This window comes from Megalobrama amblycephala, linkage group LG4 (assembly GCF_018812025.1).
Source record: "Megalobrama amblycephala isolate DHTTF-2021 linkage group LG4, ASM1881202v1, whole genome shotgun sequence".
Taxonomy (NCBI): Eukaryota; Metazoa; Chordata; class Actinopteri; order Cypriniformes; family Xenocyprididae; genus Megalobrama; species Megalobrama amblycephala.
In genome coordinates, this window is record NC_063047.1 from 4,736,007 (window position 1) to 4,792,483 (window position 56,477).

General features: G+C 37.3%; 5 protein-coding genes across 5 annotated transcripts; 4 read left to right on the plus strand and 1 right to left on the minus strand.

The window, feature by feature from the left end:
* Positions 1-4,683: 4,683 nt before the first annotated feature.
* On the plus strand, positions 4,684-18,183 carry scn4bb (sodium channel, voltage-gated, type IV, beta b). The gene is made up of 6 exons (XM_048186899.1): positions 4,684-4,940; positions 5,689-6,101; positions 12,644-12,807; positions 14,136-14,358; positions 14,507-14,636; positions 14,916-18,183. The coding sequence occupies exons 2-6, from the start codon at positions 6,011-6,013 to the stop codon at positions 14,998-15,000; spliced, it is 693 nt and encodes a 230-aa protein (XP_048042856.1). The 5' UTR covers positions 4,684-4,940; positions 5,689-6,010; the 3' UTR covers positions 15,001-18,183.
* Positions 18,184-18,760: 577 nt separating this feature from the next.
* tmprss4b (transmembrane serine protease 4b) lies at positions 18,761-22,933 on the minus strand. The gene is made up of 11 exons (XM_048186898.1): positions 22,527-22,933; positions 22,226-22,378; positions 21,930-22,056; positions 21,387-21,503; positions 21,252-21,295; positions 20,603-20,765; positions 20,174-20,340; positions 19,721-19,810; positions 19,420-19,562; positions 19,129-19,278; positions 18,761-19,053 (listed from the first exon to the last, which is right to left on the minus strand). The coding sequence occupies exons 1-11, from the start codon at positions 22,663-22,665 to the stop codon at positions 19,042-19,044; spliced, it is 1,305 nt and encodes a 434-aa protein (XP_048042855.1). The 5' UTR covers positions 22,666-22,933; the 3' UTR covers positions 18,761-19,041.
* Positions 22,934-24,334: 1,401 nt separating this feature from the next.
* tmprss13b (transmembrane serine protease 13b) lies at positions 24,335-31,206 on the plus strand. Its single transcript, XM_048186901.1, has 13 exons — positions 24,335-24,490; positions 25,928-26,093; positions 26,190-26,303; positions 26,486-26,611; positions 26,741-26,867; positions 27,034-27,129; positions 27,919-27,962; positions 28,062-28,224; positions 28,404-28,573; positions 28,796-28,894; positions 28,988-29,130; positions 30,458-30,610; positions 30,787-31,206. The coding sequence occupies exons 1-13, from the start codon at positions 24,476-24,478 to the stop codon at positions 30,799-30,801; spliced, it is 1,431 nt and encodes a 476-aa protein (XP_048042858.1). The 5' UTR covers positions 24,335-24,475; the 3' UTR covers positions 30,802-31,206.
* Positions 31,207-32,121: 915 nt separating this feature from the next.
* Positions 32,122-34,071, plus strand: fxyd2 (FXYD domain containing ion transport regulator 2). The gene is made up of 5 exons (XM_048186902.1): positions 32,122-32,315; positions 32,656-32,691; positions 32,938-33,012; positions 33,127-33,163; positions 33,914-34,071. The coding sequence occupies exons 1-5, from the start codon at positions 32,306-32,308 to the stop codon at positions 33,915-33,917; spliced, it is 162 nt and encodes a 53-aa protein (XP_048042859.1). The 5' UTR covers positions 32,122-32,305; the 3' UTR covers positions 33,918-34,071.
* A 314-nt stretch (positions 34,072-34,385) lies between these two features.
* On the plus strand, positions 34,386-51,064 carry arhgap35b (Rho GTPase activating protein 35b). The gene is made up of 7 exons (XM_048186900.1): positions 34,386-35,086; positions 41,099-45,076; positions 45,274-45,415; positions 45,860-45,937; positions 46,203-46,334; positions 46,524-46,629; positions 48,087-51,064. Exons 2-7 carry the CDS (start codon positions 41,351-41,353, stop codon positions 48,451-48,453), a joined length of 4,551 nt encoding a protein of 1,516 aa, XP_048042857.1. The 5' UTR covers positions 34,386-35,086; positions 41,099-41,350; the 3' UTR covers positions 48,454-51,064.
* Positions 51,065-56,477: the final 5,413 nt, after the last annotated feature.

Below are 56,477 nucleotides of genomic sequence, written 5' to 3' on the forward strand. Positions count from 1 at the left end.
AATCCATTGTCATTAAGGATATAGCACTATGTGAGCTGCACTGGGGTAAAACAGATCAGATCACAACCTCAGAAAGTAGCTATTATGTCTGCTTTTGAAGCAATTAATGGTAACATTTTGGAAGAAACAGTACAGCACCTTAAAACATCAACCTGCGCCCTTGATACACTTCCCACATCTGTTTTCAAAAGCGTGTTTAACTGTTTAGAAGCAGATCTCCTAGAAGTGGTAAATGCCTCACTTCTCTCTTTTCCAAAAGACTTTTCCAAAATCCCTGAAAACTGAAGTTGTTAAGCCCCTCCTGAAAAAGAGCAATCTGGATGACACCATACTGAGCAATTACAGACCAATCTCAAATCTTCCTTTCATAGGCAAGATAATTGAAAAAGTTGTTTTCAATCAGCTGAACAAATTCTTAAGCTTGAATGGATACTTTGACAACTTTCAATCTGGTTTCCGACCGCATCACAGCACAGAGACAGCGCTCATAAAGATAATAAATGATATTCGCCTAAACACGGATTCAGGTAAATTATCAGTGCTGGTTCTTCTCGATCTCAGTGCTGCGTTTGACACTGTTGATCACAACATACTTCTTGACAGGCTGGAAAAATGGGTTGGGCTTTCCGGGATGGTCCTTAAATGGTTCAGGTCATACTTAGAAGGGAGAGGTTATTATGTGAGTATCGGTGACCATAAGTCTGAGTGGACATCCATGACATGCGGAGTCCCTCAAGGTTCAATACTTACACCCCTCCTGTTCAACCTATATATGCTGCCACTGAGCCAAATAATGAGAAAAACCAAATTGCATATCACAGCTATGCAGATGACACCCACATTTACCTAGTCCTATCACCTAACGACTACAGCCCCATTGACTCCCTGTGCCAATGCATTGATGAAATTAAAAATTGGATGTGCCTAAACTTTGTTCATTCACAAAGTTGTCCATAAGCCATTCTTGCATTGTCTTAGCTCTGTGCTTGGGGTCATTGTCCTGTTGGAAGGTGAACTTTCTGCCCAGTCCGAGGTTCTGAGTGCTCCTGACTAGGTTTTCATTAAGGCTAACTCTATGTTTTGCTGCATTGAGCTTTCTTTCTACCCTGACATGTCCCCCAGTCCCTGCCGCTGAAAAACACCCCCACAGCGTGATGCTGCTACCACCACACTTTACCGTTGGGATAGTATTGTGCTGGTGATGAGCAATGCCTGGCTTCCTCCATACATGATGCTTGGAACTGAGGTTCATCAGACCAGAGAATCTTGTTTCTCACAGTCTGAGTTCTTTAGGTTCTTGGTCACCACTCCAACCAAGGCCCTTCTCCATCGATAGGTCGGTTTGGCCAGAAGGCCAGCTCTAGGAAGAGTCTTGGTTGTTCCAAAATTCTTCCATTTAAGGATTATGGAGGTTACATGTTTCTGTGAACCCTCAATGCTTCAGGCATTTTGTTGTTGTTGTTGTGTGTGTAGACTTCCACAGTTCTGAGTCTTGACACAATCCTGTCTCTGAGCTCTACAGACCTTTCTTTTGACCTCATGGCTTTGCTTTTTGCTCTATATGTGACGTGTGTGCCTTTCCAAATCATACCGATTCAATTGAATTTGCCACTTAAAGTGTAGTAACATCTACAAGCGAAATTGGAATGCTCTATGAATACTTTCACAAGGCACTGTACATACAAAGTTCTGTCATGAAATTCTAGATGGTGCAGGCTGATAGGTCCTTAACTCAATCTGCTTGCAATTACGTCATTCTCTATATGGCACAGCTGATTGGTTCCTGCTATATCAGTAGACAATGAGCTCACTGCTAAACCTTCAAATACTTAGTCAGCATTTGCTATAGCAGAGCAGTGCTCTTTCAGAAACCTTCCACCTTCCCCAGCTCCACCTGTATAGATCTGCTACTGTAATTCATGCTATTTTGTATAGCAGTACAGGATGCTGGCTTACTTGCTCACAGCAGCATGTCATGTGTGTATTGGCAGTAGCAAGTCCCCTACTTGCTCTGCAGCAGCATAGCAGATCTATTCCGCCAAGACCAAACATATCAACGTTGTCATATCCATTACCATGTCAAACACTCTGAGAATTGTCGTGACAGAATTACTTTTATGTTACATGACGTGAGTGTGAGTAAATTATGACTGAATGTTTTTATTTTTTTCCATTTAAACTATCCTTTCAAGAAAGATTTAGTGATGACATCTAAATGTTTTTAAAACATTTGTACCAGCCATTGCCAAATTTTTCTTGGCACGACAGAAACATCCTTGCAGAGCTAGAGGATGGAGTTCACGATGTAGTGCTGCAGCATCATTATGTCTGCATGAAGCGGTAAGCACAACCAGGTAGTTTGCAGTCCTCAATGGGAGGGGCTCAATCAAGAGTATGTTTTGAGAAATTATGATGACTGCAACTGAAATTGCATACTTCCCTACTATATATTAGTAAAAAAAAAAAAAAAAAAACATTTGGTCAAAAGGTAAGTATGTCTGAATCCACAATATTCATAAAACAGTAGGTACCTGGGTGACCTACTACTTTCGGCGAGATTCTGAAGTGTGCATCTAATGGACACTTTACTATCCCATGAGGCCATGGGAGAGGAGTTGTGAATGGCATAGAGTACCTCAGAGATGACGTTTTTGTAGGCCAACCCGGAAGTTAGCGGCGCACGGGTTCCCTCGATCGAAAGCCTATGCATTTTTCCCATAGACTTTTGGAAAATCGCAAAAAATAAGCTCTGTGTTTAACAAAGGGTTATGACACTTACACGTTTTGTCTATCAAGATAATCTTTATAAGTTAACACAACATTTATACATTTTGAAGCCTAAATAAAGTCGTCAGATATAAAAAACTAACAGTAGGCTATAAACGGACTACAGCACACCATGGTCGCGGATCAACGTCACCACCACCAAGCTTCCTCAAACTTTATTTAAAAAACAACTTTATTTAAAAACATGCTGATTATGATCTGCGCTGTGTATGAATACTTATCCACTTTTTCATGAGAAATGCTGTACAAATGTCCTCTTTGTCAAATGTTGATGTCTAAAGTCCCCGCAAAAGGAAGTTGTCCCTTTTAGCAACTTGTTAGCAACCGCCGTTTTTTAAGACACAATAAAGGTTTAAAAAAAATCACAAGCGGGTTATAACTGGTGTGTTTTATGTCATAGATCAAAACGTGAAAATATTTAGAGGCTTTGTTTACCACAGACCTTATTTCAGGCGATTTAGCAAAAACCCATTGAAAAAACCCATAGACTTTAGGGCGATGGAACCGGAAGTCCTAAAATGCTAACTCGCTTCCGGGTTTTGCATACAAAAACATGTCATTTCTGAGGTACTCTATTGAAGCAACGCAATTGGTGCTGTAAGTCACATGACAGTGACAACATGGTTAATGTAGTACGTCCGGATTACGTACTAAATAAATGTACTGTTTTTTTTTTGTTTTGTTTTTTTTGTTTTTTTGCAGTCACAAAGTGATTACTTATTCAAAAGATGTACCTACTCAGAGAGTGTGCGATTTTGGATGTAATAGATGACTTTCAAGCAGAGCAGTATCTGCAGTGAGCTCAGAGCTAGATATGATAAGGTAAAGAGAAAAGGAGTCACAAGACAAAACTCAAGCAGTTTCTACTGCATCGTACTTTTTCCCTCCGGACCAGGCAGATTCTCCCCACTCCCTCTCACTTTTCTTTTCTTATTCACCCTTTTCTTGTACCAGAATTAATTTCTGGCCACTTCTCCCAGTCTTTGACCCAGATACGCTCCACATAGTTAGTTACGTACCTTTGTCTATTGTGTTGTTTTTCATTTTTTTGTTTCATTTGTTAATGGAATATGCTGACAGCATGATGTTTCTCAGTATTTAAATAACTGCTTAAATAAATCCTTTTAGAATAACCAAAAATGACTTCCACATTAGAGGGCAGATTCATCAGTAAATACAAATGCATCTTTCTCTTCACACCCATTCTGCATATACAGTACACAGGTTCCATAGATTACTAGGAGCCACACACATGCCCAAGTACAGACATTCTCTGGGTTTCAGATAACAATTGCCCTGATCCAGGAAAACCTGACACTGCTGGTGCAGCCTATTATCAATACCAGAGGGGGTGGGGTTGAGAAATGCAGAGTCATAGGAAACTCAATTCTGCTAATCTATCATGGATTTGAAGAGAGAGTGAGACATTGACACATATTCAAAGTCACAGTCACTTTGCAGGCACACACACACGCACACTCATGCATGTGCAGCCTACTCATATTCATTCATTTTTCTTCCACATGGTGAGAAAGTGACGCATGTCACTCTAGTTAATAGGGGTCAAACCAACTCTCGTCACTCTTTCAGTGTTAATTGATGTGTATCACAGCAGTTGTGGTGCTGGAGGACCCCTCATGTTTCTTTCTGGAGCTGTCCTCCCTGTTGCCTCTCTAAAAAACTGCAATGCAGAAGAGACTCCGGACCCCAAATATCACTGCCTAACAACCTGAACCCACATTTACAGCTCAGAGAGAGAGAGAGAGAGGAGGGGGGAAAGGAAGGATGGGAGGGACAGGCAGTCAGCCAAGGAGGGGAAAAGTTGAGTGTGAGCCAGATTTTAGCTGATTTTTCATACAGGGTGGGGGAAGGTGGGGGGGGGGCTGTTTCTGTTGAACAGACTAGCTGCAGTTCTCCTCAGACCTCCAGTGCTTCAATGCTCTTCAGTTCAGTTTTACCGGCTGGACTGCATGTGTGTCTCTCACAAGGTGCGACAGTGAGAGTGTGTGTATCTGTGAGTGTCAGAGGGTGTTTGTGTGCGTGTCTGAGCAGTATTGGGACCAAAGCACTGCGGATTTGTGTGCAGCATATTCTGTGGACTGATGCCCTCTGCTTCTCCGAACAGGACACACAGATTTACCTGCTCAACAGAGGTACGGCGCAGACACACACACACACACATGCTGACTCAACTAAACACAAACACAGCTCTTGAGTCATTTGCACACATTTTGGTTGGTTTTTCAGCTGAAAATGTTTGTGTGTGTATATATATATATATATATATATATATATATATATATATATATATATATATATATATATATATATATATATATATATATATATATATATAAAATGTGTGTGTGTATGTGTAGAATTATTTTTATTAATATTAACAAATCTACATGTCTATTATTATAATTACTATATTATATATTGGGATGATTATATATATTATTATTATATCGTCAGTTTGGATCAAATTGGACCAAATTTAGAAATATATTTAATAAATTATATTATTAAAAGAAAAACGGTAATAGATACATTTCATTAGTATTTTTATATATTAATAAATAAAAATATTAATTGTACAATAAATATTTTGTTTTTATTGATATTATTATTTTGTTCCTGTTTTATGTTTTATTAATATATTTAATGATGTATATATTTATTAATTTGAATATGCTGTAGACACTTTTATTCAAACCAACTTAAATTGCTTTAATAGCTTAACTGGATTCTGTCAGCTGATCTCTCTTGATTATAACAGATAGGTTTATAGTTAAAGTGGAATAATTTTTTTTTTTTTTATATATACAGGAATTTGTGGAGCATTTGTATGTATGTAATGAGTCTTTTTGCTCTCCTGTTCAAAACGTCCCTTTTTCACAGGTCAGAGGGCAACCGAACAACCAAAAAACTGAGCCAGATGGAGTTCTAGAAACTTCATCTTCCCAGCTGGGTAGAATCTTGAGCTTCCAGATCTCTGAGACCTGGACAGGCCTTTGACTGGGGGAAACTTACATTTGATGTTAGGAACTGTGAGTGCAGATTGATCAAGTGCGCAACTGCTGAGAAGCGGACGGGAGTCTTTGCCACCCAGACAGCATCTTGAGGATCCAAGACTTCTGGGAAACTGAGGAAACTTGACGTGAACTGCTGAGGAAGGCTGGTAGACGTGACAAAAAGAAGGGAGAAGAAAGTGAAGTGTAGGATGGAAACACAGAGCAGAGGGCATCTGAGAGGGGGAGGAAGCACACCCCCTGAAAGAATCACTTCCTGTCTTCTGCTCACGCTTATCACTGGTAAGACTCTCCTCCCCTTCCTTATATTGAAAACATGCTGTTGGCAACTATTATGTTTAGTTATGGTTTTTGATTTAGGAAAATAAACTTTAAATATAGCTGCGAGCAGCGATGGCGGGCCCAAGCCCGGTGGCACCGCCACCCCGGTGGCTTCAGGGCAACTGTGCACAGCGGGCAATAGGCACTTAAAACGGTTAAACATCAAAGGACTATGTCAAATTCACTCCACATTTACTGCACTACAAGGTGCCACTATAGAGCCCCTCCTCCCTGCCCATTTTCAAAGGATTACATGTGCCAAGTTTTAACATTATTCTGATGAATTTTGAAGCAAATCAGGTAAAAATAAGAGGGTGATCTCAATGTATGCTGAAAGTGACACATTTTCTGCTTCCAGTTGGTGGCGCTATTACTTTGAATCACAATAGTCACATCCATGTGATCAGCCTTGTACAACGAAGACTAAGCCGAAGTTTCATCAAAATCAATTAATGTATGCAGAAGTTATAACACTTTGTTTCCCTTTTCTTGCCATAAATTCGTTGCCTCGCCACGGCCAAACCGTTTGAGATATCCAAAATCCGTTTGCAATTAAACAACTTCAATGTGTTAGCAACAAGTTAAAAAAAGTTTGGTGTAAATTGGATAAACCCTGTAGGAGCAGTAGTATAAAATTCATAGCCTGTTTTTTCAAAAAATTAACATTCAAACCAAAATAGCTGACTTCCTGTTGGTCGGAGCTAATGAATGTAAATTAGAAAATTGTCCGGCTTGATGAGAACAATATGTGTACCGAGTTTGGTGATTGTAGGAAAAACTAACCCCCCCACTTTTGTCAAAAGGTGGCGCTACTGAGCCCCTCCACCACGCCCATTTCTATGGCTTTGTCCATGTCTACTGGTTGACAATATTGATGTGTGTGTCGAGTTTCATGCAATTTGAAGCATGTTAAGAGCCTCAAAAACACTCAAGAATATTATTACAGTTTGACCTGTTGCCATGGCAACAATATTTCAAATATCAAAAATCCTGTCATAGGTCTACATCTGCTGTGTATTGACATTACACTGATGAAGTTTGAAGCAAATCAGGTAAAAATAAGAGGGTGATCTCAAAACATTTCAAAAAGTGATACACTTCCTGCTGCCAGTTGGTGGCGCTATAACTTTGACTCACAATAGTCACATCCATGTGATCAGACTCCTATAACGAACACACTCGTGAAGTTTCATAAAGATCAATATATGTATGCAGACGTTATAACACATTTCCTGTTTCCTTTTTCTCGCCATAAATTCGTTGCCTCGCCACGGCCAAACCGTTCGAGATATCAAAAATCCCCTGGCAATTTTTAATCATCAGTGTCTTGACTTCATGCTGACCGAGTTTGGTGGCGATCGGATTAATCGTCTAGGAGGAGTATATCAAATTCCAGAGCATGCGTTTTTCAAACAACCCTTAATAGCTGACTTCCTGTTGGCGTGGTGTTTAACTTAGAGCACGAAAGTTGTTCGGCCCGATGAGGTCTATATGTGTACTGAGTTTCATACTAATACGTGCAAGCGTGTTTAATATATGGACCAAATTTTCAGACTTTTTTCAAGGGGGCGCTGTCGAGCCCCCCTGCCACGCCCGGGTACCAGCCTCTCCGGCGTCCTAATGGCCGCGGATTCCAATGTGTGTGCCAATTTTCAAGAGTTTTTGAGCATGTTAAGGCCCCCAAAAAGCCCCGGAAGACGGAAAAAAAATAAAAAAAAAAAAAAAAAAAAAATAATAATAATCCTTAGAAGAACAAGAGGGCCCTGCGCGAATTTTCGCTTGGGCCCTAAAAATTCAACAGACTACATGGGATAATCTACGGCTATGTGTGCATTACACAATTTTAATGCACAACGAGGACATTTATACAGCACTGAGGATAAAACCGCATACTCTCACTGACAAGAACAGTAATTCATACTGAAAACAGTAAGCTAGCAAACTCTATGCAGCTCTTTAATGTCCTAAACAGACAGACACAGATCCAGCCCCATATTTTGCATTGCAGTGTGTGTAAAGCCAGCATTAGATTAGCAGCTCAAATTTCTGAGACAAATTTACTCAGAACGGAACTACTCACAGGAAATTGTGGTCAGACTCGCCCTCATGTCCTTTTATATCTGATTAAATACTTTCTTTCTCAGCATGTTAGAATGTTAACACCACTTTATTTCATTAAGCAAATGAATATGTACTTTATCATTAAATTTGGCCTTGGTAAGACTTGTGTATCACAAATTAAGCTGCATTTGAATTTAAATATAATACGAAATGACTCTCAAGGATATTTCTTGATTTTAGGTTGTCAGGTTGCAAATTTAGTTTGTCGTATATTGTTTGTGAATGAGTGACTTATGTGTATGAATTATGCTTTCAAGAGCTGTGTACGGGAAGTCCTGTGCTGCTCTAGAGAACATACTTTGGACCACAACAGACTAATGCTTGACTTACAGTAGCTTCAGGGGAGTATCACAGATCTTAACTGCTGCTGAGTTAATCACAGAGTTTAAAGGAGCTGTGATGAAATACAAGGGACGGAAGACCCCCTTAAATAGGGTCTAGAATCACCTATGTCTGGAAATCATGACTGTTTGAGACAAACGTCTCTTTGCTTAAATCTCTTTCAAATATTTTTCATCATATAGTTTCTGGGCTATGTTATCCATATTCAATTTGTAGCTCTATATTTTACTGTAAATTACTTATTTATTTCTCTTGTATCGTGGAAAATACATTACTGATAAAAATTAAGTCTCATGAGACTTTGCTCATCAACTTTTGTGCAATAAACATTTTCTTGTAAAGCAGCAGGCTACGCTTCTGTAATGGAAGCAGGGCTTGGCATGAACTTTTTTGCTCACCAGCCACTTTTTATTTTTCATTTTTCAATTGTAGGCTTTTAAATTGTAGTCTTTACGTTTTTCAATTGTAGTCTTTCAAAAGGGCATCATAAATAATAAACTGTTGTCAAAAATATTGATTTTTCAATACTGATAACTGAAATATCTGAAACGCTTCCAATATTAATTTTCCACAGAATAGATACACAATACCAGCTGCGGTTTCCGCGCTCTCATTTCTCTGACAGTGAGTTGACACACAAACCCGCCTCCCCTCACTCACTCGTTTCATTTGCTCCAGAAATATATTGTTGGTGTTACAGGGCTTAAATCTCAGCGTGGGATTGCGTGTATTGTTCATATTTTACTCATTCCCACAGATTTTTTGCTTACACCCAAATGTGCGTACATAAAGCTGCCTCACAGTACTAAATTGAGTTATTTTTCAAATAGTCAAATACACACAAAATAATGTCAGAATGCCGGTTTTGGCGAGTATTCACGTAAACACAGTCAGTTTTGTTTTAACTTTAGGTGAACGTAAACAGTGGAGAAAGAAAACTTATGTGTAACAGTATATTGGATCAGTGCAGCAGTTCTTAAAGTGACAGCAACCTAATATAGCATCCTGCTGCCAAATTATGAGATAATATTAAAAATATCTACAGTACTGTGCAAAAGCAAAGGTTGGTTTCTTCAAGCATCTTGGAGGCACGGCAACAGTTCTTCTGGATTTACTGTATCTCAGTTTCATCCGTTTCTTCATGTAATCACAGACCGATTTGATGATGGTGAGATCAGATCTCAGTGTGGAGCACCGGCTTTTGTCAAACTCCTTGTGTGTTCAAAAATCTCACTGGATTATTACAATTAATGGCAAAATTAATGTTTGGATATGTAAACTGATATTTACTTCACCTACTGACACACTACAGCAAAAGATATAAATAACTGGCTTAAAACCATTTGTCATGACCTAATTTTTCAACCCACCAAAGTGGCTAGTAGGAGTGACTGCCTTACACGCCACTGCGGGTGTTAATGTCAAGCCCTGAACGGAAGCACAATGTCTCTTACAGAGAACATGATGACAAACATGTTGATAAATCAACACTGAGTACACAGTGTTTCCGAGATCACTCGTGTCCTGGTTTAAAATATCTCTCATGAAAGGGTACAGTTGATTTGGTAGGACCTCTTCACTGGTCATGTAACCTCTCCTGAAGAGTTACACAGCTGTGTAAACTCAGCACTCTCACACCGGCTCGTGTTCACTTTTTCACATTGCGTGCCAAGCAAACTTCTGGACACTTGACGTCAGAGAAGCCCAGGTGTGTATGTAAGGTTACCACAGCCTGCTTACTGCTCTTCTGAAACAGAACATACAGTATGTAAAATATATTTATAATTACAGTTATATGCATTATATTTTATGTAAATAGATTTTCAATATACAGACACACAGTTTCACTGTTAGCTTGCAAAATTACATTCAAACGTATACAGTGTATGTACCATGCATATCAACAAACTGATTAATAAATGATCCTCACAATGAAACAAGAAAACACGCATTAATTAATGTTTCAATTAAAGAGTTATAGTAAACACCAAGAAGAAAAAAGTTAAAAATAGATAAGAAACTGCTATGCACATGAAACAGTGTCTCTGTAGAACCACATCTGAAATGTGACAGCTGTTATATGAACCTTGCTAAACCATGCGCTGACATATTCAAAGTCCATTATCAGCTGTGTTCTGAATAGTAGAAAACACCTTACAGAACTGTCCAACTGTGCTTGTTATGTGAAGGACATCTCTTTATCTGCAGCCTAGTACTGTAGATGTTTGTGCACATAAAATATTATAATTTATTTTCTTTATTAATATTGTTTATTAATTAGTATTCATTAGTTTATTATTAGTATTCATTTTACTATTATTACTATTGATGTTTTTAGTTGTATTTTTATCACATATATTTAATTGTGTACAGATTATTCATGCTTTTGGTAGACACTTTCTAAACTCTAAACCACAATCAAAAATAGATCAGTTCATAGAGCATCCTCATTGAGAGGTTTAATCATATTCAATCACTGACACTATATAGACACAGGATGTTTTATGCATGATTTGTTTATTTTATTATGCCTAGGTGCTGAGATAATGACTGAGCAAACCACAAAAAAGTCAATACATACAGTTGTGGTCAGAATTATTATAACCTAATTAACAATTATTGGCGGCCCATTATTAGATTTCTAGCAGAAGCGGTCAGGTTTTGATTTTTTTATCTGTTGGTATTTGATAGAATCCATGATACCATGTATCTGAACAAGATGTCCAGGACCTCCAGCAGAAAAATAGACCCACAACATTAAAGATCCAGCAGTATATTTAACCGTGGACATGGGGTACTTTTTATCCACGTGTGCACCAAACCCATCTGGTGGCTTTGCTGCCAAAAAGCTCTTTTTTTTAGTTTCATATGACCATAGAAGTAGCTCCCATTTGAAGTTCCAGTCATGTCTGACACCTGAATATGCTGGAGATTGTTTCTGGATGAGAGCAGAGGATTTTTCTTGAAACCCTCCCAAACAACTTGTGGGGTGCTGTTTGATAATTTTCTTTTTTTTTTAGGCTTTCTGAGACTCAAGACTCGACTAATCTCTGCAATTCTCCAGCTGTGATCCTTGGAGAGTCTTTGTCCACTCAAACTTTCCTCCTCACTGCGCATTAGGATGATTTAGACACACGTCCTCTTCCAGGCAGATTTGTAACATCTTTAGTTAATTGGAACTTCTTAATTATTACCCGGATTTTGAACGCTTTTTTCTTACAGCCACTTTCTATTTTGTGAAGCTCAACAATCTTTTGCTGCACATCAGAACTATATTCTTTGGTTTTACTCATTGTGATGAATGATTATGGGAATTTGGCCTTCGTGTTTCCTCATGTTTATACTCCTGTGGAACAGGAAGTCATGGTTGGACAATTTCATGTTCATGATCACCCTGGTGTGCTAAAAAAAATGTAAATATGAATGGGAATATACTTCAGAGATATTTTATTCAAAAAATTCTAGGGGTGCCAATAATTGTGGCCAACGTGTTTTGGAGAAAAACATTTATTTCACAATGTGATTTTTACCCCCACTTTCAATTCTTTTCCTTCAGTGAAAGGTTAGATTTTTGCTAATTTTATGAATTAAAGATCAAAAGGATAAACAATGCAGATTTATTTTTATAGTCATCTTTGATCATATTCACCAAGGGTGCCAATAATTCTGACCACAACTGTATATACTTCAAAGGCTGGCAGCACATCATGCAGTATCCAGCAGGAAAAATAGTGCAGTGTGGCATAAACATTGCGGGCTGGTAACTTGAAGGTCGTCGGGTCAAACCTCCTGTGAGATGATCTTATGATCCATGAGGGAAAAAAACATCAGTTCTATGAAAGAATTACTTTTGTGTGAGAAAGAATGGTTGCATGCGTTTACATACTGTATTTGCATCACTGCACGTCAGTTTGTCATTAACTGACCTTTACTAAATAGAGTTGCTTCTCTTTCTTATGGTTTTAGTGACACTGTGACAACACAACTAGGAACATTTCATTTAAATTTCCGTCTTTGTCTGCTTTCTCTTCCTGTTTGAGGAGTGTGTTGCGTTCATGCTCTAGAGATGTCTACTGGTAAGATCCCGTTTTTGGAAGCAGTGAATGGCAGCACAGTCCTTCTGCCCTGCACCTATGCCAGCTGTATTGGGATCACTAACCTCTACTTCAAATGGGAGTTCAATGATAATGGCACCATGCAGAAGGTAACATATATTTAGTTAAGTAATCATGGGATAGATAGGCTACTGTAATACTCTTCAACTGTTAATGTATAGCATAAAATCAGGCACTTGCAAATAATTGGCATAGAATAGAACAAAATAGATATAATAGAAAACATATTGCCACACAAACATGATTACAATATTAGGCTTAGGCTACTAACAACAAACTTTATCGGGAGTTTAGAGACCCATTGAAAATGTAATCTAATTTTAAACCTAAAAAAAGATTTACAAAAAAAGTAGGCTACCTGCAGTATTTTTGCTCACTTGTCAAATTAACAAATTTGTGACACTGATCACGTGAACTCCTTTGCACAGGTCGTATGTTCGCGCCATCCAGCGGTCTGACATCTTATCACACCGCGGCCTCGCGTCGCGTTCATACAAACGCAGCTGGCGCCATCTTGCGTCTCAGTAATCGATTGAACTGAAAAAGATCTCAAAGGACTTCAGTAGGCTATTAATATTACTGTTGATGATATTGTTACCGTGTTCGTCTTGCTGCAACCGATTGTTTAATATATCGTAATGGATTTTTTTTTAAGATAATCAAATGTAGGTAGAATTATAAAATAATTTAAACTCAGATCCAATATTTCATATCAAGGTTCATTTATTTGGTAAGCAGTCGTAGGCTATAAGATGGATACAATAAACCCTTTCACGCATCCGAATCACCTTCTCAGGGTTTATTTTCGCGATAATGACCAGCTCAATGTGCATTATTTACATATCTAACCGTACTATTCTCTTATAAATCATCATAGCACTTTTCACGCTGTATCCAACTTCTGTTTACTTCTAACAACCATCCAAAATATTATTTTAAAATGAGTTACTGTTGCTGATGTAGGCTAAGCCTAACATTGATTGGATGGAAATATAAATAGAATATGCCTCACTTCATCTTGAGCTGGTTTTGAATGCCTTCAAGGACACTTGAGGTGGAATTGGAGCAGTTCTTAGAAATCATTCAGTTGACTTGATGTTTCTCAGTGGCAAATTCTGTGTGGCACATTGCAAGTGTATAAGATGGCAACAAAGATTATAGCCTGTGTATGGATAAAGGCCTCTGAGTCTTCAAAGCATCTGTGCATTCTCTAGCTGTAAAATGATGGAGTTCTACCAAAGTTAAGGATATTGTAAAACAGAGTTACAATTTAAGATATAAATTGGCACTGCAGTAGAACTGACAGTGTCAAAGGCAAAATACAGCGTTTGAGCCAGTCTAAGTTTAAATGTGTAAGTGTAACTTCACATATGCTCATTTCAACGTTTATAACTAAAGAGTTCTGTTTTCCAATCAGGTGGCTGATTCTGTGATTCCAACGGATCACGTGGAGCCAAATAAGGTGAACATCTACCGCGAAAGGGTGGAGTATGTTGGCTCCAGTAAAGAAAACAACATCTCTATCCTGCTTTGGAACATAACATTCGAGGACGCAGGTGTCTACAACTGCTTTGGCAAAAATCCCAAAGAGAAGGGCAAGAATCACACTGCCTTTTTCACCCTAACCGTAGTAGAGGAATGTAAGTGTAGTGGGGTGGGGAGAGAGGGAGTTACAGAGAGAGAATCAATGATATATGAACGTTACATTTCAAGGACATTATTAAAATAGCTTTGCTTCTTTTCTTGTGTTCTCTTTTTTGTCTTATTCTCTGGCTACCCCTCTCTCAGTAAAGGTGATTGATAACACGCTCACCATTATCATTGCCTCCTGTGTTGGTGGATTCATCGCTTTTTTAATGGCCTTCATGCTGATAAAGAACTTCACTCTGTTTGTTCTCGCAAAGATTGATGAAAAAAAGTGAGTTCATGTTACATTCCTATGCCCTTTTAAGTATGACATTTACCAGATTTTGACCATGTTATTGAAAATGTTTGTGCCAAATAAGCAAAAAGTGAGAATGCAAAAAATATAAAAACTCTATTTTAAATAAAAAAGGTAAATTACTGGTAATCATGAATTACAAAAAAAAATGGATATAATATATTATAATATTGCTAATTAGTATTCTGTATAAAATATATTATCTATGCATGATCTCCCTCTCATTCTGCTTGTTTCTTTCTTTGTCTTTTTCAGTAAGGAGTGCCTTGTCACCTCCTCAGGGATTGATAACACGGAGAACGGTCTGTCGGGCTCCAAATCTACACCAAAGAAAGCATGACAGCGTGCATCCAAACACAGTCACACATGCACTTGAAAACATGGATCAGCCATCATGCTGTGCCCTCTCTGTTCATTCACATATGTGTTTACAAGTGCTATGCTTCTGTTTTAATCACAGAGAGCAATGATAGTATTAAACTAATTTGAAAGATTTTCATTCATAATATATCCATGGATGATATTCACATGGCTCATTTTAAACATTTGGTTGACTCGTAAACACAGATATGAATGAAAAGAGGGGCATTATGTATTTCTGCATATATTTACATTTATATATGCATTTAAATATGCACCACATGCAGCCTCATGCACTTTAGTTTATTGACCCACACCGAATCTGTGGGCTATATTTATTCTTATGATAGAAAAAATAAATATTTTCTTCAGACAATGCTTAAGACAGGGATAATGTGCTAATCATTTAGATCATTGGACTGGACTGTAAAACTGTGAAGGGCCCTTAGCCTCACGTGTAGGTGCCTGACTAAAATAGTTGAGAAATGAGTACAGGTGAGAACACTTCTGAACTTTAGTTCAGAGCTTGTAGTAGAATACTGTTTGGGGATTAAGTTTTGTTTAGCACAAGTTTCGGGCAAAGGTCTATGGATTTTTATTGTGAGTCCTTGTGTAAATACAAATGTAGTATTGTTTGTCAAATGGCCATCAGCCTAAATATATCTGTTGTAGAAAGATCAATTATGCAACAATTTTAGGGCAAGTTGTTAAGAGGACACTAGTGATTTGTGCTGTTTCACTGACAGAGACAGACTCTCAGAGTGGATTAAAAAAACTGCACGTTTTAATGCAGTACTTCTGAATAGAGTAAAAACAAATAATAATAAATCAGCAGAACTCTGATTATAATAAGCATGAAGGGAGAAAATAGGCCTTATTGTAACAGTCTTGAGTCCAGTTCAACATAAAACTCATTACCGTTTTTGCTTGAAAATAAAACACAGGTGCCTGTTAATGCTTCTCTCGCCACCTTTTGGCGAGGACAACTAAATCAATGCAGAACATTATGATGCAAAAAAAAAGAAAAAAGAAAAAAAAAAGAAAAAAGAAATAGAAAACGCTGCAAAATTACAAAAGCCAAACAGTTAGTAAATACAAGCTAATGAATGATACTTGACAATCTGTAGAAATCAATATCCCCTTAGAGAAAACCCTGAATGAAACACTGAAAATGCTGCTTCAGATAATTTTCAATGCATTATAGCATGTTAAATGGCCAGAAGTTTTAGGGATATATGGCTGACTATAACAGTAGAAACATTATATGTAATGCTTTTTTATTGAAATATTGAAACAAATTGTCACATACTGAACAGAATTAGCATCAGCTTTGAAACTGAATATAGCTTGGTGAATTTCCATGCTAAACAAAATATGAATACCAAAAAGGAAAAATATAAATATAACCTTCCAATGCAAACAGACATACTGTGACCTGTAAATCATGCAACTCACCCTACGACATCATGAAAATGCAATATTTAAAGGCAATAAACTCATTGTCATACAGTCATGTAGAACAATAACTAAATGATAGTATACATGATGTAAATATAGATTTACCAAGACATGACTGGATATAGGTATCACAGGTTTTCAGAAGTTTAGCTAATAAGCATTTCAAACTTTCACTTGAAGGATTCAGGGAATTCAGTGGAGACCAGAAAAGGGACTGACGTCAAGCAAGTCTGGTGAGGTGAGGTCTGTTCATTTGATTAGAAGTGAAATGATTGAGAATTAATAAATAAAAAAATGTCACCTCTAAAAGACAGAGAGCAAATTATCCTGTCATACAAAAAAGATGTTACCTCTTTTAGTTACATTTTATATTTAGTGAAATGAAAATTAAGCAAGTTGGTAATAAAAAGTAACGGATAATGAAACAAATCTACTGATCTACCTACGAGAGCTCTGCCTATAGGTACAACCATTATTACTGAATACTTGAAAGAATTTTACAGGTCTTTGGATTTTGCAATTATTGAGGAATTTTACTGTGAATCCTGGGTGATGCCAAAAGGAGTTAACTCCAGATAAACAGTCAGAGGTTGTAACCGTTTATATATTTCTTGTAGATTTATTAGAACTATAGAGCGCAAAATCAGGCTGAGAAATCTGGTAAATTTATACTGAATTTGGACCTGACAAAAACATAGCAATGTAGGTTGTATATCCAGAGCTCTCCTCTCATACCCCTCTGTAATATCACTAAATGTTTAAATTGTCTATGAAAATAGAAATCATTTTCTTTATAGTATTTTTTTTTTTAAATGTATTTATTTGAAATTGTAGTGGTGTAATTTAAATTATTGGAATTCTGTTGGTTAAAGATTCACTTGAATGTAACCATAACTTCTGTGGTTAAGTTAGGACTCAACTTTCAACAACACTTGAGTCAGTTGTGCTTTGAGTGGATAACTTCTGGCATACACTGTCTTTTATTTAAATCTTGATCCTCAGTTTTTTTTGTTTGTTTGTTTGTTTTTTTAATCTTGGCACACAAGTTAGTAAAGCAATACACATTCAGAGGGCTCTTTAGCTTCATTTAATAGGAGACATATTGAGAAGGTACATTCATAAATTTTCAAAGCACTTGTACTACCTCTTATTAAGAAATATTTTTTACCATATTATTGTGCTAAACTTGAATTTAATATTTATGCATTTAATAATTTTAAGATTTTGGAACAGTCAGTGTTTTCTCTGGTTGTTCAGTGAAAGAGTTATTCTGCTTGATATTGGGCTTTAAGATCTTAGGGCTTTTAATTAATTAATGCACAGCATATCAGTTTTGTTTGGATTAGCTATTATTTGTCAGGTCATGATGTCCGCCAAGCCTAATTGTGATCAGGCTATTACATCAATCAGAAGTTTCGACCATAATTTTGTGATTTTGTTTTTGAAATGATTTTGTTGAAGTGAAACTGTATTGTGTGTCATGTTTTTGTATTGGAGTTTGAATCAAATTTCACAAGCACCCATTTCATGTAGCCAAAACCAACATCCATATATTTGTGTTCAGTGTGTCTGTTCACACAAACTGTGATTCTAAAACAGCTTCTGTAAAGCTTTCTGCAGCTCACCATGTGGAAAATCATAAGAAAATGCCAGAGACAAAGCGATATAGAGGATGTGGGAGAAACATTAAAAGTTTGATTGCTTATTTTTAGTTAATCATTTAAATAATTTAAAATGACTGGTGAAATGTATTAAATGGGTAAACCCAAACCAGTTGCTTCTGAACAAAATTCTACTTCGATTTACAAATTCTGTATTGTGAACATACTACAACTGTAAACTGTTACAGTAATTTGTGTGCAAACCGTACAAATGTTAAAGCATCGGATTGCCACTGCAGCTATGTTTTTGCAAAGCTGGATCAGAAACATTCAGATGCTTTATAAACGCTAAGCTAAACCAGGCTGCTAACACTAATGTAAGACCAAGGGGAATAGAGGCCTCAGGAGTGAGCAATTTGCGAATTTGCAATCCCTATTCTCAATTTCAGTTCGACACAGACAGACATTGTTTGACATCAGTCCCTGCCAAAACTGAATGTAAAACATATGCTGTATCATAGATGCTCCATTCACCTCATAACACAGAATTCTTGGTCCCATTGTTTCATCAAGCCAGCGTGCAGGCCTGTTATTCCCCACGGGACTGGACAGTCATGCATATTATATTTCTTTATTATAAGAAGCTACTAAAATAAAATGTTTTGGATAAAATAAATGTGATGGATTGGTAAATGCATCAAGCTTTATTATTTATTTTTTGCTTTCTACATGCTTTTGGTTAGAAAAAAAATTAAAACATACAGTACTTTAATAGCTTTATACAGTGTGAATAAAAAAAAAGCATGATGTTTCGACATAGTACTTATGTCAAATTGAACATCAAATTATAAAATTGAATACTTATATTCACAAACACCGATTTCTGTATCGACACGCTGAGATGATGCGTTTTCTCCTTTGTGTCACGAAAGCATGAAGTTATTCATTCATGGTTCACCTCCTCATGGATGTCTCTAAAACGTGACAGTTGATCTTGAATTAGATTTATACTTTATAAATATTCATTTGCACAATCCTGTGACACATACCTCCATTATAGTGTAGATCCAGTCAAGAAGTTGTCTAACATCAGTGTAAACTCCAGGTTTTCCCTCCCGTGCACAGCCCACACCCCAGCTCACTACGCCCAATAAGTGCCAGCGAGATGAAAGGTACACAAGCGGACCCCCACTGTCCCCCTGAAAAAGAGTGAATACTTGTCTTGAACATGAATTCCATTTTGAAATTGCTTACATTGTCTGGATACATAGACAATATGACATAGATACATCTTTTAAAAAGGTAGCCCACTGTATATTTGATTTTTCATTTGTTGTTACCTGACACGCATCTATATTTCCTTCTAAAAATCCAGCACAAAGCATTCTGGGAGTAATGGCGGAACCATAAACAGAGGGTTTGGAACACTCTGACCTGTCAATCAGTGGCAGTGAAGCTTTCTGCAGCACTGAGGGCAGCTCGCCTGTGGAAAATGAGAATGAGGAAATGCCAGAGACAAAACAATATAGAGGGTGTGGGAGAAACAGAACAAGAGGTGATTTGAAATAGGTAGAAGGTCACAGTCCTGCCTTAGAGGTACCATTTATCCATTAAGTGGCAACAAACCCCTTTCCCTCTTACCTTTCTCTTTTAGCAATCCCCACCCAGTCACCACAAGCATGTCCTTCACAGACAGCTGGTGTGGGGGTAAACAAACGGGCAAGACCGATTCTAAGGGTAGATAGAGAACACGCTATATGACATTTGTGCCATTTTTCCTATGATGGACATCACAAACTACTCTGACTTTACCAACCACTGACAATGTAAAAGTATAAAGTATAGGAAAGTATAGTAAGCTAGAGAAATGAGTAAGGCTTCTCAAAGGAATCAAGTTAAAAATAAACTACTATAAGTGTTCCTTTCATTTTTTTTGCATCAAACTTGTGTCAAATGTTATGGTTCACATGTATTTTTTTTCCTACTTACAGATGCTTAAATGGAGCTTGAGCAATTTGGAATGTCCCTTTAGAGAGTAATATAAGAGTGTATAACATAAGAGAGTAGGTCACCAGAATGGATGAAGTACAGTACCCCCGATTGTGACAGGCCAGGTGAGTTTTAGCATGGCGATGTCAAAGTCATTGCTCAAGCGGCTGTAGTCCCTGTGGACAACAACCATCTCTACACTGACACCCCTGGATGCTGTATTTTGGGTCTGACCCAACACCACAGTCCATCGACTTAGATCTCGTGTCCGGCTGAGAGTTTGTGTGAGAGAGACAGCAAGACAAAAAAAAAAATAACATCCAAGTGGACCAACTGACCCATAGTCGTAAATTTAAAAGGGTAAAAATGTGTTCTATTATTGTAAAGAGAAGATTTTATCCAAAAGCAACTGTTTTAGGTTTACCCATTTAAGACATTGCCAGTCAACAGAGTGGTTTAAATGAAAAAAAACAGTTAACTGAAAGTCAAAATGCTGACTGAAATTCTGTCCTAGGACACATTAAAATGACTCACCTTGTGAAACAGTGAGCAGCTGAAATAATCCAGTGCGTGGACAGTAACGCTCCTCCACACACGTGCTGGTGGTTCCATTGAAGACTAACCTGCCATGGCCAGTGTTCGATCGCTGTGTCCTCCCCACCGACAATACGGTCCTCTCCCACCACCTCCCCACAGTCTGCATAAGAACAGCAGAGACATAAAATAAGACACATGCACAAATGATATTAGTAGCCTATGCTTACTAATGCCTGAGTTTTAAATTGAAAAAGAAAGCTTGAGCTAAAATTGACATTCAATTTTGAAGTACAATTAAACATTATTTGAAATAAAACATTTGTCAAAGGAAAGTCTGTCAAAAACTTTGAATGTTGGGCGTCTTGTTTCAAAGTTTGAAAAAAAGTTACATTTTATAAGCTTTATATACAGATTTATGATAGATTTATGGACCAGGGTTGAACATGCATTTCCCAGAATGTAGTTTTTTTGTTGCAATTTGCTTTTGTAATTCAGTAAATTCCAATTCCTGTCATTCCTGTTTAACTTCCTGTGTGCTGTGGCCATATTCCAGCTCATTTTTAATATTCTGAATTTTGCCCAACCCTATAGTACACAAAACCTGATCCATACACACGCTCTCTCTCTAACTCTCTGTCAGTCATACCTGAGCAGGACACAGACACCACTGAGCCGAAGGAACAATTATCACTGTGAGAGAGAGCATAATTATTTCTATATGTAAATGACATGTGATATGCACATAGAATTATCACAAATTACTTTACCCAGTGTATCTCACCTGACTGAAAGGAAACTCTGGATGTCAGAGTTTGTTGAGTCATTGCTGACAGTAGCAAATGCATTGTGAGGGTTAAAGAGCAGACTCTTCACCGGGACTCGTGTACTTCGTGGACTCCTGTAACGTAGTGAAATATTTCTTGAATAATATTACGAAAGCACGGCTTTATACTGCACTTAATGGGAAGGTGATGAGATTTCTTAGTTCTATCATGACAACTCTGAGAGTTTGGCATGGTATGAATATGACAATGTTGATGTATTTGGTCTTGGCAGAATAAATCTGTTATGCTGCTGCAGTTATTGCTGCTGCTGTTGATTATAGTTGCAGAACAAGTACGGAACTTGCCATGCCAATACACACAACATGCTTCTGCTGTACAAGCATACACAAATCACCTCGTAACATCTATACAGGTGGAGCTGGGGAAGGTGAAAGGTTTCTGAAAGTGTGCTGCAAACGATAGGCAAGTATTTTTGAGCAGCTTAATTTAATACTGATCATTGGTTATCAACGACTGTGCCATGTCTGTGCTCTGCTTACGCTGTATAGCCCAGTTGTTGACAGGTTAAGCGTGTGTGCTTTGTCCTCCAGTTATCAGCACACACTGTTCTCCATCCACCCTCATTAATGAACACCTGCAGGACCAGTCTGTCCCCCATCAGCCTCACTACATAGGTAAAAATAGATGAATCACATGTTCTTCTACAAATGCACCTCTAGTATACTAAACTGAACAGTAAAAATCTCACAAAAGTGGTGTGAAAATAAAAGTTCTTTATCTATGGCTCCATGAAGACAATTTTCTCACTAAGAAAAATGTATGTGTGCATAATCACCTGGATATGTTTCATTGGTCCGCAGTTTGGATATACATGCAACCTCATCTTCGTTTCCTGCACAGTCAGCCTTGCCATCACATGCCTTCTCTATTGAAATGAACCTCAGTGAACCAGAGCAGAAGAAAAACTTGGTGTTCACCATCCTAATGACTGGAAGGTGTAGAGATAAACAACAAACAGAGGGAATTTTTGTTATTTGCATGGCAGTTTTAGATTTAGCAGTCAAAGTGATAAGCATTACAACAGGGGAAAAAGGAAAGATAACAGAAAGTAGAATGGCATGGCAATAGATTCTTACTAAAGTACAACCCCACTATCAAAGCTGCCAGTATGACTAGCACACAGCACACAGTTATGATGGTCAATCTCCAACGTGCTCGGCTCTCCGCTGTCCTCAGCGTGCTTAATTCTCGCCTTCGTTTCAGCTTCAGGGCCATGAGAAACTGGGAGAAGAAAGACTGATAGAAGGAAATCTAGCCAAATCAGTGGAGTTCACTGGTCCTGTAAATAAATATGGTTTTGTTGTCCTCTCTTTAGCTGTGTATGATGCTAATGCTAACTCTTTCCTATGGCTAAATACATACAGATTAGTATATGTGCTTAAACTGGTGTTTGTTTCCTACAGTTCTAATTAGTGAATCTCACAGGTTTCCTAATATATGACTGACTGCCAGCTCACTAGACACAACAGTGTTTAGGGTATTCCTAGTTATCACCTTCACTCAGCTGATCAGCATTAAGTATAATCAGTTGGAGACAGGTTTGATGTGACGGGACTGTGGTTGAATTCAGAACAGCATACTAACACGCTCTTACTATTTCTTGTATGCTAGCATACTGCCATATATAGCAGAAACAGTAAGAGTAGTATGCTATTCAAAAATTAAGCCTTTAATTTCAAACTAGGTTTAAATGTACTTCGCAAACTCCTAAAATCCTTTGAGTTCAGATGAATAAACATGAAGAGAATTTCTCAGTCTGATTTAAATTCCTTAAATAATTACAGGGGTTTTTTTTTTTCTTAAATGGAAGGACTTGTTTTTTATTGCTCATTTTTTGGCATCTAAAAAACACACCTTGCTAAATAAAAGCTGTGACGTACAAGATAGGTATTTAAATATGTAAAACACAAACGTATGCTTTTTTTTGCCATTTTTTCTGCTGGAGCCAGTATGTGCAGCAAAAATAGGTTTAATGTTGAATCTCTACTGTGTACTCAATATACTGTGCTGCTTATGCAGATGTATATAATACCATAACCTGTTAATATGGGAGCTGAAATAAAAATTCTCTGCTACTCTTTGTAGTATACCAGAAATCATTATGAAAAACAGTACAACATATTCAAGACAAACAATGCTTATAAGTGTAAAAATATGCAATTATATGCAATTAAAGTATGCTAGTATGCTATTCAAAAATTAAGCCTTTAATTCCAAACTAGGTTTAAATGTACCCCTCAAACACCTAAAATCCTTTGAGTTCAGATTAATAAACATGAAGAGAATTTCTCAGTGTGATTTAAATTCCTTAAATAATTACAGCAGTTTTTTTTTTTTTTTTCTTAAATGGAAGGACTTGTTTTTTATTGCTCATTTTTTGGCATCTAAAAAACACACCTTGCTAAACAAAAGCTGTGACGCACAAGATAGGCGTTTAAATATGTCAAACACACACGTATGCATATGTTTGCCATTTTTGTATTAGAAATGGATTTATGAATGTGATTCTTTTATTTGTGACTGTGTGCATGTGAATGTGTGTAGGTGTGTCCATTATTCACTTGTTCCAATTTTATCTGTGATTATTCATATCTTTGCACTGTCAGACTTAATATATTCAACACTCACATTACCTTGCCTTTATTCTGTAGTTGTGTGGGTTATTGAGTGAAATTTGATATACGTGTAAACATACTTGTGTCAATCTGATCGCATCAATTAAGCACCTAGTTTCCCAATTTCTGTTGTGCTTTCATGAAAGCAGTTGACGGAAAATACTCTGGTGTATCTGCACTACAATGTTTCTATGGAAATGTTAAGAAACGTTGAAGGGCTTCCTGTAAAACCAGTTCAACAGGAGAAAGCGAGAGAGGGATAGACATGAGTTACTCCATATAGGGAGAGTCTGTACTGCTTTGATGATGTAATAGTTGTACTGTGCCACCATAGGAGGTGTATGACAGGGAATAAATACATAGCTGAAGTACAGGTAGAGTCTACCTGATCTATTTAAACGGATACTCACATGGAGAACAGACAGGTATGAATACTTTAATACGTTACAAAATATTTCCAAAACAAACAGATACACCTATTTCGTAATTAGTGATTAGTTCTTTTTGTAGTCGGTTTTGATATGACTGTGGTTTTGTTATTTTGTTAATATATTATTGTAAATGTTTAGTGACTAGCACTAAAATTGTATTAGTATCATGTTCTTATTGCTGTAGTGTTTTTCTCTTAGTGATAAGCTTGTGTATTGCGCTACAGTTGTCTTGGTAGTGTGTCGGTTGAATTAGTTGACTTGTATCCTTAGTGATTATTAACACAGTATATACATTCTAACTTGATTTTTTTTAGAAGTTTTAATAGAATTAGTGACATAATTGAAAGCTATATTCTATAGGAATTATACAAATTAGGCATAATATATGCGACCAAGTGAATGATTCACTGTGTGTATTATAAAGAACATGTTCAAACTGGGTGCTGTTAGAGAGAATAAGATCTGCAACAAGGGCAGATTCTGAACCTCTCAGATCTATCCTGGTAACAACACTGTGTTTGAAATCAACATTTAAAGTGTCATTTATTGGACAATTATAGAGAACACACAATAAACTTTCAATCATCTGGATTTTGTTAGACTTACTATAAGTATTTTCATAAAAGTTTATATCACAACAAGACTGTGCGAATAAATAGACAATGCTTTTTCAAACCATTTTCTGCTGGAGTCAGTGTACTATATGTGCGGCAAAAATAGGTTTAATGTTGAATCTCTACTGTGTACTCAATATACTGTGCTGCTTATGCAGGTGTATATAATACCATAACCTGTTAATATGGCAGCTGAAATTAAAAAAAATTCTTTGTAGTATACCAGAAATCACTTTATTTTGTTGTATAGTGCTGCAGCTGCTGAAAGCACAATGTGTGTGTGAAACAGGCCTAAGATAAGTCTGGTTTCATTATGAAAAACAGTACAACAAATTTAAGACAAACAATGCTTATAAGTGTAAAAATATGCACTTATATGCAATTAAATAGCTAAGAGACCAGACTGAGGTGTCTAAATTGCTCTGTCTCAACTCCATGCAACATCTTTATAATGTCATATAATGTCATATAATGTTTTGAATGTTCTTTGTTTTGGCAATAAGAGAATAGTTCAAATTACCAATAATCAAATTACCTTAAAATTATAACTAGACAATATAATGTGGTAATATATGCACTAAACATGACAAATAATTACTGTTTTAAGGTCAAATCTGTCCTTGTTAAACAGAAAAGCAGTCCCACTGCATAAATATGAGAATATGAGTCTTATCATAAATGTATAAACAATTAATTTGAAATCTGATTGGTAGTAGTTGTTTAGACTGAATTTAATTGAATGACAGATGAGAACAGTGTAAGATATTAACTACCTTAAATGCTACTTAAATATCTTGCATTTATTTTATGAATACAGGCTGAGGCTCCACCGTCATATGACTCTGTGGTGAATGAGAACACCCCTCCACCTTCATATCCGAGTCTTCAGATATTGTCGACTACCCAAATCCAGCCGTACAGCATACCTCAACCAATACCTCAAACACCTGCGCCTTGTGTAGTAGAGACAAGTCGTACTACAAGTAATACTAATAAATTGCACACCTTATACACACATTGGTCATAGAGCAATAAATAATTTTAGGGTGTCAATAGCCATTTTTGTTTCCTTTTTGCAGTCCCGACACAGAGAAGGCAAGCTCTCTCATACAAGAGCAAAAGGTGTTGCTATGGAGGGTCTAGTGGTACTGTTGTTGTTGTAGTGTTGGTTGTAATCGCCATCTGGCTGGGAGGTAAGCACATATTTTAATGCCATATTCACAGTTGTGTTGTTCTGCCCAAAACATCATATACTGTAGCTATTTTGGGTTGTGTGTACTGTATTTTGTCACCTAAAAGCTTCAACTCTTGCATAACTTTACTAAATTTGAATTTTGTCCATGAAGAGTAACTTCATTTTTCAACTGCTGCACAGTGCGTTATGGGCCGTCACTGTGGGCTCTCTCCGAGAGAGAAACAGGGACAGACACATGCCCTCCTTCCTCAGTTGACTGTGATGGGAAGAGAGACTGTTCTCAAGGCAGTGATGAATCTCACTGTGGTTAGTGTCAAACACATACAAATATATGTAAACAATGAAGTGATTTTTTAAAATCTCTTTTCATTTGGAAATCATATACGGTTGATATTCTGAAAGCTCTACACTAATTTGCCTTTAATCTTTCTATAGTGCGGTTTGGTACAGCAAATGAATTGCAGGTCATGACCTCTAAGTCCAGGCTCTTCTTTCCAGTCTGCGCACAGGGCTGGAATAAAAACATAGCTGATCAAACCTGCCAACAGCTTGGCTTCAGACAGTAAGTATACTGTATTTTCGTTTGTTACATTTAACCTGGTTTTCACCATGAAAAAAGCCATGGAAGCTGGCATGGCGTTGAATCACGAGCAAACAAACATTAGATAATATTACAGATCTATGTATGAATTTGTATTCATGTGTGTTTCGGTTTATGTGCTCCACAGGAGTCATATATATGGTGTCTTGCAAACCAACTCACCCTCCTTTCAAAGTGTGAACAGTCAGCTTACAAACACCATCCAGGGGAGCGTTAATTTGAGGTAAAAGTTTTTTAAACAAAACAGAAACTGGTATAATTTACTGCTGAAAAACAATGGAAGCATAAAACTCAAGCAGAAAAAATAGTATAACCCACATAGAACAAAAACACTCCAGAAGTTATAGCTAAATCTATTCTAATGCTCAAGTTTATGCTAAATACCTGATTTTATGGCCTTACAAAACTTTAAATAAAACACTGATTTGGATTTGCCACAGGATAAATGTACAGTCAATAGGAAGCATTTGCTGTCATCTTTTTAAAATGCTGTCTAATAAACTGTGTAGTCTATTGACATTAATTATTAGGCAAAAAGGCTGTTTTTCAATGTCCCTGAAATAGCAACAGATTTATTACAGCAATTTCATATGAATTCACAAAATGTGATTTGTATGAAAATGTATGTTTGTTTTGGGGGGGAATCATGAAAGTCCACCACTTAACCTAATTCAGTGGGTCATAAGCAGATCATATGAAAACATACGAATGAGATATACGAACCAGTTCGGCCAAATGTAAAATAGTTATGAATTGCCATAAATTTTTTTTTTTTTTTGGAATATACCTAGAACACAGTCTTGTCAGTGTAAATAGTATGAAATAAAATGAATTTCCCCATCTGCATTTAAGAAAGACCATAAATAGGTTTACAAAGCATTGTGAATATGGCAGTGCATGATAAAATGTATAATTAAGTGTATTTACATGCAGAAAGGTGTAAAGAAATCCAACAAAACAGAAAATACTCTTGGTCTCAATTGTGTGTGTAACAATGTTGTTTTAATTGTAGTACATCCTGTCCTGGACAGCAGACCGTGTCCCTGAGCTGCAGCAGTGAGTACCCTGCACTGTTGCTACATCTTATTGCCACATGATAACGCTATCTAAGTCTAAACAGTCTCTTCCTTTCCCTCCTGTTCTTTCTCTGTTCAGAATGTGGAAAGCCACCGGTCTCCACGAGGATCATAGGGGGAAATGCGGCTGCTGACGGTCAGTGGCCGTGGCAGGCCAGTCTGCATTTCAAAGGGTCTCACACGTGTGGAGGAACTCTGCTGACTCAAGACTTCATCATTACCGCTGCTCACTGCTTCCCCAAGTCAGTATACAATACATTCGATTGATGGATAGAAGATTTGATGACTAGTCTACATGTTGGAAACAACATTGTATTATGTAATTATAATTAAGATTAATGAATACCTTAGTAAACAATATCCAAAAAGCATGGATGGATGAACAAATGAATGAATTTAGCTTTTCCCCCTCTTTTCTTAGAGAAAATCCCAGCTATCAGTTGCCTAGTAACTGGAAAGTGTATATTGGTTTGGTGTCCCAGCTCCAGCTTCCCATCCCATATTTTGTAAAGCAAATCATTTTACATGAGAAATATGACCCTGTGACAAAAAACAATGACATTGCCTTGCTAAAACTCAATAAACAGGCCAGTGAGTTTATACACACACACAAAAACACAAAGTTACAAATACTTTATTACTCAAGTACATTATATGATGTAAAATACATAAATATTTGTGCAAGTCATAGCATAACTGATTTAATTCTGTAGCTATTAACCATACACAACTGTTTAAATTACCATAAATATAAGTCAAGAGGCATTTATGACCACTGACGGGTTTTCTTTTCTGTTTTACATTCTGCTAAAGGTAATATACAGCCTATCTGTCTGCCTGTGTTTGGCCAGACATTTTCTCCTGCCCAGCAGTGCTATACTACTGGTTTTGGAGTTACCCGGCAAGGGGCAGGTATGTATGTGTAAAATGTGTATGTCTTTTGTTGTCTGAATTTGCATGTAGACTATTAATAACGCTGGCCTCTCTCAACATGTTTGTTTGCAGACAGTAGTTCCACTTCTTTGATGGAGGTCAAAGTAGACCTGATAGACTCATCTGTGTGTAACTCACTTACTGTTTATAACGGACAAATCACTGAGAATATGCAGTGTGCAGGAGATCTTATGGGAGGGAAAGACTCCTGCCAGGTTAGATACATTCTCATATCCAGAAGCTTGCTGTCTTCGCATGCAAATAGTGCCACCTTTTGGAACAAGATGATATTGCAGTTTAAACTTTGTAATGCTAATGTTGTTAGAATTTAGTAGGGACGATATATGCCCTACCAATATACAGCGACTACTGAATTGTCCCTAGCAATAATTTTGATCAAACAATTAAATATTTAATTGCAACCACTGTAATTTTGGCCGCATCTGAAATGGGTCGTACCAATCACATTACCTGAGAAGACAAATACGTTAGAAAACTGCATGCGCTCTTTCAAGGACGTGCATTAGCTAATGTATGAACGGATAACATGTTAAACATAGACTCTTTGAACAGTTCAGTTGAATAATAAAGTTTACCCACTTAACTTTAACTTAAAGGGTTATTTCACCCAAAAATGAAAATTATGTCATTTATTACTCACCCTCATGTCAAATTCGATGGCTCAGTGAGGCCTCTATTGAGAGCAAAGCCATTCAAACTCTGAAGGTCCATAAAGGTACTAAAAACATATTTGAAACAGTTCATGCGAGTTCAGTGGTTCTATCTTAATATTATAAAGTGACAAGAATACTTTTTGTGCGCCAAAAAACAAAATAACGACTTTTCAACAATATCTATGTTGGCCGATTTCAAAACACTGCTTCATGAAGCTTCTGAGCTTTATGAATCTTTTGTTTCAAATCAGTGATTCGGATCTCCTATCAAATGGCTAAACTGCTGAAATCACGTGACCGATTCACTGATTCGATTCGTAAAGCTCTGAAGCAGCTTTGAAATCGGCCCATAACTATATTGTTGAAAAGTCTATTAGGCTATTATGGACCTTGAGAGTTTGAATGGCTTTGCTCTCAATAGAGGCCTCACTGAGCCATTGGATTTCATCAACAATATCTTAATTTGTGTTCAGAAGATGAACAAAGGTCTTACGGCTGTAGAACGACATGAGGGTGAGTAATAAATGACATTATTTTCATTTTTGGGTGAACTAACCCTTTAAAGGGATAGTTCACACAAAAATGAAAATTCTGTCATAATTTACTCACCCTCAAGTAGTTCCCAACCTGTACGATTTTCTTTCTGCTGCTGAACACAAAAGAAGATATTTTGAAGAATGTCAGTAACCAAACAGATCTCGCCCCCCATTGACTAGTATTTATTTTTCCTACTATTGTAAATGGGGGACGAGATCTGTTGGCTGCATAATCAAGATTATGTTACAAGTTATAAGCAAGTTCCCATATCTATATCTATAGAAAAATGTCTTTCTTCTTCTTCCTCACTTTTAATTCTCTATCTCTCTAGGGCGACAGTGGGGGTCCATTGGTGTGTAAAGCTGGTGATCAATGGTTTCTCACAGGCGTAACAAGCTGGGGAGATGGCTGTGGAAAGAAGAACCGTCCAGGGGTCTACAGTAACGTAGGGCAACTTTTAATGTGGATATATGGCAAGATGCAGGTAAAACCACATTACTGTTGCACACACACACATATACATTAAAATACACTGATATTAAATGTAAATGAAGATCCTGACACAAAACGTTGTGAATTCATCATAACTTTTGCATACCTTTATTTCTTCTTTCTCTTTCTTATCCCTCTGTTTTATCATCTCTGTTTCCTTCATTACAGCAAGAGCGACCATGACCTTCTGTGACCTTGAAGAACAAATATTCACTCTACTCTGCTGCGTACACATCACAGATTTGACATTTTGCACAGAATTAATCTGATTTACTGAAATATGTTTTCTTTTCTTTTTTTATGTGAAACAGTACAGATGACATGTACTTCTGTAGTATAGATTTCTGTTACATTTTAAATTAATTATTTAAATGATGAAGATCCAAAGAGTCTTTATTCCTTTTGTAAATAAGAAGTCTTTTATTCTGGAGATATGAATGTTTATGAATAAAACATTACTGTTTTAGGAACAAATCATTTAAGCAGTACAGTTCTCTCTGTGCATTGTATATTATGTATTATGTACTGAGCAGGTCATCATCTACTTTCTCCTAACAATACATGTGACATAAAAAAGAGTTTCAAAAACATTTAGTGCCTTTTTAATTGTACAGTGGAGCAGCATCAAAGTGTCCTTCATTCTGAGAGTAAAACAGCAGGCTGTGATGGTTTTATTTTAGTTTTTTAGCCAAAATTTGCTGAAAATTAAAACAGCGCTACTGAAGACAAATTCTTTCCTCTCTGAAAAGGTGAAAGTTGGCAGGATCTTTTAACATAGACATAATCATTAACTTTACAAAGAATACCCCACTTAGTCCCTTTTTATACTCTGATAGATTTATCTTCAAGCTTATTAAAGTGGAAGAGAGTAAACTCACACTTGCTGTATGTGGACAGAAGAGAGGGTCGACCGAAGACACTATTTTCCACTTGCACTATTTGAAAACAAGATAACTCCAATCTGTTTTATGAATACTCCTACTCGAAACTAAAGTGATTAGTTATGTATTTGTTCTACACTTTTTTTATTTGTTCTTTAGAAAATGACAGATTAATATTTAACTACCCACTGAAATAGAACTAACTCTTTGGAGTCCTTCTGAAATCTCAATGTAATTTATCAACATAATTTTCATAGTGTATATTACAAAATGTGTGAAAATCACAGTGTAAATAATATTTTGGAGTTTACATCATGAGTTTATCTTATTTATGTTTTTATTTATCTTAGATTAGTTGGCCTTAAGATACTGAATCTGTCTCTCATGGTCTGCTTGTTTCTCAATGAGCTTCAGCGCCCTTGTCAGCTTATTGCAAGGGCACATTCACCACAGCTCAATGGTTAGATATTAAGAAATGACCCAAAGGCTTGTGTTTATGTGTGTGTTTTGAAGTTTACTGGATAAGACGGGTCAGAATAAAAGGGTTTGAAGGTCGTTAATTGTGAAGCACACACACACACACACACACACACACACACACACACACACACACACACACTCTCTCTCCTCCCTGTAACTCGTACTGATTTGTCATTCGCTCCACCAGTTACAATTCCACCTTCGGAGAGTTTAAGGAGCTGCCTGCAAACAACCAAACTCCTCTCTCACTTTTACTCTCGCACACATATATCACATCTGTGGAATTACCATCTCTGAAACTTTGAGGTCCAGCACCACTGTTAACGATGGGAGTGGGTAAGTTTGATTTAGCTTCATGAACTATTTTGATAATCAGTACTTATCAAAACTAACTTATTTCTTTTTAAAAGATTTTATTTATCACTCAACTTAAATGGATAGTTGCCGCAAAAATGGATATTCTGTAATCATTTACTCACAGTCGTGCCGGTCCAAACCTGTATGACTTTCTTTCTTCTGCGTAACACAAACCACACAGTTTTGGTTGAGGACAGAATTTTCATTTTTGGGTTAACTATCCCATTAAAAATATTTAGACATCTATTAGAGAATGTAAGAATAATAATTACCTTAGGTTTAAAGTTAACATTATACCTTTTGTGTGTTCTCCCTTAAGAACAAACTGAGTATTCAGATGCTGATTTCACCTATGGTAAGAACGTCTGATGGTTACTTATACTCCTTTAAATTAAACTGACTGTGGAATAATCATAACACATTTTAAAGTTGACTTATGTTGCAAAATATATCTCAAGGGAACAGCCTTGCTCACATGAGCCAGTCAACAAAAGAATGTTAGCTGAAATTTTTAGTTGTACAACTGTTCATGAAAAACTTTGTTTAGGAACACCTTTGAGGATATCATGTTTGTAACTATCTATGTGTGTGCTTGTGCCAGATTATGAGTTAATCAGAAGAGGTGGGCTGATCTTTGCAGCTGTTTTGTTCTGTTTGGGCATGGCTATCATATTCAGTGAGTATGCCTAGATTTATGCAATCTACAGCATGTCCTCTCTGCATACATTCTAATAAAGATTACCATCAAACATACCATCCTTTTATAGTCAAATGTTATCTTTTCTGGCAGGCAAAAAGCTCAAATGTGGAAACAAGTCATCTGCTAAGTAAGGCACACACGATACTCATACTGTAAAAAGATGCAATAAAAGATAACACACACATTGGGTTTTTATGTTTTATTGGAACATTCCATAGACATAATGATTTTATACTATACAAACTGTATATTCTATTCCCTAAACCTACCCATCACAAACTGTCTGCATTTTTACATTTTCAAAAACATCACTTGTATGATTTATAAGCTGTTTTCCTCATGGGGACCAAAAAAAAATTTTCCCACTATAATTTCAGATATTGCCGTCTTAGTAGGAATATATTGTCCCAATGACATAGGGTATATCTGAACCACACACACACACACACACACACACACACACACACACACACACACACACACACACACACACATTCTCTCTCTGTTACCTTTTGGTGTGTCTTTTCTTTATATACTTGAGGACAATGGTGATCTTTGACCTCTCCTTCATTAACTTTTACTGTGAGCATACACATGCATTAACATATTGTTATACTTTATCAAGCATATTTATAGCAAAAATTACGTAATGTATTATAAGTAAATGCCCTGATTTTATGTCAAGAAAGCATTTTTAAATGACTTTTAAAAGGTCATTGTCTTTTAGGCTATTACTTCCTCACATATTTATCTCAGAAACTCTGAATGAAAATACAGATTCACAACATTGTGTAAAAGTATATTAAAGTACTTGATGTGCAAAGAATGATGGACAAGATTCCCATTTATTCAATAATCTTTTTTTTTTTTTTTGCAGGTAATGGGACACCTCAATATATTCACCAAGGACAACCCTTTCGTGATCACTTTCATGATCTCAACTTGCATGTTTTTTTTGTTTTGTTTTGTTTGATGAATGTTGTACTTTCCATTGACATGATCTATGTACACAATCACAATAAAATGAAAAAATGACTTACAAATGGTCCTGTGGAAATCACCTTATAATTTTACACATGAAGTGACAGTAGCCTATAATTAAATACAATAAACTGGTAAATAGTGAGTAGCCTACTGCCGATGTCAAAAATCTTGATAGGCTGAGTGTGAAATTTGACAAATGAATGAGTATTTATTTGTTTGAGATACTGCTTCACATCGTTATTTTTAGAATTTTAGATACGATCACAATCATCTGCAACAGCATCAATCACTCTGTCTTTGAAAGGATGCTGCTTCGCCTTTAGGTCGGGCCTGCGTCCGCGTGCGCGCGCTCGAGCTCGGCTCTTGTAATTGGCTCAGCGCTGTGCTGTTGTCCATGCGCCACTGGGCGAGTCTCGGCTGTCTCAGTAACCCTCTTTTATCCTCAAAAAAGGAGAGCGAAAGAGGGCAGACTCAGAGTTGGGTTCGGGCGGATGGACCGCCATTATTGGGAGCCTTGGACAACCACTTTCACCCACACGCACATATATATCCTAACATTTAAAGACATGCGTGGCCCAGATTGCTCGTGATTTGGCTACGAAAAACTGGATGTTGTGTCTCAGTGTAAAGGCATCGCTGCATGCTGTCTGCACACGATGAATTTAGCATTTTATAGCCACAACAAAGGGCATTATAATTGACCAAAACCAACGTGCTTAGGCCGGAGGAAGACATTAAAACAAGCCTTTTTTCCCGCACGGAAACGACTGGCCTCCAAGAAAGGACATTTCTTTGTTTGGATATGTTTAGCCGTCGGTGGATTTTCACAGCCGTTTCTATACTAACGCGAGATCAGTAAGTTGCGTCTGACAAAAATATCGCCTGGAAACTGCAAGTCTGTCAAGCCACAATCAAATATCCCCCAAGGAATTTAATGTCCTCGGCTTTTTACGTAGTCTTTTGTTTTCCTTTCTTTGTGGTTTCTAACAACATTGGCCGAGCCGGTTGTAAGCCCTCTCGCGCTGGCCTGGAAGAGAAGGGAAAGGGAGGACGGAGAAAGGCACTGGTATGTATGTATTCTCCCCGGTGTTTCATTAAAATCGATATTAGCGAGCAAAGTAGTCTGTGTCACCTGCTACGTGACAGTTTTCAGCCTTTAAGAAGCCTATAAATAGAGTATCTTTAAATAAGGAGTAGAGTAGCACTGACGGGGAATTGTATGTTTAAATAAAAGTGATTGCTGTCTGTTGTGCAGCAGCGACTTGGTTGCATTGTAAACGGATTTATCTCGCACTCTTATAATCTCAGAATGTTATAAGTTGGCAGACTATTTTCTCACGTGATGTGCACCTTGTTAGTTGCCAAGTAACACTGGACGGAATTGCAGAGTATTTAATTGTAAAATACACCAACGGTAGTACCGTAGATGAGTCGCGCTAATTTTATTATAGCTCGCTGCATACCCTGTTTCATATTTACGTGGGGGACATGTCACAGACAGTAGTGTAATTTCTGTTGCAGTACCGCTCACAGAAAGGCAGTTCTGAACCATGACATCCGCATTACGTAGCTGGTATTTCTTGCTTAGGATATGCTAGGCCTTGGTTTTTAGGATGAAATCCTTTATCAGTTGCTTTCTTTAGGGTTCAGAATTTCAGATATGTATTTTGCGTGAAGAGTGTGCTGTGATGTCTTTATTTTTTTTTTCTCCATACACATACAGCCAAGAGAGTGTTTGATGTATGATCAAGCCATATATTTCTCAATGTCTAACATCACAGTGGGCTACAGCCAGGGCCAGGCTGGGAAATCTCACATTCATCCAGGCCTTCCCATATACCCACAACAAATTTTGGAACTACGGACAACCCTATTTGTTGTATGGGCATCACATAAACAGTTTAAATCCTTAGGCTGGGGCCATGAAAAATAATTAAAAGTTCTCCCTTGTACTGTGCCTTCACTTCCATTTTTGTTTTCCTTCTCTTCATTTTACCTGATAACTCTCCGTCTCTCCCTAGTGTGTGTCCTGAACCTTGTTTCAAAAGAACCACCTCATTGTATTTTTTTGCAGATAATCTAAATTTATTTTGGTTACATTCAAAGTATTACATTAGGACAGTGTGTTGTTGTTGGGGTTGTTCCTGGGATTCGGTGGCTTTTGTGTCCACGGTAAAGATCTTGATCTTACTGCCTTAAAATGTTGAACAATGTCAATTTTTAAAGCTGTCTTGGTCATAAATGAAATAATTTGAGACACCACCATATATCATCATTTTCCCTATGTCCCCAGGCTTGCACATTTTTTTAATGATAAATACAACACTTACTATATGTTGCATTGTTGGGAATATCAGAAATTATTCTTTCTAATGAATATATTTTCAATTATTAGATTTAATTAAAAATAATAATAATAAAGATTTTTAGCTTGTCCCTCAAATGATCCACTCTGTACATCATAAAGCAGCCATCACATCTTTGGAGGGAAACAACATGGGCAAGTGAGTGAGATCCTCTATTATTTTAGTTATATTTTTACACATTTTATCTATCAGATTTGATGTGGTCAACCTTAAAGACACAGTATGTAAGATTTTCGCATTAAAATATCCAAAAACCACTAGCACAGTGTTATATATTTTTTTCAATTGTGCACTTACATTATCCAAAATGTTTCCAACAATGTTTAAATCCAGAGAAATTTTAACCAGTGTAATGATTCGTGTCATTGCATTGCTTGCCAATGAAAAAGTTGTATCTGCGTTACCCTCAATTTCCGGTCCTATTTCCGTAAAAACCATGTAAACACCAAAGATACTTTAATATATTATGCATTTTATTAGTCAACTGTTTGGAGACCTTTATCTACAGAAAACTAATCATTGTTTTATTTATTTATATATATATTTATAACAGTATAATTAGAAAGTGCTTTATTTGTAGTAACAGTAATATAGCATTTTCTCCAATATATGTTTAAAATTGCATGCCAAGCAACACAAGTCCATCCAGCTTTTATTAATATCGATCTATGTTACTGCAGTGTGCAACAGGTGTCTCATACCAGCCACCAAGTGAACGCACAGAGTAACATATATAACATGACTTTTAACACACTCGAACGTATTTTTAGTATGATTGTTTTGACCAAGTATTATTTAGTTCGTTACATTTATATAGCACTTTTCTGGGTGCTCAAAGCGCTTTACACATGGAAGGAGGAATCTCCTCAATCACCACCAATGTGCAGCATCCACGTGGATGATGCGATGCCAACCATATTGCACCAGAACGCCCACCACACACCAGCTTATTGGAGGAGAGGAGACAGAGTGATGAAGCCAATCATATATTGGGATGATTAGGAGGCCACATTGACAGAGGCCAGTGGGCAAATTTGGCCAGGATGTCGGGGTAAAACAGTGCTATGTTACCCCACAATTTTAATTTGTCAAATAAAGTGATCTGTATGAGTAGTAATTCATCACTTGCGCCTGTTTCATTAGAATGAAACAAAACAATGTGAATTTATGTGATCAAACATAACCATAACAAAGTTCAATGTCGTGGAAGGAGGTGGACGTTAAACGTAACTTTAACGTAACTTTTGCTTAAATGTAACTTTACATAAACAACAAAACTAAAGGAGCAGCAGCGGCCGACTGTGGCATATAAGTGCAATAAAAACAGCAACGTAAAATATCCTGGGCTTTCAACCCTACGCTGCTTAGTTATAATAAAACTGTAATATATTAGCTCACCCATGAACATGATTTCCCATCAGATTGCTTTCCTTTGACTGGCTGAGGTGAAGACGACAACTCCCATGATTCCACGCTCATTGAACAGCTCATCAACCTCTAGTGGCGAAAATTACATATTGTGCCTTTCATACGTCACTCTGTTGAGGGAAATATGAAAGAAGTTTTTGATCTTCCATTTAATTTATTTTGTTTAATAAGTGTTTACATTTATTTACCTGAGCTTGACCAATATAATTTTTCCAATGTTTTACATCAGCCTGTCATAATTACACAAATTCTTTTAAATAGACATCAATGACGCTCTTTACTGAGTGCTCACACAGATGGGAGTGTTTGAAAGACCGGCCTGCTTTAAAACGTTCCTACTTTCAAAACGCCTTCAAATTCAAACACTTCCGTATGATTTCAAACGCTCCCATGTGTTGATCATTGTAACCAATTACAGACATATATGTTGAGCGCGTGCACACAATGGACAATCAGAGGTGTTTACGAATCTGCTCAAGGAGTCACATTTTTAAAATTTCATTGCTAACTTGGTATTGAAGTCTATACTTTTGACAACACTTTTAAACAAGACCGCTTGACGCATGCTTTTCAGAGAGACTGAAAATAAAAGATGATGCAGTAAGGACTATATTGGATTCACCGGTAATGTAGCAACACGTGTGTGTGTAAGAGTGTTTTTACTATGTCACTATTGCTTTGTCTGTTACAGTCATTTGATATGAACTGAGTATATATATATATATATATGTATACTCTAGCACCATAGTCACACTGAATAGATGTGATTTGCTGTTCTTTCCTTTGCTTCGGCATTTATGGGGTTAGATTCGCGGATACAAAAGAAAGGACATAGAGAACGCTGCTTTTGTTATTGTTTTGATTCTCAGCCATTCGCTGTAATTCTGAATAAAAGCTTCATTGAGCGAGATTTTCTGTTTTGTCATCAGTAAGACATTGCAACATGTTTCATTTTATTTAAAACAAGATACTGCAAATGATGAATATGTTTTTCACTTTATTGAAAAAGATGAACATTGAATAGTCTATACCGCAAGTTATCATTTGTCAACTATAACTATTTGCCACAAATCATTTAAGAACAAAACACCACTGTGTGTTGCTGGGAGACGCAACTTTCTGCTAGCAAAATAGAACAAAAACAGTCAAAACTGACAAAATTGTTTTCAATTCAAATTTTCAATTCATATAATTAACATAATGTATAAAATGAATATCACATTTGTAATCATGCTGATATTCGAGAAAATAGCACTCTTGCTTGTGCGATTATTGCTTATCTATATTATGTTATAAACACAAAGTACAAGAACTCATACAAGGGCAATTTATATCTTGAATTTTGGGGGCATTTTTGTTTTTCCGACCTTTTTTCCCAGCATTTCCTACCTTGCACGAGGCTATTTTACGTCAATGCCAGACTAACTTGTTTGTTATTAAGCTTAATGGAGGGCTATTGCCTAATAGGCTGACTGTATTGAGATGTTTTAATAGTGGTTTAATTTCACACCAGTGACACAGACAGTGTCGAAGATTAGGGCAAACATGATTGTTACCTGTCTGTCACCAATGAAGGCAGACCGGGGAGACGTGAATGCTGCTCGTCTGTTCTACAGAGCACTGTGGTGGCTGTGACGATTAATATCAGTGGGTGGGAGGGGCTTGTGCAGTCTCGCAGAATTATTAAGAATAAGTTGTCAGGCACACACTGAGAACTGTTTGAGAATTGATGCCACAGGCCAAATTTAAACAAAAATTAAACCATAAAAAATGTCTTGCAAAAAGGCCACTTATCTAGTCAGAGACCTAAAGGGCAGGAGCTTGAGCACCTCTTAGGGTCTATCTGTGCACACATACCTGAATTTAATTGTTACTTTTTAACTACTTGGTACAGCACCAATTAAGTGATAAATTAAGTTGCTGCAAAATGGGATCAAGAACTGTTGTCAAAGTTATCTTGTTTCATATTATTTAAATAAATTATTTTTAATAATGATCTGCATAAGTGATAAGGCCCTTAGATAACGGTTCACCCCAAAATGGAAATTCTTTAAGAACTCAAATGAATGTTTCTTTTGTGGAACACACTCTGTGAATTTAAGAATATTTTGCTCACTCTTTTCAGTATAATGTAAATGGATGTGTATTGGGGCTGTCAAGCTATGAAATGACTGAAAAAGCATCATAAAAGTAGCCCAACAACTTAAATTTTGGACTGTTTTTCAAACAAAGATATCATATGGCTTCAGAAGACATTGAATATAGACATAGCCCATTATATCGGCCACTTAAGATGCTTTTATGGTGCTTTTGTGTCATTTTCTGAAGCTTGAAAGCTCCAGTCCCCATTCATTGTAATTACATGGAAATTGTATTTAAATTTTTCTCTTTGCATTCCATAGATAAAAGACAGCCATGTGGGTTTGGAATGACATATAAATGAGGAAATAACAATTTTCTGGGTGTGCTATTTTACTGGAAATTATAAAGAGATGTATAAAAAAAAAGAAATTATTTAATACTGTTGATATTCTATTCACCAGTTCTCAGTGGTTTACATGTGCTTGCTATTAGATCATGCTCTTTAATTAGTTTGAAGTTAGCCTTTTTTGTAGTCTGTTTGTCCCTAACTGGTTCAGTGTGCAGCAAACTGGTGGATGCTCATTTGGAATGAACATCCACCTAGAACACCCTAGCAATCATATAGCAGCTAGGAATGCTAACGATTAATCGACGATTGATTAATTGTATAATAATTTAATCGATAATACTTATTGATGGTCAATTAAGCAAGGTAATCATATGAGGAGTATCGCCCAAACCTATTTTGAAATAATTGTGTGTGTATTTGTCTGTTCAAGTATAAGGAAATGTGAAAAAGGAGGACTCAATTTTGTTTGCATGCTAGTTCTAAGTTCACAACTAGTTTTAAGTATTTACATAATGTTGTGTAGGTTTTCTAGCATAGGAATGGATCAATATAAGAATCTGATTATCCATAAACAGAAATTGTGTTTTGATTAGAATTGGGTTATTGAGAAACATTATTATACATTATTAGCAACATATTATTGAAATTCTCAATGTAAAATGTTAGGTACTTTAAGGGGTTTAGTGTTTAATGTACGGTTATATTGTGTTATATGAATATCATTTTAATATCTGTCAGAATCATTAAAGTAGTTTTATATTTCCTTAATTTTCCTTTTAGGCAAACAAAGCACATAATTTTGCTGATAATAATTTGTTTATTCTTTCTCTCTATCTCCCCCTTTGTCATTTAGGTTAGCCCCAATTCCTGCTTCTGCCTTCTTCACTTTTTCATGTCCTGCTTCTTATCTCTCATTAGTCCCCTCTAATATGGCCAAAAAAAATGCAAGCAGCTGTCTTGACCTGAAAGAATGATTGAAACATCAGAACTAAAGCCTCAATTGTAAATCAAATACAGGTCCCTCATTTTAACATTTTATGGACACGTTTTAAAGAGTCTGCCTCTGTCAACCTTTGGGGCATAGCAAGATGAATGCCTGTGTACGATGATGGCTAAAAAGCAAGAATCCCGAATGCCTATCTACAGCCTTGTTGTTGTTGGCCTGTCGGGAACTGAGAAGGAGAAAGGGCAATGTGGAGTTGGCAAATCCTGCCTTTGTAACCGTTTTGTCCGCCCCAGTGCGGACGACTTCCATCTTGATCACACTTCTGTGCTAAGTACCAGTGACTTCGGTGGCCGGGTTGTCAACAATGACCATTTCCTGTTCTGGGGAGAGGTGGGTAGAGTTTTGGAAGATGGTGCTGACTGCAGGATGCATGTGGTTGAGCAGACAGAATTCATTGATGACCAGACATTCCAGCCCCATCGCAGCACAGCCTTACAGCCCTACATCAAAAGAGCTGCCTCCACTAAACTGGCTTCTGCTGAAAAACTCATGTACTTCTGCACTGATCAGTTGGGACTGGAGCAAGATTTCGAACAGAAGCAAATGCCTGAAGGCAAGTTGCAGGTGGATGGCTTTCTGCTTTGTGTTGATGTCAGTCGTGGTATGAACCGCAACTTTGATGATCAAATGAAATTTGTTACCAACTTATACAATCACTTAAGCAAGACAAAAAAGCCTATTGTGCTGGTTCTCACTAAGTGTGATGAGGGTGTGGAGCGATACATTAAGGATTCTCATACTTTTGCCATTACAAAAAAGAACTTGCAAGTTGTTGAGACTTCGGCACGGTCCAACGTCAATGTTGACTTGGCTTTCCTTACCTTGATACAGCTCATTGATAAGGGAAGAGGTAAGCCCAAAATCATACCTTACTTTGAAGCATTGAAACACCAGAGTCAACTGATTGCCTCTGCAAAAGACCGCTATGAGTGGTTGGTGAACCACATAGTGAAGAATCACAATGAAATTTGGCCCAACATCAGCCGACGAATGCAGACTTCACCTGAATACAAGGAGTATGTATTTTTAGAAGGTACGGGTAAGGCTAAGAAGCTTTTTCAACAACATATTCACCGGCTAAAACAGGAGCATATTGAAAAGCGTCGTAAAGCATACTTGAGCGCTCTTCCACTCGCCTTAAGTAGCTTGGTGTCTGAGTTGGATGAAATTGAGCATTTGAGCTGGTCTGGGGTCCAAAAGGTCCTTGAGTCTAAAAAAGACTTTGATCATTGGTTTGTGGTGCTGGACGATGCGCCATGGGAGGACACGCCACATCTTGACAACATGGAGGATGAGCGCATCCCCTTCGATGTGCTAGACACCACGGCTGCTGAAATAATCTTTGATGCACACCTTGAACACTTGCGCAATGAATGCAAGAGGGCACAGATGCGTCATGAGTTCAAAGCAAAATTAGCATCTTCACCTTTTGTTACCCCTGGCAAACCCTGGGAGGAGGCCCGAAGCTTCATCATGAATGAAGACTTCTACCAGTGGCTTGAGGAGCCAGAATATTTGGACATTTATAACCGGCACCAGAAAGCAATCATAGACAGGGCAAAAGAAGATTTTCAGGAGCTTTTGCTGGAGTACTCTGAACTCTTCTATGAACTTGAGCTGGATGCCAAACCTAGTAAAGAGAAGATGGGAGCAATTCAAGAGGTGTTGGGTGAAGAACAACGCTTCAAGACACTTCAGAAATTGCAAGCTGAAAGGGATGCTTTAGTGCTGAAACACATCCATTTTGTGTATCATCCTACGAAGGAAACATGTCCGAACTGCCCACACTGTGTTGACAATAAAATTGAGCAAATACTAGCTTCATGCTTCCCAACACAATACCCTTCTTTTGGAAAGCCCCACATGATTGATGGAAAGGTAGATAGGATCAATCTTGTTATACTTGGCAAAGATGGTCTTGCTAGAGAATTAGCCAATGAGATTCGGGCATTGTGTACTAATGATGATCATTATGTACTTGAAGGCAGAATGTATGAGCTTGTCCTTCGGCCAATTGAGGGCAATGTTAGACTTCCCGTTAATTCGTTTCATACATCCACATTTATTCCCCATGGATGCCTGTGTTTATACAATTCAAAAGAGTCCTTGTCATATGTTGTAGAAAGTATTGAGAAGTTGCGAGAGTCCACGCTTGGCAGAAGGGACAACCATATGGCTCAGCTTCCCCTGTCACTCTTATTAGTAACCAAAAGAGGTGTTGGAGGACTGAGTGACATCGGTGGCGAGACTGCTCAAGCATTAATCTCACAGGGTCAGCAGGTAGCCATAAAACTGCATTGTAACTACCTGGAACCTGCCTCTCCAGGCACTGGCTATGGGAGAAATGTGAATGAAAAGCAGATCAACCAGGTATTAAAGGTTCTACTTGAAACAAGGAGGACTTCTACATTTCGTAGCTGCTCTCCACCTGCACCTCCGCTGCCTCCATGTATTCGAGACTTACAGCAGAACCAGAGCCCAGAGGCTGAATTGCGAATTGTCATGTGCCTAATGTGTGGAGACTCCTACGACATTGATCAACTTCTTGCACCGTTCCTGCTTCCTCAGCATTGCAAGCCAACCTCTCCCCAAACAAGTGGCACTTCAGTGCTGCTAGAACAAACAATTGGTGGACACAAGCATACAATTGAGTTGTCCCTACTGTCATACCACGCTTCTTTTGCCACTCGTAAGAGTCGGCTGGTGCATGGCTACATCGCTGTATACTCTGCTAGCCGCAAGGCTTCTTTTGAAACCCTGTGTGCCTTTTTGTGTGAGGTTCAGGACATCATCCCTGTTCAGCTGCTTGCAGTGGGGGAAACCCGGACTGAGCTTCTGGACTCTGAGTCTGCTCATGAGTTGCTAGTCCAAGGTGAAGAACTGGCCCATGAACTTGAGGGAAGGTTTTGCAGTATTGTCTGTGGCCCTGGTGGAGTTGTTGGAGGACTTCACAAACTAGACCTATTGGAACATTTTTTCACAGAGGTACTAGAAAAGAGAACCATTGTTGAGGCCAGTCATATGTATGAAAATGTTGCAGAAGCCAGTAGCACAAATGAGAATGTGTATTCGCCACACTGTGGCTCCCCAAGCCCTGTCACAATGCTGTTAGATTCTGAGGAAGACATGGAAGCTTCCCCGCCTTACCACGATGGTACACTCACCTCACATGGTGGATTCAAACTGCCTGACCTGGACTCAGGTGACACATTCTCTGTGATCTCTGACCTTAGCACCTTTGAGAACAAGCTAAATAATAAAGTTCCTCCACAAGTGAGACCCAAGCCTAGTGTCACATTTGACCTTAGAAAACCAAATTTCAACCCATATGTAGATGCAGTTAGTCATCGGCGTTCCCTTACATCTAATGTGACGTGGCCTCTAGGAGGAGATTACGATCCTTCGGACTATGCTGAGCCAATGGATGCTGTCTCTAAGCCACGCCCCAGCTATGAGGACAGCATATATTCTGTGCCACATGACAGCACACAGGGCAAAATTATTACTATCCGCAATTCCAATCGGATCCATTCTAATGGTGGAGGCAACGGTTCAGACAGTGAAGGGGATGGCAGCTCGTTGGAGAGACGTCGCAAGTTTTCAGCAGCAAGGGTGAAGCCACGGCTCTACCGTGATCGTTCCAAACGTCTGGGGAAGTTCAGCAGTTTCCGCACCAGTTTTTCCATTGGTAGCGATGATGAGATAGGCACACTCACAAGGTCAAAAGACGATGATGTTTCAGCACTGAAGACAGACATACTCAATGAAGAAGGAGAAGATCCCAAAAAGAGGAACATACTGAAAAGTCTTCGCCGACCAGGCAAAGTAAGATTTATGAATTGTTTATTTATTTATTTTACATGGCTTTTTAAAGTATGCTTGTCTGTTTTTAACATTGATATTTCATTTCATTTTTTTTTAAAGCTTTTTGGAAGCTTTTAAGGCTTCATTAAATGAGTCAAAACAATGCTAATTTTCTTGAATAATTGTAAAATAATCTCTATTTGTCTTGCTGTTTGTAGAAAACAAGACCAAAGCCTCGTCATTCTATCTCTAAGCCTTTGGAGAGTAACTACTTTGGGGTGCCTCTGGTGAATGTGGTTTCCCTTGAACGACCTATTCCGGTTTTCATTGACAAGTGTATTCGTTATATTGAAGCCACAGGTACATTTGCTGCTGCTGTTTCACCAACCTACTCGCCTCATAAGAGTTGTGCTTAGAGAACCATATAAGCTTATCATTATCTCAGTGTCTAGTTAAAATTAGACACTTAATGGGCTGTAGCTGTCATAAATCACACCACAGCATAGTATTGCACATAGTTCACTTTTTTCTGACTGGGTTTCAGTTATGGTCATATAATAAAGATTGTAGAGCCATATTAATGTGAATTTAAGAACTTTTTACTTTTAGGATTTTTAATAGCTCCAATTGCAGTATATTAGACCTGTATGTAGTAGTAGTTTGTAACATTATATTAGACACATAAAAATAGAGAAACTTGTACTTAATAATGTCTTAAAATGCTTAAGAGTCAAAGGAAGGTGATTTACCATTAAAAATATCTTGTTAATCATCTCTCTCTCTCTCTTTCTCTCTCTCTCTCAGGTTTGACAACAGAGGGTATTTACAGGGTAAGTGGGAATAAGGCGGAGATAGAGAGCATGCAGAGACAGTTTGAACAGGGTAAGTTTTGTAGGATTTCAATACTTCAATATTGTTGTGTAATTTTTGTCAGTACGATGGTGGATTTCTGTGGTTTTATGGCATGTAAAGCAACATATAGTGTGTATGAGTGCATGTTAACAGCATGTGAAATCTTTTAATAAATGCATTTTTTTTTTGTTATATTCCACACAAAAAGTATTGATGGATAAGTTCTACTGCTCTTGTTTTTACTTTTCTTTCTATATCTCACTCCATCACTCTTCACTTTGTTCATTTGTCTTAGACCACAATCTGGACCTTGTGGAGAAGGACTTCACTGTGAACACAGTTGCTGGGGCAATGAAAAGTTTCTTCTCTGAGCTGCCTGAGCCTCTGGTTCCTTATAGCTCACAGGAAGAGCTGGTGGAAGCTTTCAGTAAGATTTCACTTAGCATTCTTTAAATGCATTTGTGAAAAAATATAATAATGTAAATGCATCCACTTGAATTTTAAACTATTATAATGTTGCATGCAAGGGTAGCAAAATTGTATGTTATGTCATCCATAACAGTGCCTGTCTAAGCCTGTGGAATAATCAAGATTCAATTTTTTTTGTTGTGCATAGAAATTAATGATCGAGAACAGAGGCTTCACACAATGAAGGATGTGTTAAGACGATTTCCCAGGGAGAATTTTGATGTCTTCAAATATGTAATGAGCCATCTAAACAAGTGAGTGTCAAACCACCTGCAGTTACAAACTATTAGAGATCAGTTAAAGGTGTAAAAAAAAATGTACTGTTAATTTACTCACCTTTAGGCCATCAAAGATGTAGGTGACTTTTTTTTTCTTCACAGTAGAACAGTAAAGAAGGTTTTTAGCTGAAACCATGGTCATTGGTGATTCATATAATGCAAGTCAATGGCCACCTTCACTTTGAGAGTCAAAAAAACATAATATACAGGCAACCCATATAAACACCCATGGCTCAACGATACATTGAGGTTTTATGAATGGAAACGATCAATCTGTGCAAGAAACTGAACATTATTTTGAACATTATTACCTTTAATCCACAGCTTGGGCAAACGGTCCTGAGTGTGTTCATGAGTCATGAGTTCATGAGTCTGTAGCATGAGCTTCCTGTTGCATAATGATGTATGTGCAGGAGTTCAACTTTCTGGGGTCGGCAGAGGCACTTTTACTGATAACAGTGATAACTAGAAATACTCATTTTGAACACGCATATAAGAGTATAATGCATCATTTGAAACTGTAAATGGTCTACTTTTGTGTACACTCACAATAACAACAAAAAGATTACAGATTCCAGTAAGTTGTACTGTATCTTTCAACATACCTTCTGATGTTCATTCATGTTTATTTTGTATTGCGCTCCACTTGAACTGAGGTGCTACAGTGATCTGTCAGGCCACAGAGTGCTAGAAAAAAAATTGTGATGGCTCGAGAGACATCTCTAGTGTCTATGGGAAGGTAGCCCATTTTCGATTCTTGTGAGGTTTATTGTGCTTGTAGTTTCACCGCTGTAAAATCACATGGTAAATAGAAACATTTGACATTCTCCAGAGCGCACGCAAAAATGCTCTGGAGTGTTTGCCAAATCAGTTTCACCAATATATAATTAAAGTATTAACTGAGGTTGATCATGCTTTCGTTTAAGGGTGCACCCCTGTAGAACCAGGCCTCTCTTCCTCTCTGTTGTAAACAAAAACACAGCGTCAGCTCACGTGTGAGTTTGCTTCCTCGCATACGTCATTATGCGATAGGAAGCTCGCGCTCCAGGCTGCCATGAACACACTTAGGACTGTTTGCCCAGACAGTGGATTAAGGTTAATAATGTTGTAAATAATGTTCAGTTTCTTGCACAGACCGATCGTTTTGTTTCATAAGACCTCAATGTATCGTCAGGAGCCATGGGTATTAGTTTTATTTTGCCTGTATATGTTTTTTTTTGACTCTCAAAGTGATGGTAGCCATTGACTTGCATTATATGAATCACCAAGGGCCACAATTTTAGCTAAAAAAACCTTTACATTTCTACTGAAGAAAAACCTACATCTTTGATGGCCTGAGGGTGAGTAAATTAACAGAAATTTTAATTTTTGGGTGAGCTATCCATTTAAAGTGAAGAGACTCCAAACCTTATCTCCCTGTTTCTTTCTTTCAGGGTTAGTCAGTGGAACAGAGTCAACTTAATGACCAGTGAGAATCTCTCTATCTGTTTCTGGCCAACACTGATGCGACCGGACTTCACCTCTATGGATGCCCTAACAGCCACACGCACCTACCAGACAATCATCGAGACATTCATCCATCAGTGTGCTTTCTTCTTTTACAACCAGCCTCCTGCTGAGTCACCCACTGGCCCGTTTGGACCCCCTGGACCACTGGTGCCCTCTGGATTGCCCCCATCCCCCACAGCCGCCCCTTCTTATTGCCCTCCGACCCCACATTTTACCCCCCTTTTGCAATCTCCGCCACATTCTCCCCCCCAGAGCCCTCACACAGCCCCTGCAGAACCACAAACGCTGTGAGAAAATATGGCCTGTTATTTAGTGAACCACACACGCACACACACACACTCACACACTTCAATGCATGCTTACACATCTACATACACACATCTAAATGCCTCTAAAACATGTAGCTTGTTTAGGTCAGTGTTGTATGTGGAAAAAATTGTGCTGAGGTCTCAGTACTTACATCAGGAATGCTCATTCCTGCTCATTGAAATCCACCTTCATGCAGAGTTTAGTTCCAGTCTGCGCTAATATACGTCTGTAATTTTTAATGTACAACAAAACCTTGATTATCTGGTTCAGGTGTGTTTGATTTGGCTTGTATCTAAACTCTTTCTAGCACTGACCTACAGTTATTGACACATACCACACACCAGATGAAGGTCTGTGCGCTTATGAACTCTTGAACATACTATTTATTAGTGTGTAACCATCAAAGACTTCAATTGCCATGTCAGCACTGCCCTTCATGTAGTTCATTACAGAAGGGGGATGGTGTTATTTTCCTGAGAGTTAATATAGATGTTCTAATCAAGAAGGATATGAACTGTTTTGAAGGACTTTAAAATTTTCCTGTTCCCTTCCTCTCAGTAGAAGGCTTATATTCATTTTTACAACAGTACATGCTGTCTTTTTATTCTTTCTCTTTGCATCTCTGTATGGATCTGTGGTATAGAGGAAACTATAGTCATGAAAACCATGAAGCACTTGTTGTTCAGCCTTTCATCTTAAAAACATTTTGGGAGAATAATAGAATTAACTTCATTTTCTCTTTCTCTGTCGATTTTATTTCAAGAAGAATGAAATCCCTTCAGCTGCAACCATATTCACCACTTTGCCTGGCTGTTGTGTTCCACTCTACCTTTATTGGTTTATACCCCATGCCTTTTAGTTTTAAGTTATACGAACTTTAAACGTACGATGGATTTTGGAGGATGTTTTTATCCCTTGCTTTCAAGATTTGAAGTTCTGACACCTGATAGCCTAGAAGGTGCCGTTGATGAGAATTTGCTTTGCTGAGTGTCTCCTGTGGATCTTTGCTCATAAATTCACCTAATGGGAGTGTTATGTGCCCTTTCTTTGAAGGCTGGGATTTAAATGGCAGTGATATCACATGGTTTTAGGGAATGTACTTCCAGTTAGAGCTGGTGAGGGGCTCAAGATCACTGAGACTGCAGATTTACTCTGACCCTTAAACATTAGACACTGAATCAGCAACTCAAAACCCTCACACCTTAATTTTGGACTCAAGTTACAAAAAACAAAAAAAAACAAAAAACATGTTAAAGGCCTTTTACTGATGCCTAGTCTGACTGGTTTAAGATCTTCATTGTTTTTACTTAATCTAAAGCACTTTTTTGTCTTTTTATATAGACCTGTATTGTGAACTGTGACACTGAATAATGATTGGTAAAAAATTTTGCCACCATGTTTAAAAAAAGGACTTTTGGAATCAATGGACTTTTTCAAGGTGAATGTGGAGTGGTCACACAGATTAAGCCTAATCCTGGACTCAAGTTCACTCTTGATGATTCTACATTCATTACTATGTCTTTTGTCCACTATTAGTATGTTTTGGACCTCCTATACAGCCTGATTTTTGACTAACATGGACCTTAAATCACCTATTTTTTATTGTCTTCTCCATTTAACTCAGTTGGAATGACACAATTTGCCTCTACTGCTCCTACCATCTCATGTTCTGTTTAAACTCTTCTGGACAAATCCCTGATGTATAAAGACACAATGATTCATCAAGTATAGATTGTATGTATATTACCATATTACCTTATTTCTCTGAAACCACAAAGCTTCTGATGTGAAGGAAATTATTCCTGAACATATTTTGCTTGAAATTACACTTCCTATTTCTATCCAGCCAAGGTAGAAAAGCTGAAGTACCAAAGTAGTGCAATATGGCTGACGAGGGTTCAACACCAGTTGTACATATTTTGATGATTGGGTTGGGGATGAGTATGTCAGATTCAACTAAAATACTTGACAAATAGCCCATATGGCAAATCTTTGATGATTTGAAAATGCTTTCATTCATAATCCTCTTCATTCTTTGTATCTGCTGCTTTTCTACCAGGCTGAACAAGACTGAAAGAATCCCAAGTTTACTTGAAGTGTACTATTTTCCTTTCATATTGAGATTTCCGGTGAATTGCTTGAATTAGAATTAGCAGCTAGTCCAGGTGTTGATACAACCATCTGTATGTGTTATACTTGTGAGAGTGCAATTTCTCTTCAAGCTAATGTGATTAGTCAAGAAAATTCTTGGTAACTGTGATGGTTATCATAATGGTTCAAGAATTGAGGCCCTTCAAGAGTGTCATGAAATGTTTTATTAAGTAGAAGTGTTTGTAGTAGAGCTTCTTTGGATTTTTACTTTTGTCTTTGATTTTGATTTTCTCCTACAAGTCTGAGTATGAGAACTTGTTTATTCTCTGTCTGCTTTTGCATTGTGTTGAAGCCAGAAAATGGAATACTGGCAAAAACCCTGATTAGTTGTGATGCTGCAGCATTAGGAGTCATTTAAACAATCAAAGTGTGCGAAGTTGCGCCTCACAACACCTGACCTGCTGAGTTTACTTACCTTGAATAAATGAACTTGCCCTAGAAACTGCTAAGTGAGCTTTAGTTAAAATTCTGAGATACATGTGACAGTTGTGGAAATTCTGATCTGCCACTTTATAAGGTTTTAATGATATTTTTCAGCATAAACTCGTGAAATAATTCATCAGACTTGTAATTGGGGGCCAAACACCAAAGGTGCCTAGGCACCTATTGTAATTGTTAGTCGTCATCGTCGTCATCTTCCTCCACTCTGGAAGTGTACGGCAGTTATAAAATTTGGCACACGGATCGGGGACATTCTGAACATTAAAAACAGCAATTTTGGAGTCTCTATCTCAATTAATCTAGTGCCATCAACTGTCTAAAATTTCACTCACGTTTATGCTAATAATGTTTGCACCATAAGAGCAAGATTTTTTTTTTCCTTTGATTCCTTGGCTCAAGATGATTGATTGACATCAATTTCTGTCATGAAAAACCTACTTTTTCAAACTCCTCCTAGACCAGAGGTCTCCAAACTCTGTCCTGCAGAGTTTAGCTCCAACCAGCTCCAACACACCTGCTTGAAAGTTTCGTGTATGCCTAGTGAGAATTTGATTAGCTGGTTTTCAGGTGTGTTTAATTGGGGCTGGTGCTAAACTTTGCAGGACAGCGGCCCTCTGGGGCTGAGTTTGGAGACCTCTGTCCTAGACCTTTGCTCCAATTTTCATTAAAATTGAACCAGATCATTTTCACACCATGCCGACAAAAAGTTACGGAATTCAAGTTGATTCATCAAAGCGTTCTCGAGTAATGTACAAACTTACTCAATGAAGTGCAAAATTGACACAAGGCGATAGCTGTGTCTCATTTTGGAGGCTGTGTCCTCCAGAGGTCGCATTTGTAGGCTGCATACGTCAACAAGGATGTCTTTTTTTAGGAAAAGTAACCGTAATAAAATTGACTGTTATTCCTAATGAGGTGCAAATACTGTAATTTTTTTCTTACTTTGCAATCTAACAGTTACTTTTCTTAAAGGGTTAGTTCACCCAAAAATGAAAATAATGTCATTTTATACTCACCCTCATGTCGTTCCACACCTGTAAGGCCTTCATTCATCTTCGGAACACAAATTAAGATATTGTTGATGAAATCTGATGGCTCAGTGAGGCCTCTATTGAGAGCAAAGCCATTCAAACTCTGAAGGTCCATAAAGGTACTAAAAACATATTTGAAACAGTTCATGTGAGTTCAGTGGTTCTATCTTAATATTATAAAGTGACAAGAATACTTATTGTGCACTAAAAAAACAAAATAGCGACTTTTAAACAATATCTATATGGGCCGATTTCAAAACACTGCTTCATGAAGCTTCTGAGCTTTCTGAATCTTTTGTTTCGAAGTAGTGATTCGGATCTCCTATCAAACAGCTAAACCGCTGAAATCACGTGACTTTGGCGCTCCGATTCACTGATTCGATTCGTAAAGCTCTGAAGCAGTGTTTTGAAATCGGCCCATAACTATATTGTTGAAAAGTCGCTATTTTTTATTTTTATTTATTTTTTTGGTGCACAAAGAGTATTCTTGTCGCTTTATAATATTAAGATAGAACCACTGAACTCACATGAACTGTTTCAAATATGTTTTTAGTTCCTTTTATGGACCTTGAGAGTTTGAATGGCTTTGCTCTCAATAGAGGCCTCACTGAGCTATCAGATTTCATCAAAAATATCCTAATTTGTGTTCGGAAGATTAACGAAGGTCTTACAGGTGTAGAACGACATGAGGGTGAGTAATAAATTACATTATTTTCATTTTTGGGTGAACTAACCCTTTAAATGAGACCGTCTCTATGATGTATGCAGCCTTCAAATGCGACCTCCAGAGGACACAGCCTTTGAAATGAGATGCAGCTTAAATCTCTGCAAAGCTTTAGTGCATTCTGACCACCAGAGTGTTATGACAGCCATGACCTCAGGGTATGTGCATAGTTTTGGCTAGTGTTCAGGAGATATGAAAAATTGACTTTTTTGCTTTTAACTTCTGAACTGGTCTCTTTAGATTTGGAGCAGCAGTAGTCAAATGATGACTAATATCATCCATTTTGGGCGTCGACCATGTTGAATTTTGTTGTAAAATGCTATATTGTACGAATACATTGGCGTATCATTACGTGCCCTGAAGGTATCCAAAAGGTTTTGGGGCATCACCACCTCTTGGTCAAAAGTTATAATGAAATTTCCAAAAATGCTAATAGCTTTTGATTATTTTTGCATATTGTAATAAAACTCATCTTAATAGATTCCTTGGGTCATGCTGAGAACATGGATACCAATTTTGCCATAGTCGGTCAAACTTCCTGTCCGCCATTTTGGTTTTCTTTTACCCTTTCATGCATGAATTATGACAACCTTAGTCAGGTTTTTTTTTTTCATACGCAATTATATGCAACGTAATTGAACTTCATACAAGTTTAACGTTGCATGTCTTTGATATCAGAACTTGATGACGTGATTTCATCAAAGATCTCTCCAACCTGTCAAAATACAAGACTATAAGTTGATGGCATGATTCCAGAATGACTCTGAGGCTGTATTTCTGCAATGCTTTGGCATATTGACACCAAACTTTGCATGTGTCATTGTCACCTTACTGTGACCACACACATCAATTTGGTCACAGCGCCACCTATTGCTTGAAAGCGATAACCATTAATGACTATGATTTAAACCTGCTTTTTCGAACTCCTAGACTGTTTGTCTAATTTTCATCCAATTTGAGTCTCATCACATCTTCAGACCATGCCGGCAAAAAGTTATAGATTTCATGTTGATAGATGAAACCGTTTTTTCCCCCCACATCAACAAACTTGATGACATCTGAGGCTGTACACAAATTTGATAAAAGATAAAGAAAAAGTCTGACCCAGACCCAGTTATATCAAGGGTCAGTTCATAATTCAACAACCCTTGCTCTTTGTAAATTAATGTTCTGCTACCCTCTTGTGGCTGTAAGTTAATCAGCAGGTATGTTTAATAAATAAATGAGCACAGTTAATAATTGAACATTTAAATTAAAGAGAAAACCTGTTCATAGCTACTGGATTTTTGAATGTGGGCTAGTATGTAGGAGAAGGGTCTAGACTCTTGATCACTTGCGTGCGCACGTCTACCACCCTGTTTCATCCTCTTCCTGGTGCCTTTAGTTTTTATTAATTAGCAGGTCTTTCTGCTGTGAGTAGTTGGTTTCTTTTTTTTCATGTTGGAGAGAAACACAGCCTTTGTTATGGTTTAAGAAATGTTGAGGGGAAAAAGTTTTGGGGAGGCATGTGAGAAATTTAGCTGACGGTGTGGCTAAATCATGAGGCTCACATAGTTTCGTTTGTACAACTCAAATGAAGGACTTTCCAGAATTACTGTAGTGGTGGCCTGGTTGTGTGTTAGAAGTGTAAAACACACTGCCTTTTCGTTGAACGTAATTGAAAACGTTTCTTTCATATGAAGAAAAGAAAAAAGTCTTTTTTTCAAGTTTTTTTTGTTGTTGTTGTTTGTTTGTTTTTTGTTAGGCTAGTATAGGTAGCGTGCATGACCAAAAAAACTATACAGGGAGTTTTTTTTTTTTTTTTTTTTTTTTTTGCTGGTTTCAGTATTTCAGAATATGAGTCTGATTAAAAATATGTATTTAATTAAGATGGGAAAAAAAGATCCTGTGATGAATGAGGGTCAGGACAGGAGGGCTTTAAATAAATGACAACAAACAATAAATCAATTTTGTTACATGTATGTTGTTCTCAAGTTTCTCATTGTGTTGCCTTTTGATACTGACTGACATGGTACACATATAATCATAGATTAAATGTTATGTTAATACTGGTTATACAGTACCATTCAAAACTTTGGGGTCAGTAAAAAAAAAATTTAAAATGTTTTTGAAAGAAGTCTCTTATGCTTACAAAGGCTTCATCTATTTGATCAAAAAAAAAAAAAAAAAAAAAAAAAAACAGTAAAATAGTAATATTGTGAAATATTACAGTTTAAGAATATAGCCGCAAGGTCTATACCGAAGTCCACCTGAAATCTTCACTGATAGTTAAGGTCAGTGTACGCACTGTGCATACCATGACAATATCAGCATTAATATCAGCCTTCATCTCAGTTGAAATGATAGTTTAGAATTTGCTGTTAGCTTCCCAAGCATCATAAATTCATGAAATTCATGAAAAACATGTTTGCTCAGAATGATTCCACATGTACAAAGTTTGGAGAAGTTTAAGCAAACAAGATATACTATAGGCATAATAGCCATTGTGGGCCTGGGCCATATCAGACAAATATAAAAAAAATTGCTAAATATTTAATAGATTAAAATTCTTTTTATGACTTTTTGCCAGCAGGGTCTAGACTATAGCTAAGTTTGGTGAAGGGCTGACAACCAGCCAAGGAAGAGTTTTTAAAAAAAGTTGGTTTTAACAAATTAGAAAGGCAGATACAATTTTTCGGTATCTAATCATAAAATTACATGTTCTGTCATTTGGTCTGAAAGCAAGAACTTTTTCAAAGTTATAGCCACTCAGCATTTTCACTCGCCAAAATTTTGACATTGATACCATGGGGGAAAAACTGCCATATAAATATTTTTCATTTTATCTCATAATTTGGCTGCAGGTAGGCCTATATTAGGCTACTGTCACTTTAAGACCTGAAGCATGGATCCATTACAACTGTTTATGTTCAATTAAAACAAAACTGACTGTATATGTGAATACTAGCCAAGCCCAGCTGGTATTGTGTATCTATTTTGCAGAAAATTAGTATTGGAAGCGTTTCAGATATTTCAGTTTCAATATATATCGAAAAAACAATATTTTTAACAACACTATTTTGCACTTAGTTTATTATTTCAGGTGTCTTTTTACAAATTGAAAAATGTATATATTATATATAAAATTCAACCCGCCAAAGTGGCTAGTAGGAGTGGCTGCATTACATGCCACTGCTGAAACCCACCCATTTGGCGGAATTAATGACAAGCCCTGTGTGTGTGTTTGTGTGTGTATATATATTTATGTATATCCCAGTTCTAATCTAAAGTATACAGTCCACCTAAAACCCCAGGGTGTGAAACCAGGTAAACCGTTTAACCAGCCGTGCTTATGAAGAAATTAAGTAAACCAAAAACATAACAAGATGGCAATCAATTTACAGTCAATTTACTCAACAATATAACAAGGGCTTAGACACCAAAATAAAAAAATAAAAAAGGAAGTAAAAATAAATAAATGAGAATAAATACATTAACAAGACAATTTCTACACAGGCTCAAAAAAAAGTCTAAATAAAATTAGCTAAGAATACAAGATTATCACAAGGTTATTAGGAAAATATTAAAAATTTTTTTTTTTTTTTATCAACTAAATCCAGCAAAATCCTATCTTTTTATTTGTAGTTTTAGACAGGGTTTGGCTTTTAGATCCTGTACCA

Excerpts from the sequence above, each read along its gene's own strand:
- tmprss13b (XM_048186901.1), top strand. Across the intron at positions 26,868-27,033 it reads CAACAGCTTGGCTTCAGACA|GAGTCATATATATGGTGTCT; the intron begins GTAAGTATACTG and ends TGTGCTCCACAG. Across the intron at positions 28,574-28,795 it reads AAAACTCAATAAACAGGCCA|GTAATATACAGCCTATCTGT; the intron begins GTGAGTTTATAC and ends ATTCTGCTAAAG.
- tmprss4b (XM_048186898.1), bottom strand. The coding sequence starts at position 22,665 with ATGGCCCTGAAGCTGAAACGAAGGCGAGAATTAAGCACGCTGAGGACA. Across the intron at positions 21,296-21,386 it reads CAGAGTTTCCTTTCAGTCAG|TGATAATTGTTCCTTCGGCT; the intron begins GTGAGATACACT and ends TCTCTCTCACAG. Across the intron at positions 19,279-19,419 it reads GAAATATAGATGCGTGTCAG|GGGGACAGTGGGGGTCCGCT; the intron begins GTAACAACAAAT and ends ACTCTTTTTCAG.
- arhgap35b (XM_048186900.1), top strand. The coding sequence starts at position 41,351 with ATGATGGCTAAAAAGCAAGAATCCCGAATGCCTATCTACAGCCTTGTT. Across the intron at positions 45,077-45,273 it reads GTCTTCGCCGACCAGGCAAA|AAAACAAGACCAAAGCCTCG; the intron begins GTAAGATTTATG and ends TGCTGTTTGTAG. Across the intron at positions 45,938-46,202 it reads GCAGAGACAGTTTGAACAGG|ACCACAATCTGGACCTTGTG; the intron begins GTAAGTTTTGTA and ends CATTTGTCTTAG.
- scn4bb (XM_048186899.1), top strand. The coding sequence starts at position 6,011 with ATGGAAACACAGAGCAGAGGGCATCTGAGAGGGGGAGGAAGCACACCC. Across the intron at positions 14,359-14,506 it reads CCTAACCGTAGTAGAGGAAT|TAAAGGTGATTGATAACACG; the intron begins GTAAGTGTAGTG and ends CCCCTCTCTCAG. Across the intron at positions 14,637-14,915 it reads GCAAAGATTGATGAAAAAAA|TAAGGAGTGCCTTGTCACCT; the intron begins GTGAGTTCATGT and ends TGTCTTTTTCAG.
- fxyd2 (XM_048186902.1), top strand. Across the intron at positions 32,692-32,937 it reads AGATGCTGATTTCACCTATG|ATTATGAGTTAATCAGAAGA; the intron begins GTAAGAACGTCT and ends TGCTTGTGCCAG. Across the intron at positions 33,013-33,126 it reads GGGCATGGCTATCATATTCA|GCAAAAAGCTCAAATGTGGA; the intron begins GTGAGTATGCCT and ends CTTTTCTGGCAG.